The sequence below is a fragment of the Adiantum capillus-veneris genome, chromosome 22 (assembly GCF_014529385.1).
Source record: "Adiantum capillus-veneris isolate H3 chromosome 22, ASM1452938v2, whole genome shotgun sequence".
Lineage (NCBI taxonomy): Eukaryota > Viridiplantae > Streptophyta > Polypodiopsida > Polypodiales > Pteridaceae > Adiantum > Adiantum capillus-veneris.
This window is the reverse complement of record NC_140952.1, coordinates 38,744,063-38,816,151: the sequence shown is the minus strand read 5'-3', so window position 1 is coordinate 38,816,151 and position 72,089 is coordinate 38,744,063.

Below are 72,089 nucleotides of genomic sequence, written 5' to 3'. Positions count from 1 at the left end.
ATTTTTGAAGGCCCTTCATCACCATTTTCACGCCTACTCTTTTCTTCTACAATAGATTCATAATTTTGGCAGTTTGTAATGTAGGCATGCACAAACATTGAGTCCACCGGATCACTCTACCCTATTTCTAGATGTATGCAAACACGTAATTCATGTAGAATCTGTTTTCTAATCTTTCCCTTTTTAGCTAAGTTCATGAAATTTGGCCAAAGTTGACCATGATGATCACTCACCTCTTCATCACTAAGATGCTCAATTTTTACTCCATAAGTAGTTGCCTCAACTGAAGAGGTGGCATGGTTAGTTGCCATATCTTCAATTAAGGTTTACACTGGCCCCTTCCCAAAGTTAATTATCAAGGGTAGACCTGTCTCTCTTAGGTGAATTTTACCATCCTTAAAATAGACAACATCTTTTTTCAAAGCTATCACAAGCCCTTCTTTGGGTTGTTGTCTTTTCCTAAGAACTGGCCCTAATGGCTGGCCTTTTTCTTCAAGCTTTGTAAGCTTCTCATTCAATTCACACATTCCCTTCACAAACTCATGTAGCATGGACTCATCAAACCTGGGAGCTATAAAAGTAGGCTTTACCATTTTGTCAGAAGTTGAGATGGAAGGACTCCTAATGTTTACTACCATTTTGTCCCTTCTTCTTTGTTGTTTGGCAAGTAGTGAGACAACACCTTCAACTTCATTCTAGTCGGTCTTTCCCTTTTTAGCATCTTTATCTTCAAGAAGAAGCTCCAAATTTTATTCAAACTCTTTACCTATAGCTTGTAAGAAAAAATGTGACATCTTCTCTGCATCTAGTGTGGCCTTTTCTATGCTCGTGAGTTGTGAATAGCGCCGCTCAAATTCCCTAAGCAGATATCTTATTGATAGTCCTTGCTTTGACTGGACTTCTCATTCTAAGAATGTTCTTTTGGTCACTCTCTCAGAGTCATCCATGAAATATTCATCCTTTTATGCTACTTTTAGTTCTTCCCAATTTCTCCCATGTCCATCTTTAATTGCCCTAATATGTTCCCTAATTTTTGGAGCAACAACTAGCTCAAAGCTCTAAATCATCTTACCTTCTCACACATGATGGAACTCCATCTCCTTCACATACTCACATAAGGCTTGGTTACATCTTTTCCATTGAGATAATCCATTTTGTTGACGATCGCTTGTATAGATTTGGTTGCTGAAATCTCCCTTTGTTGAGTGCAATGTTGTTGTTGCATGAACGTTTCAAATGCTTGAAACATTTGCATTGTTGCTCGGTCAAACTGCATACCTTGTTGCTCCACATGATCAACCATGGTTACCCACAAACTCTTACCCTTGCAGATTTGCATCTAGCTCACCAAAAATATATCAAGAAGTTTGTATTCTTTCCAAGAACGCATTGGGCTTCTTTCTGTGAGAATCTATGAGCTAACTTCAAAACTATGTAAAGGACTTATGTCATAGATGCCATGAAGTCTAGAGTTTGGTAGGGAGTGCAATCAAAGAAGCCCCATTCTCTCTCTCTTGCACTCACACACACAAAGAAAGAAAACAAAACAGAAAATCTAAACAACATAAACATGAAAACATCAAGGCTTTGGTCATACCTTGTCATGGGTAGGATATCATAGTAAGCACTACACAATAATTGCAAAGAACAATTGATAGCTTGTTCGGTCTAGTGATTGGGGTTAATTGTGTATACAAATCATCTTGGTTAATACCAAAATAACGACACTTATATAAAAAAAGATTATAGTCTAGAAGGGGTAGTATGATGGGATCTGGTGAAAGAAGTATTTCATTGAGCCGTTTTAGGTCAGAGAGAAACACTAAACATTGTTGGCAGTGTATTTTATAGCTAATCCATACGTTAATTGTAATAGATCACACAAAGTGGAAGTGATATAGATTCACATCATGTGGATTATTCATCTGGGATAACTATAGCATGTGCAAAATGTAAATATGAGAGAAGTGAAGAAAAGAGAAATTTCAACACTTTGCTTTGGAATAGTAATTCATTACTCTTAGTGATAGTCTTAATACTCCATGCATTGTTTACACGATCTAGGGCTATGATTAGTCTTATAGTCCCTTTATCCATTTTCCATAAACATCTCATGTTGGAAGAAATAAAAATTTGCTAAAAATGAAACAATGAAGCAAAAAAATATCAAGAAAAAGTAGCAAAAATGCTACTAGACACATGAAAATGAAATTTCTATGTTATATTGTGTCTTTGTGAGGCCAAGCGCCTTATTCACACTTTGAAGGCAAGGGGAATCAACTTGGATTTCTTGGTCAGGGCCCTAAACCGATGCCCTGGGCTGATAGGGGTTAGCTAGTAGGCTAGTAGACTCTTGGAATACCTTCTTGAGGGTTCAAGGAGCCGAGAGTTGTAGCTAGACTTGCCTTGGGGTGGTTTGTGTTTTACCTTTTTCTATGAAATGACAAAAACAAACTTCCATGAGCTTCAAAAAGTTGTGACAATGTACTAATAGACTAAGAGCTTTTTATAGCCCGTAGATATGATAGACTTGGATGCTTTATTAAGATTAGTCATATAGTTTTTAGGTTAGGAGGTTTGTGAATTTGCATTAGCCTAGGGTTTCATAATTGGTTGCTTGTGTTTCATGCATAAAACAAAAATTTCAAGTGGTTTAATCTTCACGATAGTTAGGTGATTTTTTTTATTTATGCTGTTTAGCATTTTACTATGATTTACCCATCTATTAGAACCAAAAATTAAATTTTCATGATTGTGCACTCTCAGGGGGTTCACTTATGTAAACCATCTATACTACGTGCGTTCGAAGGGTATTTAAAAAACCCCTTATCTGTGAATCTTGAACTAACAAAACCCCTCTTTCTTTAAGAACTTACGGGTTTTTTTCCAAAGGGCAATAAAAAAACCCCTTATTTAAATATATTTATGTAAATTTACCCAAAAGTTTTGAATTAAAAAACCCCTCTTGTGGAACTCTTATGGTATACTTAAATACATAGAGGTGGACCCCCGAAGTGTGCACTGTACTTCATGTTTTATTTATCCTTGTTAGCCTTTTATGCTCATTACTTGTTTTATGTTATGCAGCTCATCATTTCTTCCATTGGCTTTGTTTCTACCATGTCTTCGTGCCTTTCTTCATAGGCACATGAGGACGTGCACCAAATTAGGAAGGGGAGAATGCTAGCAGCGGCTAACACATGCGACATTGATTATGCACCAAATGAGAGATTTGCTATGGATGTGCACAATATTTACTTTACATTGTATAAGCTGGTCTTGGGCTCATTGGGAGTTCCAAATTGTATATGCTAGCTAGAGGGCTCAAATTAATTACTCCCATAGTTGAAATCATTGTGATGCAAGCCTTTATAAGAAAGCCTTTATGAAAGGAGGCTTCATTCTTGAGTAGTCATTCTTGAGGATCCATTCTTGAGAGCTCTCTCTTGAGTGTTCACTTCATGGATGGCCTAACCTCGAGCTTAATGCCCATGCTTAGAAGAATAATGCTACTACATTGTAATTAGAGAAGCATTTCTTAATCTAATCTCTACTTTCTTCATTAGTCTTAATTCTTCTATATTACATTATGTCATGAAGTAGTTTCACCTTCTCAATATTCTAGATTTGAGTATGTGTGATGAATTCTTGCTTATTGACCACTCCTATCCTCAATTTTTGATATTTAACATCTCTAATTACGTTGATTAAGCTGGTTCTTAATCTTGTGATTAGTGTATGTGCCCTATTGTTTGATTATGTGTGGATGGGTTTAATGAAACTTTAGCACCATTCACCTTGTGTGTGTAGCTTTTGATGAAGTACCTTGATTGGAATGTGGTGATTGGAGAGGCCAACACCAATGCAATTAGTGTGTTCTTGTTAAGAGTGTGATTTGAGATTCTAGTCTATGGCAAGTCGGACTTTGGTGGGCTTAATGTGTGTAGTTGATGTTTAATTGATGATGTGATTAGAGTTAGTGATTCATGGCTAATCTCTATTGCATTAGAAGAGCATTCTCTTGAATCCTCTCATTTGATACATCCAATAATGCTCGTGCTTCCATGCCCTAGCCCGGTTGCCGATCCTAGGATTGATAATTTTGTTGGTCTTGGGTTGATAAGGTTATGCTAAGATTGCCCCCAATAGCATGTATCAATATGTACCTTTGATTTTCAACCTTGTTGAGGAAGATACAATACTGGAAGCATAAAAAAAACTAAATATTTTCATAGAAAAAATGTATTTGAGTTTTCTAATACTGCTTGCATTCACCTTGGAAAACCCATCGAATGTTTCATACCGACCATGAGTGGATCACGATTATGATTTACTGCATTGAGTTTGGAAAACTTGTCCATGATTCAAGCCCTAGAAAATCCAAAATACCAAATTGAAAAAAAAAGATGACTGTTGGCATATTGAATTGTAATAAATGATTGTCCCTGCCAAAAATATTCATCTTACAAGCCACAGGCCTTGCCTGTACTTGCTTTATAGTATACTTGGCATATTGAATTGTACTAAATGATTGGAAAAAAAGATGCTAGTTGGCATATTGAATTTTAACAAATGATTGGTTCTGTCAATAATCTTCATCTTAGAAGTCACAAGCCTTGCCTGTACTTCCTTTACTATAGTTGGATTTAATGATCGGCCTTACTGATTGCCTTTGCTTTACAAGTCATCAACCATGCCTGACTCACTTTTAATGCTAGACAGCTTTGCCTTGTTCAAGGTTGAGGAGATTCATAGAAACCTTTGTATGGGTCATCCTTCTTAGTGCCTTGCTCCGTAATCTAGACATAATCATCACATGCCTTGCATGTATTCAAAGCGGGCTAAATGGACATGACCAAGTTTTGAAAAGGTGAAAATTGATAGCCGTGCTATCTTCCTCAAGTTCATACAGTGTTTTGAAAATTAAACTTCAATAGAATTAATATATAAATAACCAAGAAATCCCTAACCTTGTCGTGTCTCTTTCGTTTTGAGAATGGAACCCCATGCTTTGCATGGATTCTTAGGACCGCTTTTTGATGACATGCATAGTAGAAATTTCTCTTCATGGAGGCTTGTAGACTTGCCAAAATCTTGAATTATTCTTGCAACTTACCATAACGTCTCCATCAAATAGTGCTTGCCAAAAATCTATAGAAAATCCATTAACGTTTTCGTACTCCAAGATGCACTTTTTCTCGGTTTGCGTGTTGGATTTCACTTTGTGAATCCTTTAAATTTCGAAGTCCTCTTGTAACTTTCTTGGATGCTTGCTAATTGCATGATTAGTTTTCTCAATATTCACAGAACTTTCTCGTCTTATTCACCGCCGTAAGGCCGAGTGTTTTGCCTTGAAAACTTTGTGAACTCATAGCTGGAGAAGGAAGAAGGTAGAGGAGGGATGCCTGGTTGTGGTGACCCTCACTTGTATACTTGATGTTGCAATTTTAGCCACTATGACAAGTTCCAAGTGGGAACAAAATTCCCCTGCATAGAACAAGCAATGGCGGCCAACAAGTCAAGAAGAAAAACATTTTCCTTGCTCGCTACTATAGGATGTGAGTGCAATCTCACCTTTGTCAAGTTTTTTCCATCTCAACAACACGCGTATGAAGCTCAATCCTTCGAGGTATGGTGCAAGTCATTTCAACAACATAGGGTGTGTGCAAGGAATGCTTCCCACCACCGCACATAATCAATTCGGGGAGAGAGAGAGAGAGAGAGAGAGAGAGAGAGAGAGAGAGAGAGAGAGAGAGAGAGAGAGAGAGAGAGAGAGAGAGAGAGAGAGATACCATGCTCTCACAAGATCATGCCATCCGTAAATAAAAGAATCTTTCAAGTCCTTCTTATCCATTTGCAACCCCTAGTGGCTATGATTTACTATTACAATTTACTATGATGCCATGGCTCGTTTTGAGCATGGATACTCTTGTAATTATTTTTTCTAATATTAATATCTACACTACTCACAATTGTGAGTACTGGGAAAAAAAGATGTTTTGAAAGGCTATGGAGGGTTTAAGGTCCTTGAAGAGCGATGGGATAGTATTTCTAATGTAGCGAGGCAAGGGTGAGATAGAGAATGATACAACAAAGCAATAGGTGAAGCAGAGGTGAAACTAGCTTAAGCAATTGCGAGTGGGTGCACTGGGTCGTTGTGCAGAAGCTAGGTTGAGGTGCTCAGCACAAGGGGTGGAGGGTGGTGTAGGTTGGGTGAGGGCACGAGAAATTGTGTTTTTGAGGCTAGGTCCAAGCATTGGAGATTGCAAGCTTTAGGCAAGAGAACTAAGTGCACTTACTATTTGTGAATTTGTGCTACAATGATTTCATATTAAGAGCACGTATTGATATGCTACTTACTTTACCTCAACATGCTTATTGGGGTCAATATATCGAGCGCGATAATTTTATAAAGGCTTAAAGAGTGGTCATACCACCTGGATAGCGTGCACCTTTTTGAGAATTTAAGTGGATCCTCACTCTGTGAGGTGATCCCCTTGGACAGGGGGGGGGGGGGGGGGGGGGGGGGGTTTGGGAGTCCAATGCTAGTATGGAAACTGATGGGGTGATGTAAGAAGATCAAGATGGTATTAGGAAGAGTTTGGTTGATCCCTCCATTTAAGGTCAATATTTCTTTTATCATGGTAGAGGGGAGGAAAATGGCTTTTTATATGAATGAAAATACTGCCAATCCTGCAAAGATTTTGAGGTCCTCCTTGTTTGGCACTCACACATTGTCAGGGGAAATTTTACACGGAGTGATCAAGCTTATTCATAATAAAGCTAAACATGGATACGTGATGCAAGCGTATCTAAGCCTAGAATCCATGATAGAATGTTTAGAGACACACGTTGTGATCAGTCACGAATGGTACTATATTTTATGAGCTAACATATGACTACTCAAGGCTTGTATGAGTGGGCAACAATGGAAACTACCAACAAGAATGCAATCTACGTATGTGCAAAATGTAGATATGAGAGAAGTGAATAAAAGATAAATTTCCCTCCCAAACCCTATTCTTGTCCATAGGCAATAAGGATATTGTGGGGAGAGATGTAACTATGAGAGAACAAGCTTCTAAGAGTGAGAGATATTTGTGAGAGTGTAAAGGTATGGTTACACACCTTGTCTCTTAGCACTTTCTAATGATAAAGTAAGAATATGTCACCCTTCAGATAAATAACAAGATGAGATGGAAACCTTATTAATATACTTAGATATGCATATGTTTATTATAGTAAATATATTTTTCTCCTTTAAAAGTTGCAAGATAGATCTTGTAGCATTTGTTACCACTATGTATGTGTCACAATACAACATCCACCCCCTCTTAACCTACGCATTCTCTGGTATGTGCCACATATGATTTTCTACAATTTTAATTCCCTTGTAGGTCTTCCATTGTTTCATCTTCATTGATAGCTTCTAGTTCTTTATCTTCACTTTTATCTTCACCTATGTTTTTGTCTTCCTCCTTCTCAACATCTTCTGGATCTCTCTCTCCTCTTCTCTGAAACAGTTTGATCCTTTTTCTTGCAGTGAGAATCTTTATTTTTGTACCATCTATTTCAAACAAGCTGTAAGTAGCATTTTTATGCACATGCTTTACAACATATAATCCAAACCACATTTTTGAGAAATTACACACGACTGTGTGCTGGTTATCAGGATACTATCATACACTAAAACCTAGTCACCTTTTTCAATTTTTTTGCTCATGAGCTGATGTCACTTATCAAAGTAGTCCTTGTTTTTCAACCTTGCATTTTTCAGTCGCTCTTTTGCAGCCTCAATGTCTCCAGATATTCTCTCTAATTGCTTTATACGCAATGTAAGGAGATATCCCCTGTTAAGCCCGTCTTGCCAAGATAGTACATTCCATGTGGGAATTGTATCTTCAATTGGCATCGTTGGCTTTTTACCATACATCAATTTTGCATTCATATAACCAATTATTGAGCTATGTGTTGTACGATTAGCCCATAAAGTATATGGCAACAATTTTGGCCACTCACAAACTCTCCCTTGGCAAACGTTGGTGGTCAAATCTTTGATGATAGGAGGATGCCCTCTTTTACTCTTTCCATTGCCTTCGGGCTTCTAGGTTCTAGTAAGAGAAAGCTTGATTCCCAATCTAGAAAAGAACTCCCTTTCTTTTCTGCATATCCTCTTGAATTCTTGTTTAGACCAATCATCCTATTTTGTTAGAGTACTCAAGTAGCTTGGACAATAAGAAGCCAATCACTTTCATAAATATCTTTGAATAACAATTGAAGTGGATTAGTCATGTATACATCATTACCTTTGACATGAGAGATAGAATAGAACTTTGTGCTCACATAATCTTCCTATTCAATTATCTGTGACTCATCTTCATACCTTGCCCTTGATAGGATATCTATCATTTTATGGTCTTTACCTGCCATGTGCTTAAATTTAGGATTTAAGGATTTAATGTAGGAAATCTCTAAAACCACATATGCACCAATTAGATACTCTGTTCCATTTTTCAAGGTTGTAACCATACCCCATAACTCTCTCTTTATTTGTGGATAGTTTCTTAGGTGATCACTCAATACCTTTTCTCCAAATCTCACCACATTTTTCGCGCCCTTCTTCATCATCTTACCCTATTGGCTATCCAATTCCCGTAGGACTAGTGTCAATTGTCACAATTACTCGTCTTTTAGAATCATAGTCAACCTTTCTCAAAGTTGGTGCTGATTGCAGCAACTCCTTTAGCTTTTCATGGCTTTTACATGTGCTTCTATCGATTTAAACTTTTGACTCTTTCTAAGAAATTGAAATGAGGATCAACTACATGTGCATAATGTGGAATCCAAATAACATAAACGACACATGCTCCCAAAAATATTCTAATCTCAATGATGCTAGTGTATATTTCTTTAATTCTTTGGATGGCATCTACATTTTTTGGTCAAGGTTCCTACCATATGTCCTGCACACGTGTCCCACAATGAGTACTTCATTGACACCAAACATAGACTTTTTCCCTGAGAAGTAAGATTCACTTCTTCCAACCTAGCTCTTTTTGTATTGCAATCATTTATGTGATTTTACACATCCCTTGAGATCCAAAGCTTCATCTTTATCACTTTCTTCACATTCTTTGATAGGAAAATAATCAATGAAAGGCATTGTGATTTGAGAAATATGAAGTAAGGTAAGACCTTATTCATCACATTCATCATATGTGCAACCGAGTTGGTTGATCTATGTCGTAAGGTACACATTCCTACCAAACCTAAAGGTGTCCTCATGGTTTTCAAGTATCTGCTTTCTATTTCAAGATGAAATTGACCATACCCTCAATAGAGGTCTCCCATTGAGTAGATTACCGTATTTGCAAACACCTCTGCAAACTCATCCACAATCAGACCTGTACCTACATTTTTAATTGTCACCTTGCTCATTGGTTGCATATCTTGGATGAAGCATAGAGCACCATTATTCTTTGGAACTGTGAACTACCTGTTTGAGTATGGAGCACAAGAAGGTTCAAAAATCCCCATTTTGATATTTTCATTCAATAGCTCTACTAATTTGGTAAAATGAGCCTTTGAGACCGGAATAGGCAACAGATTCCAAGCACGAGGTATTTTAGAAATTTCCATAAGAGCTACAACATAAGTATCAACACATCATAGCTCATGTGGCTCAAAAGCAAAATCCTTACCATGATTTGAAAGCATTTCTTTAAAGAACTTTGTCTCCTCCTGTGTTAGAAACTCCCCACAACCATTCTGCAACTCTTGAAAAGACTCCTTTGTGAAGGTGTGGCCAATATTTTTAGGATTCCTCAAACTTGGTTGCAAAGAAGCGTGCTCAATATTTTCCCTGTTGTTAGGTGGTAAGAGTGAAGCTAGTGGTTTCAACTTCTTTGCTACACTCTTGTATTTAGTATCAACATGGACTTTTGGGCCAACTATTTTCTTAAAACATTAGTTGTTTTAAAATGGTTCTATAACTTGATACATTTCCATAGAGCATGCTTCCACAACTTAATTTTCAAGATGAAAACTAAACTCCATTATAGAATCAAGCTCAACCATAGTATCTACAAAAGAATCTTGTTCACACAAACCCAAAACATTTTCATAGGCTCTAGAAACCCACTCTCTTCCATGGCCATTTGTACATTATGTACATATAGCCTCTCTCATCTCTTTAAATATTCTACTTTTGTAAAGCATATTGATCCCATTTCTTGTTACCAAGGAGCCCGTTGAGAAAGTTTCACTTATTTTTGGATCAGGTGAGACCCTTTTTTATTTTGTACCATTGCAATCTCGCTTTACAATGGTAGTTGTCCAGAACCCATCATTTCTATGTTGAGATGGATTGCCTACATAAAGTCCTTGAATCCAAAATTTAAGCATATTGTAGGGAAAGATAACCCAATAACGGATATGCTTTCAAGAGCAATGTATGAAAAACAAGAAGACATGGTTGTTGAGGGCGATGATGTAGTCACACAGTTCTATAGTATCTCTCATGCGAAGGGTGATCATGTTTGCCTATCAAATGCACTTGAGTCGTTTACAGAGGACCTGTTTCAAGGTGACTGGTTTCTCATTGGAGGCTGTCTGAGCACTTTGACAAGGCAAGAAGGGTGGACTGATCAAGAGTTCAAAAGAATACGTAGAAAGGCCTATGGATACTTTTTAAAAGATGGGTACTTGTGGAAGCGTCCAAAACAAAGAAATGGAATGCCAATGAGAGTCGTGAATGATAAGGACGCTCAAAATGAGCTTATGAAAAAGTTTCATGAGAGTCTTTATGCTGGACATAAAGGTGTATGGGCCACCTTTACTAAAATGAAAGAGAGGTATTGGTGGAAAGGTATGTATAAAGATGTATCTCACTTTGTGGAGTCCTGTGAATGTATTCAAATGTATGTCATCGTGATGGGTTGCACCCTACTTACCCATTGGCCATGCATTACAAGTGGGTAGTAGATCTGGTTAGGATGCCATTGGGCTTATGGAAAATGAGATACATAGTGCTTGCACGAGAAGACTTAACCAATCAAGTTGAAGGTCGTGCTCTAAGAACAAAAAGCACAGAAGGGGTATGTAAGTTCCTCTTGGATGATGTAATTAGCCGTTATGGCTGTGTTGGGAAAATAACAGCGAACAGGGGTGAGTTGGATGCTGACAAAGCAAGGGAGTTTTTCTCTAGGTTGGGCATTAAACTTGCTCTCACTACTGCATATAATCCTGAGGGAAATGGAAAATCAGAGCGTGGGAATCCTCCTATCATTAAAGCTTTAGCTAAGGCCTGCAAAGGTAAAATGGAGAGTGGCCTAGGTTGTTTCCTTATGCTTTATGGGCTGATCGTACAACTCATAGATCGATTACTAGTTATATGCCTTTTGAGTTGATGTATGGTCAGAAAACTATAATGCCAATTGAGGATGTAATTTCCACATGGAATGTATTACCTTGGGAAGATGGAATGAGTATGGAAGACCTTCTTGCTTTGCGCATACAACAGTTAGAAAGAAGGCCCCAAGATATTGAGATTGCAGTAGAACGATTAAAAGATTCAAGGTTAAAGAATAAGGACAGATTCGACAAGAGGCATAGGCTCAGAACTAAAGCTATTGAGGAAGGTGATTGGGTGTTGGTGTATGACACTAGTCTTGAAAACCAACATTCAACAATAAGAAAGATTTCAAAGAGATCGTTTGGTCCTTATGTGGTTCAGCATGTACATGGGAATGCAACTTATACCTTGCATGAATTAGATGGGACAAAAATGAAGATTCCCATTGCAGGGAAAAGAATCAAGTTATTCAAAAGAAGAGGTGATACAGATCCCTTTGATTCACAGGAAGGTCAAAATGAAGGCTCTGATGAAAATGCTATGGATGTGGATGAAGAACAAGAGGATGATGCATTAGATTTCGTTGCAAGTGATGACGAATTAATTGATATGTATGTTGACTTGAATGAAGACTGAACGTACAAAAGATATGCGTGGCACATGCCAAAGGATGTGCAGGTTTAGAGGGGGTGGATGTCGTGCAATGGCACATTCATAATGTGAAATTAAAGTACCTACTTCACTCTTAATGTTTATGATGTGTGGGACCAAATGCTACAATGAAGTCGTGCGATGGCATGTTCATAATGTGAAATTAAAGTATCTACTTCTCTCTTAATGTGTATGATGTGTGGGACCAAATGCTACAATGTACATAGTGTGGTATATGCGAAAATGAATGTCACGGTTGCAGTCGTGTACATACCTTACTCGGGGGGCGAGGCCCTACACGTGGCACCATGAAATGCTTTTTCACATAAATGTATGTTGGGGTATAGGTGTCTGTGCCTTGCCCGGCCGCCCAGAGTCTGGGCGCCCACAGACTTGTATACCTTATACATAGCATAAGTGTATAGGGGGCTGCTCACTCTTTGAGTCTCCCCACCCATATCTGCATTGTGTGTCTCCTTCTCTCTCTCTCTCACTCTCCGTCTGTGGTGTGCTCCCCGATCCCCTTCAATTGGTATCAGAGCGTAGGTGCAGAGGGAGCGCGTGTGTGCACAGTCACGACGACAGCGGAGAGCCAGTTTCATTCCCGAGATCGCGTCCACGCGCGCGCGCACTTTCAAGAGTGCAAACAGGGTTTCGACTTCGGCATCAGCAAATTCATCTTTCCGAGAGCATTTCCATCAGGCGTCTTGGCGTTTTACCCCCCTTTTGAAGCCATTCGAGCCATCAAAAACTTCATTCGAGCTACGATTGAGGAGCTGCATTTTTCAGCCCTCTTTTGGCAGTTTATGCTGCGTTTTTGGGTCGAAACGGAGGTTTTTGGCATAGCTTTCACACCCGGACTCAGATACATGTGATCTAGGAGTCTACCTTGCCAGTTTCATTCCCGAGATTGCGTCCACGTGCGCACGCACTTTCAAGAGTGCAAACAGGGTTTCGACTTTGGCATCGGCAAATTCATCTTTCCGAGAGCATTTCCATCAGGCGTCTTGGCATTTTACCCCCCTTTTGAAGCCATTCGAGCCATCAGAAACTTCATTCGAGCTACGATTGAGGAGCTGCATTTTTCAGCCCTCTTTTGGCAATTTATGCTGCGTTTTTGGGTCGAAACGGAGGTTTTTGGCATAGCTTTCACACCCGGACTCAGATACATGTGATCTAGGAGTCTACCTTGGGGTTTTGGCACGCTCTGGACGTGCTCGTCATATCAAAATTTTAAAATTCTTAACGCTGAATTTTCTGCAGCAGCAGTTGTTTATTGTGTGTCGGGGATTCCACACATGGTTTGCTCTCAGATGTGAGAGTGATATTTGCTGCAAGTTTCCTCACAGGTGGGAGGATACGATGTATGCCTTATGTGGTTTAATGCTCAGGGAGACTAATGTGATTGCATTTTGAGCTCGGCAATGTATGTCTTGAGCATGTTTTTTGGCAGTCACAAATAGAGCAGATATTTGTGTACTAGATTTGCAGGTGTTTGCAATGATGTATGCAAAGTGTGGTGATTGGTGCATGCATTTGGAGTGTGGTTTGATGTGCTTTTGTTGCTCATGGTTTTGAGCGTGCAGTCAGTTTGGTTACTGGTTTCGTGGCCATTTTACTGACGAAACTCTAGCAAAATTTTCCCAGAAGTTTTATGCGTATCATTTATGCGATCTAGGTAGAGATTACGGGCTGCACTCAACATTTGCGTGCGGTGTTCTCTGCAGGTGGGAGATTTGTGCATGTGTATGCATTGATACCGCACAGTGTGGGCTTGGTGATTAGCTCACGGGTTTGACAGATGTACAATTATCTTGGCACACTCACAGGAGTGAATGTTGTGATGTATGCTTGTGTGGCTACGAGCTAGGTAGCCGGATTCGAGCACTAATGGCTTGAGGTTTTTCAGCAGGTTTCAGCTACAGGTTTACAAGTTTACAGGCAGGTTTGAGGGCTTATTTGGGCGCTGAATTTTCAGCCATTGTTTCCTCTTTGCAGGTGTCCATGTATGGCTCTGTTGTAGGCTGATCTGGGACACATTTGTGACTTTTTTATGCAGCTGTTTAAGAGCTGTTTTGGGGCTGATTTGCAGCCATATTTTACAGCCATATTTGCAGACTTTTGTTTGATGCGATTCTAGCCAGTTTAGGGCTGATTTGGTTGACATTGCGGGAGTTCTATTTTGGAGTGTGTTTCACAGGTTTTACATTGTGTTTCTGGCCATATTTGTAGACAGTTTCCAGGTGTTGTTGGTGAGGTGGTTTTGCTATCTAGCTTGCTACTTGTGCTCATGGCAGAGACAGGTGATCGATCAGATTGTGACCTCTCACAGATGCGCGTGTTTGATGGGTCAGACTTTGCGGCATGGAGAGAGTGTATGCTTGATGCATTGACACAGCGAGGGTTGCATCGACCATTGAGTGGTGATGTAGGTAGACCTTCAAACATGTCTGACGATCAGTGGCAGGAGCTAGAGGAGATGGCACTATCTACACTCTCTTTGCACCTTGCGGAATCTATATATGCTCTTGTTATTTATGAGACTACTTCGAGAGCACTTTGGCGCAGATTACATGAAATGTATGATAGATCTGAGTCATCATGGACTCGTGTGAGACATGTACATTCACGAGCATGCCGACAGGTGACATGTTGGTATTGTGGTCATTCTGGACACGTTAGACGGCGCTGTTTTCATCGTATGCGACATCGTAGGAGACATGGAAGTCTCAGAGACGTATGTAGTGATGCCATGGACTCAGTTGCTTTGACAGTTGAGGCACATGTAGTGTCGGAGTATACTACTGACGGGGATGTCACTTTTATCTCGAGCTATGCACGAGATGCTATACATGTGGATAGTGCACTCCCTTCGCAGTGGTTGCTAGACGCAGATGCTATGTTTCATGTCACGCCGCATCGTGCATGGTTTTGTAGCTATTCTAGCGGGATGCTTGGTGGTGTACGTTTGATCGATAGATCGGTGCATGCGATAGCAGGTGCAGGAGATGTGAGGCTGTCATTACCGAGTGGTGCATCTTACTTGTTACGACATGTGCGCTATGTACCAGATTTGACAATGAGTTTGATCTCAATTGGTCAGCTTAGAGATTGTGGATGTCAGATTTCGCTACGAGAGCGAGATTTTGTGATGCATTTGGGTTCGCTAGTGATTGCGAGAGGTGCCATGAGTGGTACAGGTTACCCATTGCATGTGGATCACGTGAGAGACGGTGTTGTCTCTGTGATCATGCAACCAGGTAGAGAGCGAGAGAGCAGGCGAGGCTCTTTTGCTCATGGGTTGCAGGGTACTTTGCATGGAGTGCAGAGTAGTGAGCTCGTTGTGCACACAGTTGGGGGACGACTTGAGCAGTCACACAGAGAGGTGATAGAGTCAGACATACATGCTTTGCTAGTGACTGAGCGAAGTAGAGAGTCAGTTGTGCGAGATACTTCTATGCAAGATAGACAGGTAGAGCGGTCTTGCTCTAGTGAGTCACGACAGGAGGACGTTGTGCAAGAGTCTTTGCATACAGAGTTAGAGCATGAGAGCTCTAGTGAGTCACAGCAGATTGAGTGGTCATGTTTACAGTGGATGATTGCAGAGGAGGCTGAGATGTCAGCGATTATGCAGTCATTCCTTTCTATGCTCGACAGTGAGCATGGGGATATAGTTGTGCAGGATATGTCTTCCAACAAACACCTAGAGCAGCTGGTTTGCTCTGAGGTTGCAGGACAGGTTGATGTGTCTTTTGTGGACAGTCAGGAGATGCATGTGATTGACACGCCTTGTTAGTCAGAGATGCCTATTTCCAGGGATATATATGTTGATGCATGCTCCGTAGAGCTAGCAGGGCCCGCTAGCATTGCATCGGCATTCGATGGTCTCATGTATGAGATGTTGATCTTGAGACCAGATATCGCAACTGCAATGGGAGCATTTGTTGTTGGGGTTGTCAGTCGTTTGTTGACTGATGATGGCATAGTGCATGAGGGAGATATGCAGGTATTGCATACATACTTGCAGTACGTGTGCGGTACGTCTAGTGGTGTATGGACTTACATGGGAGCAGGACAGCTGGATGCACAGGATCACAGCCAGCCAGTGGGCATCATTGAGAGCAGTTTTCTCTCACCTTTTGTAGTCTTTAGACTAGGTTCCCTTGCTTAAAGGCATAGTCGCCTTTAAGTGGGAGGTTGTTGGGGTATAGGCGTCTGTGCCTTGCCTGGCCGCCCAGAGTCTGGGCGCCCACTGACTTGTATACCTTATACATAGCATAAGTGTATAGGGGGCTGCTCACTCTCGTTTTGCCTAGAAAGTTCAATGCGGACAATCTCGACCAAAAATAGCAGGTTTCGTACGCTGGCGTGAAAGACATGTCCAAAGTGCTTAAAGTGGGAAAATGAGATTCAACATGAAATTTGAGCCCAATGGGATTTTTCCACAATTTTAGGGATTTTTCCCAGCTCGTTTGGGCTTTTTACGGATAAAAAGTGACATTTTTGGGCTAAAAATGGTCAAAAATAGCCTAAAAATTGCTCAAAATAGCTCAAAATGCCACATCAACCATGCTGGAATTTTTTCTCAAGTTATGTGGGAATTTTTAGATCCAAGAATGAGCTCATTTGGGTACATGATCAAGGAGATACAGCCATTCCTCTACAGGGTGCTAGTGCAGTCCCGTGCTGCTTTCACTACATGGTTGAGGCTGTGAGGCTTCCAATTAGGGTTTCCCCTTCTCAAATAACTATTTGGGCTTCTCCAATAAAGTACTGAAGCTTCCATGAAATGGTCATGACGAAGAATCGAAGCGTAAATTTAGGGTTTTTAACAGGTCGAATGAGCACTGCATCTGTTCAATTAGGAGCGAGGCTACACCTAATCTTCACACACACAAGAGGTTTGAGTTAGTATTGGTTCTTTTTCAAAGTGGATCTTTCATGACTGGAGTTTTGTTCTTTTTTAGTGTGTTTTTGGCTTCAAATTGTCTACTCCTTGCTTGATTTTGCTACGAATCTTCACAGTCGGACTGCGCACTTCTTGACAACGGGCCCAATTTTATATACCTTTTTCACTTCGGACTGGAACCTTGTGAAAAAAAATAGGGTACATTTTTGGTGACAAAAGTCTTCTTGTAGACCTCTTAGCGTAGACTTTCATTTGATTCCAATGGACACCTCATGAAATATTAAAGCATGACATTGCTCCTTAACAAAGTTTTGTAAGCATTCTTGAAATAATGCATTAAAATAGGTGTATCTTTGAAAATCATGCAAGCTAGTATCCCACTAGGATTTGGTTCCTTTCTAGTAGCTATTTAAAAGAAATATAAGAAAAATATATAGAATACATATATATGTCAGAAGTTACCCTAGATATATGATCTAGCTAAGGTGTGAGATGATAATGAGATAGTAGAAAGAAAGGACCAATGTTTTTTGCCCCAAGTTAAAGAGACAGAGCTATTAATGCTTTTTCACATAGTACTTTCTAGTGATAAAGTACTAATATGTTACCCTTGAGATGAATGATATGATGAGATAAAAATATTATTACCATACTTGGATATGCATATATACATTATAAAAAATATACTTATCTATCTAGAAAATTATAAGATAGATCTTGTAGAATTTGTTCCCACTATGTACGTGTCACAACACAACAACGCGCACATGTGCTATGGGCTAGTCAAGCTTGCCAAGTGGAGAAGGAAGAGACTTTGAGACTCTACATAAGGAAGAGTTGTTGGAGGATAATATGTAGTCTTTGAGGGGGAGTAGAAAAGGTGAGTTGATGAGCGAGAGAGAGAGAGAGAGAGAGAGAGAGAGAGAGAGAGAGTAGATTTCCATCCCGGCCAACTATAGAGAGGAGGAGACTTTGTGCATGGATTTGTCGAGACAAAGTGGACAATGTAGGTTTCACATATGTAAGGTGTCTCAAGAGGGGTACAAAGGTTCTATGGTAGGGATTTCAAGAAGTCACAATTACATTCAAACCTCTCTCTCTCTCTCTCTCTCCTTGCAGCTCCAAATAAAAACCATTGAGGCATTCCAACAATTTGAAATAGAAATTGTTGAAACTCAATACAAAATGAGAAAAGTACTTTCAGCATACACAAAACTCCACTTTCTACAACAAAGCTCTCTATATCGACCTTAATTTGTACGCATCCCGTTCCTTTTTTCTCTCTCTTGAGTTGTAACTATTTGTTAATTGAGTCAACGTTACTTAATAAGATCTGCTAAAGACCGAAGATGCACGAATGCACATTGAAGATCGACATGAAGAAGCAGTAAAGATTGGAGTTACACATTTTTCACATTTTTCCAAAATGGTTATGTATTGTAAATTCCCGATTTATTTCAAGCCATTGTAATATTTTAACGTGTTATGTTCTCAATGGGACTTCCAAACTGTAAAGAATAGGCCAGTTAGTGTGCCTAGGTAATTGATTCACTAAGTAGTGGAGCCCTAAAGTCCTTGGGCGCCCGGACATATCATATTTTTACCCTAGGTATATAAAGCAATGTGTAAAAGAAATTAGGATTCTCAAGCTCATTTGTTGAGAGCACTCTTTGGTGAGAGCTCTTGAGGTGTGTGGATATGGAGTCCTTGAGCTTCTCCTTGCTCATGTGACTTGGTTAACACTAATCAATGCTTTATTCTCTTTCACTATGCTTCTCTCGTGCTTTTTATGATAATGATGCTTAGATTAGCTAGATCCTAACTAATTAGTGGTTAATCCCTCTCTAATATTGTTTGATTGCCCCCTCTTGCTTTTGTGTGCATGTAGGTTTGATTTGAGTGTGGTGCTCGATAGATCTATGTGTGTGCGTTTTGCAATCATTAGTGTGTGTGATTGGGTTGATTGGAGTTGAAGGGAAGTGGATGTGGAGATTTCCCATCATTGTGGCTTGGCTCCTCCATAGGTCGAGAATCTCACCTCGTAGAGTCACCATTCGTGTTGCCATAATTAGCTCACTAATTGTGTGAGTGTTTCCATGTTGTAGTAGCCGGGTAGCTCATCCCTCCAGATTGATAATTTTGTTGGTCATTGGAGCTATACAACGATGGGATCCCCAACATTTGGCGTAGCTACCGGGGATGATGGCCTACGCTAGTGTAATTGTGGCATAATCGAATGTGTTTCCTAATTAATGTCACCACTAATTTCACTTGTCTGTTTATGTTTTGTGGATTTTGGGTTTGTGTGCATGAAACAATGTGTTCATAATTCCCTAATTTGTCATCGTATCTTGCCAATTGTTGTTTACATACTCTAATTTCACTATTTTTTGCTAACTTACTAATTTGCTATGAAAGATTGGAGCTTTCAACTATTATCGATCTTCATTGAAAAGGTAATCAAGGTGGTATTCTCAATCTCCTTAGAATCTAAAGATGTGTAGAATTGTGTAGAGATCCCACCATGATGCAATCCAATGTTGATGCTATGTTATTGCAATCCAATGTTGATGCTATGTTTCTTTAAAAATTGTTGGATTGTTCGTTTTCATGCCATTGTAATGCCAAAAATTTAAAGTTTGGTGGCATATGAATTTGACAAGTGCAATTGTTGATTGTAGATTGCTAATTGGGTGCCTAATTGAGTTAATTGCATGCTTGGATGGTCAATTGTAAGTGTGTGTGCACTATTTTAAACATGTTTGTGCACGTAAAAATCAATGTGTGCTTCATGATTTTTCAATTGTGATGATTGATTTGTGTTGTGATCATACCCAACTAGTGATTTGTGAAATCACATTGCAATTTTGAGAAGACTAATTCTTTTCTGTGCGCACCTAAAGATTGGTAAAAGCTGCTAATTATTAGTGTTTGTGTGCTTAAAAAGTGCTTAATTTGCATGATTAATTCAATCTTTGATTGCATATTTGATGTGTGTAATGATTAATTGCTACGTTTTTGAGCTCAAAACAAGGATTTACACGCTTTAATTGAATCAAATTTTGACCTAATTTTGTCGCTAATTTTGCCGATTTAATTGCCTAGTCTTGATTTTTTAATTCAAATTATGTAGCAATTGAATTGATGTGCTTTTTGGGATTTTATTTGGCTGCACTAATTCCCTATGTGTGGAGAACATTAATAAAAGGGATTTTTTTTGAATAATTTTTGTAAACTTTTGGTAAATTTTTACTATTTTTTGCATTAATTTTTTCTTAATTCCATAAAAAATGATATGTTGCGATCTTTACGAGCTGTTTTGTGTGCGTATTTATGGCATGATTTTGAGCGCACTTGTGCCGTCTTTGGTCGAGTTTTGAACATTTTGCTATTTTCGTGGGCGAGGTTGACGAGTTTGTCGTAAATACGTTTTTGATAAAAACTGTTATTTTGGTGTGCTTTTGCGTGTCAAAAGTGTTAAACTGTGATTGTCGATGATTCTCTAAGATTTCTAGAATTTTTGGAGAATTGGCGATTTTTTGGATTTTCGGGTGATTTTTAGTATTTCGGCTAATTTTTGGACTAAATTTGGTTTTTTATGGTTCCCGAGCATGCCTTTCCACGCATGAACTCTTCATGTTGGATAGATCTTTACGGTCTTTTGGGATACTTCTCTTTGACATTAAAATACTCTTCTTCTTCTTTTCTCTTCCACTGGTCGACAAATTCTCTCTCTTTGTCTCGCTCCGCATGAACACAACCCACACACACTCCCACCCCCTCACTCTCTTTCTAGCTCCCTCTTCCTCTCTCTCGAATCATGATAATTAACCCTTCTCTCTTATCTCTCTATCTCACTCTCTCTAACCACGTGGACGCGCCATCTCTCTCTCTAACTTTCTCGCTCTCATCTCCCTCCTCTGTATGTGTGAATGCATCCCCCCTCACACAATTCATTAAACTATAAGAAGAAAAAAAAAGGGGGGGACCTCTCTTTTTATCTTGTCTTCTTTCTCTCTTTTATGAATGGGTGCTTTTTCAGCTTCTTGTCTTTTTCTTTTTTTTTTTGTCATTGACTTTTGTATTCATTTCATTTTGTTTCTTTTGAATTTCATTTCATATCAATTCAATTCAATTTCATTTTCTTTTTATTTTATTTATTTGTATATTAGTCAAAATAACAAAATAACAAAATACACAAAAGATTTAAATATCACAAAAAACAATTAAAAAATCCAAAACAAGGTTTTACAATTTACAAAAAATCAAAAAGCTCATAAAAGTTTTATTAAAAAATGAAAAGCCCTACAAAAAACAAAAAATTACACAAAAATTTTGTTAAAAAATCAGAAATTGACCAAAAAATCACAATAACTATTAAAAATTTCAAAAACTTCATAAAAAATCTAAAATTCACAAACAAATATAGAAAAATCAAAACTTTTTAACAAAAATCATAAAAATACTAAAAATTTAGAAAATTCAAAGTTTCACAAAAAATTAATAGAAATAAAAATAAATTCATTGAAAGAGCTAGAAAGACCCAAAAAAGAGAAAAAAAAGCCAGAGAATCACACCAAATAAACCGCGAAAAATCCTGAAGAGCCGCAAACTGAGAAAACTGCGCAAAAAGCGAACAAGTACAAAAAATGTAGAGCTGGGAAGTGTACTGCAAAGCGAGCAAAAATCGAGAACATTTGATGAGCAGCATAGAAGCCGAGATTCTATTGATCAGAGTAAAGCTAGATTCAGATAACTCTCAGGTGTTCACAGACTTCAGTGGAGCCATGTATTGGAAGCTCAAAGATGAAGTGCAAAGAGAAGTTCAGAAAGTCAACCCAAGTGGTCATCCAAAAATCTGCAAAAGCCAGCAAAACATAGAGTTGGTGCATATGCAATTAGAATCATTGTACATGGATTACAATAAACCATATCTCTTACTGAACCAACTCTCACACTTGTAATTTGACCATACACACTGCAATTGAACCAAGCCAACACACACATGGCCATGGAAGAATGAACTTATTATGCATATAATAATTCCAAACAAAAACTAAACATAACTTCAAAATACCATTTTGATAATTTTTAGCCATGCATAAGTGAAGTACTATGACCACACACACACACACACACACACAATAACAACCCTCTCTCTCTCTCTCTCTCTCTCTCTCTCTCTCTCTCTCTCTCTCTCTCTCTCTCTCTCTCTCTCTCTCTCTCTTTCTCTCTCTCTATCTATCTATATCTCACATACAGCTGTCTCCATCTTGCCGAAACGAAGGGTTTTGTAAATACCATCTTTAATCAAGTTTTCCCTCACATTCCAAAGGGTTTTCATCTCCTCCTTCTACGTCTCCATCTCTCCATCTGTCTCTCTCTCTCTCTCTCTCTCTCTCTCTCTCTCTCTCTCTCTCTCTCTCTCTCTCTCCCCCCACCTGCGGTGTGCTATGTTAGTGGTAATTGAATCACTGTTGTCCGCGTCCTAGCGGTTGAAAGCTAGGTGGTGTCCCCTGTTCACTCCCTTGGTGAGTTCTATGGGCACGGGCCTGGCGTAGAGGCCATTGGGTTCCATTTTGCACTTGCACTTTACATTTGGTGCCTCCACCGAGGACGGCTTCTTGGATTACTTTGGTTTGCAACACTGAAGATGATGCACATTGTCAACCATGGACGAGTGGCTACGGGAGTTCTCCAATTGGAAAATGGAGGAGGAAGAAATTGAAGAGGTGCTAATAGCCTTCATTGAAGTGTTTCTCCTGGGTTACACGTTTGTCAACATCCAGGAAGTAATTTCTCCATCTTGCAATCTCTCATTCTAACCGTGAATCAAGAGCCACCAGATGAAGGGCAGCAGACTACTCTCATTTTCATCACCCACAACACTCTATCAATGAGAGTTATCAATGGAAGTAAAGGAGAAGCAGAAATCCTCCATATTGACGTCCACAACAAAGAAATCATCTATATTAAGGAAGGAAATAGGCTAGTAAAACCTCTCTTCCCCAAGGAATCTAAAAATAAAAGTGTAGCCTCGGTTCCTAAGTGGCCAAAAGGGGTTGCTCATGCCAAGGAAAAAGGAGGGCTAGGCCAATCCTAAATCACGTGACCCCCAAGGAAGAAGTAATACCTGGCCATACGAGGGCTTTGAGTTCATCTCTAGAAAGGAGAATCATTCCTAGGATTCCAGAATGAAATTCATCCAAGGTAAAGCGGTGGAAGATCACCTATTGATTTGTGGCATGCATGTGAGTGCTGTCAGTTCACATCGACAACCCCAAAGCGGAGGTGATAAGGAGGTTCCCATGCCCTAGAGAAGAGTGCTTTGGCTACTATCATCATTCTTTTGGAAGGCGGGTAGAGGGCCTTCCTTCTCTCCCTGTACAACTCATCTCGAAGAAACTGCCTACCATGGGTGGAACCCACTAGGCCGAAAATGAGCTACAATTAAATGGTGTAAAATTTATGCAACGAGCCGATTACAGTAACTACTTGAAACTCTTGCTAGCTAAAAGGCTAGGAGTGGTCAAATACGTCGCCATCACTCCATACGTTCTGAGCAATGAAGGGAACGTGGATCCAATGAAGGGCGATGACCTCTTGTGGATGTGCCAACTTGTCTTCAACATTGGCATGGTAAGGGTATAAGTGAGTACTCTACACTCTGTGCATCATGGATAACGGACCAACCATTTATCCATTTAGATTTCTACAACACATGCATGTACATATATATGTAGATAGAAAGATCTTCTATGAGCATAAGATTGTGTTATTGTTTGGTGTTGCGACGCTAGGAGAGATTCTTAGCTCCCCAAATCCCATTATCCTCCCCATGCTGGATTATGATCACTCCTTTAACGTTTCAATTTTCATCCCGTTTTGATCTATCCACCCAACCTTGTAAGAAAGCCACTATAAGCCGCTAAGTTACTTGTGTTTAAGAAAAGAAGAAGAAGAAGAAAAAAAAAGAGTTGGAAAATCTTGGTTTTCAATGGAAAACATTTCCTTCCCAACCTTCATGGGTAAGGGGAGAAGATACCTCGGATTTCTTAGATTATCTTGAAATAGCATGTGTCATCTATGGAAGGGATGACGATGCTTTGCATCTGCATATTTTTCCACTATTAATGGAAGTGAAAGCAAGATCATGGTACAACTCCTTAGTGCAAGGCACTAAGGAGAGGTGGGACCTGCTAAGAGCAACATTTCTAAGGTGCTTTGGAGAAGGCACCACATCAAAAAAATTGTGGCAATTGCTGATGGAGTTCAAGTAAGAAAGTATGGTTGAATGTGCAACATACGAATCAAAGTTCATGGATCTATGGGGACGATGGGTTGAATCGTTGAGGGAGGTCAAAGGGGCACCGGATTTCCTAAAGAAAGACCGGTTTGTGGCTGGTTTATGGCTTAAGGGAAGGCTTATTGCTACGTATGAGGTAGCAATTGAAGCAGCCCGCCTTAAAGATAAGAAATTGCATCTACAAGCTATGACTACTAGGGAAGAGAAATCGGGAAGGGTCTGACCACACCTAGTTGCACCTGTAGCAGCAGTCTAGAGGAAGCAGCCACAAGAAATGGTTGAAGATCAACAAGACCTGCTCAACACAATGAACAAACAGTTAGAGATCTTTCAGTACATCTCGTGCAGCAAGGGCATGCACCTACCAGAAATCCACAGCAGGAAGAGGGCAGCAAAGATAGAATGAGGACTACCATGTTACAACTGTAGAGAGGACGGTCATGGCATGTACTACTTGTCAGGACAAGGGTCCTATAGGGCAAGGCCCAACTTAGGGGGTCAGGGACCTAGGCCAAGGCCTTCGACTGGACCAATGCGGACTGGGGATCCGCTTAGGGCAAGTGCTAGGAGCTAGCCTATATAAGGGGCGGTAGGGAGGAGGATCCTATGTTCAGTTACCCTAGGTCTTACATTGGTATCAGAGCTAAGGTAGAGGAAAGCTATGGAGGAGGAAGGGAGAAGGGTCGATTTGCTGTTGGCACTCTCTTTCTCTCTCTCGTTCTCAGGTCGTGGACAGGCCGACAAGGCAAAGGCATGGCCGCGTGGGAAGTACCGCTCGACAAGCAGGGAAGGAAGAGTCGATGAAAGGCCGTGGGTAAGGCCGCTTACAGTGCGGAGTGAGCAAAGCTCCATCTCCACCAAACTATCCGCAGATAGGCTTAATCGGAGCGCATGGCAGAGATGGGCATTTTTTGACACAGGCCTGAGCGCCAATTCGATGCCAAGCTCTTGTGGTGGGCGGTTTCCTCTGTTGCGCAAAGCCACCATGGGTGTTTGCAGGTTTTTGCGTTTTTTTTTTCTTCTCTCTTTTTTTTGGTGTCCATAAGCAGGCGCCCAAAATTGGGCACCTTTAACCTAAGGGCCTGACCCCACGGCAGTGACAGCTGGTAGCATGTGGAGGATTTCAAGCCATGGCCAAGACGCATGTGTGGTTTTTCCAAAATGCTTCCCTATGGAAGGCACGAAGCACAATCGGCCAAGGGCCACTTGAAGCTCAAGGCACCAAGCACAGTCAATTTGCGCTCCAATATGTCCAGCCTACGCAACAGGACGATCAAACCTAGATATTCATAGATCCCATCATGCCTCGACAAAGACGATTATGCTGATTGATTTGACGATCTTCGATGCGTTGATTGTGGTACTTGAGCATGGCTCACGATTCAGTAGTGAACATTCGTACGGATACAAAAAGCATGGCATGAATGCTCATGCAAGGCACTGGCTATGGTTGCATAACATAGTCCAAAGTCAATTTCCCAACAGGTACGCAGAGTCCCTTTCGCATTTCTATTTTTTTATTTGTGTAAATTGTCACAAGTTGCAAAAATTTCAAGCAAGAAGTTGAGAAGGAGCATCGGCGTGAGTATTTACTCATGCAAGTGCACAAAGCCGGAAAGTAATGTCGGTATAAGTTAGTAATACGGTATGCATACTTTTTTGCATTTTTTGGTAAAGTTTTTGGAACATATTGTGTCTCTATGTCATGCACCAGACGTGCGTACCCTTTTCGACGGCATAGCACAAGCACAGTGATAGCCCTTTTTCAGCTCTCCATAATTGCCATAGTAAGTTACTCTACCCTACCAAATTCACCCAAACGCTATGGCTATCCCTACCATTTCACTGTACATAGGCGTGTGTGAGTTAGGAGGCTTTTCCCATATCTTCTTAAAAACCCTCAGCTAGCTAGTCACTGGGCTAGTTGAGCCAAAAAAATAAAAAAAATAAAAAAATAAAAGTATATTATGGCCTCTTTGTGTGTAAATATTTCATTCTATATATGGCCTAAATATAGGGATTTTTTATAATTATTTTGGTATTTTATTTAAATATTCTACCTAGGTGTGTGTTTTATTAAACCTATGTACACCTTCTTTCATTCTCTTACACCATAATTATATTTTTTGCCAATATTGTACATACTCTAACCTCATATTTTTCCTTTATACAAATCACTCCCACATTTTCACCCTCACCCTCGTGAAAACAAAAAATTGATTTCTACTCATTGGTTACTTTTATTTTATTATTTACTTGCATACCTTTTCCTCTTTCACCCAAAATAATTCAAGGAGGGACCATATCATATGATTCCAATATCTTTCCATATCCATAACTCCTCCATATTTTTATTATTATTTTTACTCATTATTCTAACACCATGTGCTCATTGAGCTAAAGTCCATGAATAGTCCATACACTAGTCCCACCATGTATATATTTCTTTATTCACCAATAATCCTCCTCCATGCATGGGTCAAGGGCAACTTGGATGCTTTGTATTGTAATATGACAAAAGAGGGGCTCACTCTTGGATGCATTGTACAAATTCAACAAAGGAGGGGGCCACTAAAAGACTTTTGCAGGCATAAACAACAGGCTTTTTGGTGAGAATTTTGGCACCTATCTCCACTCCGAATTTGGAGCGGTGGTCAAAAGAGAAAATGTAGCCCACGCTCTAAATAATCACCTCAAATTTTTTCATGATTTTTGGAGCTACCAACGGTGAGCTATGATTTTTTCAGTGGACCCCAGTCTGCCCACTTTTCTCACAAGTAGCTTTTAGTCTTCTCTCACCCTTCCACACACCTACTCACTCTTACACATCCCTCCCTCTCCTTCCCTCACTCAAACCTGCAATTTCCATGGCTTCTCCCACCCTCTTCACCATTACCCTTCTCTCTCATCCCTATAGTTCTTTTATGAACCTCTACATACATACACCATCTCTATGCCTCTCTCTATTATCTCCAAAGTACAATTCCATCTTAACCCTTATATATATACATAAATTCAGCATGTGTACCATGATTAACCTCTGCAAATCAAGAGATCTCATCAACGAAATTACCATTTTCATCACGATAATCAACCTTGGCGGCGGTGGCGTAAAGAAGAGAAGACGAAGAAGAAGATCGATAGTCATTTTGAGAACTTACACAAGTAAGTCCAAAACATCTTCAAGCTTCACCATCACAAGGATTTGCTCACTTCATTCAACCATCCACCTCATTCTACCCATTGTAAATGTAACATTAACTTTCTAGTGATTACTAACCACTAACATACTAACACAAAATAGCCATTGACCTAACCATAAAAGACACCTCGCCTCAAGACATGTGTATAGTAACTCTCTCTCTCTCTCTCTCTCTCTCTCTCACTCTCTTTACTTACTTTCACCTTATCTACCATCAATAAATGCTCTCTTTTGAGCCCACACCCATGACTCAAGCAGACAAAGAAGGTCCGCAATGTTTTGATATTCAAAAAAATCATAATCCTGATTTGTTAGCTTGTAAATTAGGATTTCCAATAATCTTAATGAGGGGTCTCCAACCTATAAATAGGCCCCTTTCCTTCTTGTAAAACAATCTCCAACATCTCACATAGCACCCCAACACTCTATGCGTGAGGAGACACTTAGGTGTAGCAACCACTTGTGACCTTCACTCTTGGTGTGAGAGAAGCCTTCAAGCTACACATTGCAAGTAAGAGAGCGTGAGTTCCACAAATCTCAAAACCACTATTGTATATGCTCCTTCATCATCACTAAATTGAGGTTTGGTGCATCAAAGGCGTGATTTGACGTTCAAATCTTCGTCCTTCCATTTGTGTAATACGGTTTGGTGAATTCAAGGTGACTTGTGTATTTTGAGTTTTTATCGGTTGATCTTGATTTTAGAAAGTGTTTTAGTGTGTTTTTCATTGCCAGTTTTTTGTCCATTGTAAGAGGGTATTGTGGTGAGAGGTCTCCCACACCCTAAGAGAGTGTGTGTGTGTGTTTTGGCAATGTTTAGCAATCACTAAGCATTGAGTGAGTTTTGTACAAGTTCTACGATAGCAACATAACGAACCATCTCCATTTGCAAGTCACAAATAAGGTATTACGCAAGATCCTTTCCTCTCTCTCTTCCCCTTGCTTTAGCTCTCTCTGGTCCATTTCATGTGTGTCTTGGTGTGAGGTTGCTTGTGTGTGTTGTGTGGTGCATCTTCTTGGTTGTGCCAAAATCTCTCTTGCGTCCTAGTTCGCATACCATAACTAGGTGGTGCCCCATATCTTGTTTGGGTTTGGCTGTGGGTTTGTTGTTTTGTTGTGCTTGTGGTTGCCCCAGCCCCAATTGAGCAGCACGGGAGCCTTGAGGAGTGTTTAGAGGTCGCCTTTCTTGTTGCCCGCCCCGGACCGCCTCAATTTTGGTGCCCCCACTTCCCCAGCCCCAATTGAGCAGCACGGGAGCCTTCAGGGGTGTTTAGAGGTCGCCTTTCTTGTTGCCCACCCCGGACCGCCTCAACGGCTTGTGAAAATTACCGTAACGCCAAAAATTTGATTGGGTTAAAGATTGGAATCAAGCAAGGCTTGAGTACCAACCGCCTTGCTCCGCAGCACGGTCTCATAGTGGTTCCCTTTTGATGCAAAAGTATAGTCAATTTTCCATGTTTTGTAATCTCAAGGAGATTAGCACATTCTACTGCTTGACTTGATGCAGGAGGCCAGTTCTTCGACATGGCTGACTCCTTATCCATGTTTCTAGAAGCTGCTAGAGGATGCTAGCCCAACATTACTGTTTGATTTCAGTTGAAATTTCTCGAGAAGGCCGATTCCTTCTGTCCTTCTGTATGTCAACAATCGCCTCAGTTGGCTACCAGCAAGGCTTCAATTTATGCATCTTGCAGTGAAATTGCCCACAGTTTGGCATATGCTATGCGCATACTAACCTGGGAGGGATTTGACAATATGCTTACAAGTTATTTCAGTACGTTCCAGAGGGGTGCATAGGATATACCAAGGCGTTTGTGCTGATATGGCTATGAGTCGGTTTGGAATCCGTTTTTTCCTTCCAAATCTCGGGACCACATGTTACCGCAATGACCAGTGGTTTGACAATTTAATATGAAGCAAGGCTTCTCCCTTGTGCCAAGTTACAGCCCAATGACTTGGCATCATGGGCAGTGACACACAAGTTTGGAAAACTAGCCAAATAGGCATATCAGCTCACAGAATTCCTACCAGTGTAAAATGTGCAAGGCACTTATGGTTTTGGTTCTCACATTGAGGCCATCACTCTCGCCGAGGGCTTCAACATCTGTCTACAAGGTATGCTAACCAAGTGGCATAAAGTCCACCGCTTCAGATTACGCTGTCAGGAGTTTCTTGGAGCAAGGGATTGCGCATATGTACATACACATGCATGGTGCATCAAATAAAGAGTTGCCCATTCTCCAGAGCCAGGTGGTTACGTGGGGCCCACATGTGTACAGGTAGGACAAGGTGTACATAGTGCATCGATTTTCACTATTACTATTACCAGTGTGTTTTTTCTACAATAATGAGGAGTTGGTGGCGCGTAAAACTTCTTGAGGAAGCTATCCGGGGGCCGAAGACATGAGGTAAGCAGGTGCGTCAGATGGCATCTAGTGGCATCAGGAAGCCGAACGGGGTCAATATTTGCACGTGGATGAGGACGGACACAACGTGGGTGTTTTCTTGTGAGAGTTATGCAGAAAGGTCATCATTAGGATCACTTTTTGGGGCCACTTCACGTGGTGGCGAGATGCATTATTGGAAAAAAGTTGAGTGCCAGGTGTGCGAATGATGCAAAAAGGTGACAACTATGCACTGCGAGGTCAGTTTTTGGCATGTTCGGGGTCCGTTTGAGGTCATCTAAAAGGCCAAGGGTGCCCAAGTAATAAAGCTAAGTGTGGGAACTGAAAAAAGAGAGAGAAGACCAGAAAAAACGTGGAGAAGAGAGGAGGAACAGCCGCATGTGTGTTTTTTGGTGTTTTTGGAGCCTGTTTTGGCCGTAAACTGCTCATCCGAAGTCGGATTTGAGCACTTTGACATTGTAGACTGGGGTTTTGGGCTGTTCTGGACGCGATGGCACTGTCCATTTTGCCAAATTCCTCACTCTTTTTCTGCTGTTTTTCTGTGTAATCTTCTCCGGTGAGTGAAGCTTCTTCTCCAATTTGTGATTGTATCTGGTATCTTTTACCCATATTGTGTGAGCTGTTTGCCCCATTGGTGTTGGCCCAAGATCATTTGTATCTAAACATCAGAAGTTCTCCTCTTTTGAGCTGAGTTTTTGTGTGTGTGTGTGTGTGTGTCTGTGTGGAGTGGGCAAGTGGATAATCTCTCTCCTCTCACTCCAGAGTTGTGTTCCCTGTCTCGGCCAGGTGTGTTGTGTAAGCCGAGTGGTGCCCCATAGTGTGTGTGTGTGTGTATCTTCCCAAGAGTGTGTGTCGGGTCGTTATAGAGGCGTTGTGTCTGTTTTCATCCCACTCACATTCTTTTGGCACCCCCACTGAGGGTCTTCTTCGAGTACCTTCTGCTTTGAGGTTCAAGCTTCGAGATTCAGGATTACAAGTTGCAGGGTGCAGATTACAGGTTACAAGTTACAGGTTACAGGTTACAGGGACAGGTACAGGTACAAGTACAGGTGATTCACACAGGTACATGTAGCTGGAGTTCAGTGATACATTGGCAAGTGGGTGTCACTTGCAGTTGTTGTGGGTATGCATCATTTGGCGCCTGTTTGAGCGCATTGTCTACTCGATTGTACGTTACTTGTGGAAACTGACATTGTACGCATTTGTGGAGCCATACTTATTTGTATTTGGCAGTCCCAGCCATTTCTGAGACTTGGTCTGGAAGATAGTTATTTCTGAGACTTGACTATACGCGATTTGCATTAGCCTTTGTGTGAGGGTCGATAGCGTGAGGTTTTATTGAGCTGGGGGATTCGCAAATGTGGAGATCCTTTCGGTGATACAGGTAGCTGGAGCACCCTTTTTGTGACCTCGCCATAGGCTATGTACTAGTGAGTCCTACTTGATGCTCGGGTTCTATTGTTGACAGTTTATGCATACATAGACAGTCTATATTTTGGGTTCCTATTGCTCTACTTCTGGGGAAACTCTGTCGAAATTTTCCCAAGTTATGATGGCTGGTTTTTTGGTATTTTGAGCCATTTATGCTGTTATGTTGCTGAAATTTTGGCAAAAATCAGAGGTTGAGTCAGGTGTGCCTTCTTGGGAGCTTCATGGTTGGATGATCAAAATGGCCCTCAATTCACGCCTTTTCATTTAACTCAAAGAATCCAGATAAATGTTCATGTGTCCAGGAAGATTTTTTTCCAGCAGCACATAGTCTTTATGTTCGGGCCAAGAAGATTAAGGGAGATCTTGGAATGTCCTTTGCCTGTTGTCATTTCGATGATCAACTATGAAAACTCATTTGATGTGCATGTGTTTGTCCTTATCTAAAGCTGAGCTCCATTGAAGTTTCTGGGGATTGGGTAGTCAAAGTCTTGGGTTCTTGCACGTGTGTTCGAAGGGGTTCTCAAAGCATCGTAACTTGGGTAGCCATGGCTTTCTCTTATCCGGAATTTCATGGAAGAAGTGGTGAAGATGCGGAAGACTTTCTAGAGCAAGTCGAGGTGGCATGCATAAGCAACAAAATGTGTGATGAGGACAAGATTTTGAGGCTATTTGGATTGCTTTTGAAATATGAGGCCCGTGTTTGGTTCATGGATTTGGAAGCTCAAGAAGAAGTGGCTTCTTCTTATGGTTTGAGTCTTGACAAGTTTATAGAAGCTTTTTTAGAGCGTTTCCAAGTTTTTGAAGATGCAAATGCAGTATGGAATGAGCTCAATGCTCTTAAGCAAGGTTCTTGTCAAGGTGTTGATGCATATGTACATGGTTTTATAGATTTATGGACTCGTTGGTGTGTTGCTCTTAAGGATGAGACCCCCCCTTGTTCATTGAAGAAAAGTTTTTTTGTTGATGGTTTGTCACCTTGGTTGCGGTTCGAGGTTGAGTTGAAGAGGCCCGAGTATTTTGAAGATGCGGTATGCATTGCAAAGCACAAGGAATGGAAGTTTAAGCGTCTTGAGGAACATGGTATGAGTACAGGTATGCATGTGCAAGATGGATTTGACATGGAAGATGAAGTTAAGCCTAAGCAGGTGAAAAGTAGCCTATCCTATGATGTTTCTCGTTTCTTCCCAAGGTCTATTGTGAAGCGTAAAGAGGTCTTGCAGGTTGACAGGTTTATGGAAGAGCCTAAAGAGGTGAGTAATGCTTTGGATATAGGATTGAAAAGTCTTGAAGAGGATGCATTGGCTACTTGTGTACCTTGTGATTCTGGGTGTGAGTGTGAGGTCGAGTTTATTGATGATGAGCACCTATCTTTGGATACTAGTTCCTTGGAAATTAGGGAAGAGGGCAAGGTTGAGAGCCATTTTGTGGATTTGTTGGATGTGGAGCCTGTTTTGAAGCCATATGTTGATGGATGTGCAGTGATTGAACCGATTTGTGAGCATGATTGTGGTTTAGGGCAGGGATCTGTATTCTTGGAGACTGATGAACCCATGCTAGAAGCTATGGATAGTGGTGCTAGCCATGATTATGATGAGGATAAAGTTATGTGTGATGATGAGTATGCTTATGATGATGAGAAGGGGTTTGGCATATATGAGTCCAATCTCAGCTATGTGGATGCCTATGCTAGGGATATGTGTGCTGCGGGGATACTTTTGTGCTTTAGATACCAACAACATTACCTTCACACAATGCTTTTAGCTACTTGGGTGCATGATTTGCAGGTTGTTGCTATGGCTAGTGAAGCCAAGATGCCAGGTGATGAGTCACTTGAGTTGTCTCTATCGGTTGGGTTGAATGTGGCATGCAATATTTATACTTTTGGAACTCCAGACAAGGCGGATGTGTTAGATGGATATGCCTATGGTGCATTTTGGTTGATTGTTGACAAATGTAGGTGTGGTGTTATGATGCTTCTTGTGAATCAGGCGATATGCCTTTGGCCTTTTGATCCATGTGAAATGAGCATCTACTAGTGCTGCTGCTGCTGAGCATGAATGCTCTAGCAGGCTAGGGGGTGGGCAAATTATGTCAGGAGTTTTTTGGAGCAAGGGATTGCGCATATGTACATACACATGCATGGTGCATCAAATAAAGAGTTGCCCATTCTCCAAAGCCAGGTGGTTACGTGGGGCCCACATGTGTACAGGTAGGACAAGGTGTACATAGTGCATCGATTTTCACTATTACTATTACCAGTGTGTTTTTTCTACAATAATGAGGAGTTGGTGGCGCGTAAAACTTCTTGAGGAAGCTATCCGGGGGCCGAAGACATGAGGTAAGCAGGTGCGTCAGATGGCATCTAGTGGCATCAGGAAGCCGAACGGGGTCAATATTTGCACGTGGATGAGGACGGACACAACGTGGGTGTTTTCTTGTGAGAGTTATGCAGAAAGGTCATCATTAGGACCACTTTTTGGGGCCACTTCACGTGGTGGCAAGATGCATTATTGGAAAAAAGTTGAGTGCCAGGTGTGCGAATGATGCAAAAAGGTGACAACTATGCACTGCGAGGTCAGTTTTTGGCATGTTCGGGGTCCGTTTGAGGTCATCTAAAAGGCCAAGGGTGCCCAAGTAATAAAGCTAAGTGTGGGAACTGAAAAAAGAGAGAGAAGACCAGAAAAAACGTGGAGAAGAGAGGAGGAACAGCCGCAGGTGTGTTTTTTGGTGTTTTTGGAGCCTGTTTTGGCCGTAAACTGCTCATCCGAGGTCGGATTTGAGCACTTTGACATTGTAGACTGGGGTTTTGGGCTGTTCCGGACGCGATGGCGCGGTCCATTTTGCCAAATTCCTCACTCTTTTTCTGCTATTTTTCTGTGTAATCTTCTCCGGTGAGTGAAGCTTCTTCTCCAATTTGTGATTGTATCTGGTATCTTTTACCCATATTGTGTGAGCTGTTTGCCCCATTGGTGTTGGCCCAAGATCATTTGTATCTAAACATCAGAAGTTCTCCTCTTTTGAGCTGAGTTTTTGTGTGTGTGTGTGTCTGTGTGGAGTGGGTAAGTGGATAGTCTCTCTCCTCTCATTCCGGAGTTGTGTTCCCTGTCTCGGCCAGGTGTGTTGTGTAAGCCGAGTGGTGCCCCATAGTGTGTGTGTGTGTATCTTTCCAAGAGTGTGTGTTAGGTCGTTATAGAGGCGCTGTGTGTGTTTTCATCCCGCTCACAACGCTTCCGCTATCACACTCGCAACTCTATCCAGGACAGATTAAGGATAATTGTAGGGCTTATTTCACGGGTAATCACGACCCGTGTAAGGTAGGTGGATCGGAATGATTTTTGTGTTTTTCTGTTACCTCTCTCGATGCGAGAGTCATACCGGAAAACTGAGGAATGCTTATCGGATAAGCTGCAATTCAGGCATAAGATGTCTAAGAGCACACATTCTGGGCACACACTCTACAAATTTAAGGAAAGTTCTTCAGCCCAGCATGCTCTTCTTTTCTCTCTTTTTCTTATTTCTTTCAAGAATAACGAAACTCTTCTACGAAGCTTTTGATACATATTCTGCTTGTGAGTCAGCTTGATCCAAGGTGCTCTAACTCACAGCTAGCACGTGGCTAAGATGCTACTCAAATTAGTCTTCATCGGTTCGCCGATTGAACACTATTTTGCATACGGGCTATGAGCCAAACAGGCTAAGAGCCGATGTCAGGAGAAGGGTAAGACCCAACTATTGGCACTCTTTGGGTTATTGTTGTCAAGATATACCCAAGGAACTACACATCGACGTTAATGGACAAGCAAGAGTCTTGTCATTACGGATGTTTAGAGTGTCATTTTTGCACTATATGTTTCTAGTGCGATGCTCAAGTTGAGTTTTTGATACTCTTGCACTTACATCAGCTGATCTATACCATGGAGTCTAGAGGCAACACACAGTTGAGACACCATGGCTGTTAATATGAGCTAGACATCTGACTTATGTGGATTTCTTGCTCTCACTATAGCACTATGGCGTGTCTATGGACATAATTTTTCGGGTAAGACCCGGCGGGTGATTGTTACATCCCCCCATAGGCATTAAGGATCACAGTTTGATCTGCATTGAGGATCACAATTGATCTCTCCTAGTTATACTTTTGACGGGAGCAAAGCGAACCCCGAACCCCGACGGCCTCTAAAACACCGGGGACCGAATGGCGCGCCTCGAGCCTCTCATGGTAAAGCAAACAGGGGGCACCACCTAGCTTCAGCGGCTAGGGCACAAACAACACACCACCATAACAAAGTTTTCATCCAAGAGAGATGGATGCTTGGGAGTAATGATGAAAAGGAAGGGGAATGAGATCAAGTGAGAGAGAGAGAGAGAGAGAGAGAGAGAGAGAGAGTGAGGGAGGGGGTATAGCGGCTTAGTACTTAGGCATCACAAAAGGATGGCGAATCCGCACACCCTTCACATATACACAAGGTCACTCCAAAACACAAAACTAGGTGGCGATTCCGCACACCTCACATGGGCAAAACATTGCAAGAAAACATACTCACAAAACCTCAAGCTTTATTTAGAGAATTAGGCGATGAAATGGGGAGCATAGGGTAGGGGAATGAGAAGGGAGAGAGTGGTAGAGCACATGGCGGATAGGTGGGAGTTGATGGCGAAGACTCGCACGAGGATTATGGCCATCATCCTTCATTTAGTTGCCCTTCATCTTCCATAGCCAAGGGTGTAGAGGTCATGCTCAAGACAAGCATGGTGATTGCGGTGATGGTGATGGTGTGGGTGTGTGTGTGTGCACTAGGCACACACAGTGCATAGTGTGTTCTTTGGTGATGTTGTGTGTGTTTAGTGTGATGGTGACCCCTCTTTATATAGGGGAGGAGGGGGGAGAAATTCTAGAATTTAGAAATGAAGAAATCATTATCTACATAGGCCATGTGACTGTGGGCCCCACTTGTCTGGCTGTGTGTATATGTGCCAGAACAGCAGTCTCATGAGAGAGAGACTAAGAGAGAGAGATGGTTGATGAAAAAAAGTGAGAGGTGACATGGAGAATAAAGTAATTACAAGAGGGGAGAGAGGGGAGTGTGTTCAGAGGTGAATCTGTGTGCAGATGTGTGTGGACACAAGAAAAATCAGGTAACCACCGGGTGGGGATGGGTTTGTGGGCACTTTTTTCAGTGAAACTGAGTGTGTGTGAGTGTGGGGGAGGTTATTTAGCTACAAGACAAGAGACATGGAGCCCTTTAGAGAGATGGGGGGGTATTTGGGTCATGGGATATGATAGGAGAGAGAAAGGGGGGGGGTGGGGTATACTATTTTGGAAGATAGCATAAGTTGCATGTGAGTTAGGGTGCATTATTGGTGAGTTAGAATGCATTATTGGTGAGAGGTGGGGTAGCTTGAGGGGAGAGAGAAAGGAGAAAGGACAAGGGGAAGAGAGAGAGGGTTGAACTTTTGAGTGGAGGAGAGGAAAAGGGACACACGGTGGGGCATCAGTGAAGAAAAAGGAGGCAAGGTGGGGATGGGCTGCCCTGCAGGCATGAGGTGGCCTATTTTACCTTTCTCATATATTTACATAATCATACTTTATTTTTTTTTCTTACTTTTCCAATGCCTTCTATCACTCCCTCCCTAAGAGGAGGTTTCCATGGGGTGGGGACGAGAGAAGAGGGGTATGGGAGCTTGGCTTGTGAAAAGCCCCCATCATTAGCCCTCCCCTTTTGGCTAGAGGCATTCATGTCTCTAGCTCTATTTCTTATTCCGCTTAGCTGTAGGATCCGATATCGAGTTGCCTTCTGAACTAGCCATTCCATTTGGCTATTGGTGAGATTTCTTGGATATTCATGAATCTGTAACAGGTCCGAGTGATAACTTGTTCCTTGGAATAGTGTCAGTTGATTAAAGGGGAAGCCCATGGCTTCCAGAACTTTGTGCCAATGTCCTCCTGGATCCCAAGTGAAAAATAGGATCATTGTCTGCAGTGTCCGAACAATAAAATTTGCATGCCAAATTGGACCAAATTTGTAACCACCAGTAGCGAGAGGGGAAATGAGCATCTTGGCTCCTGCAAAGACAGAACCGAAAATTATGATTCCCAAGAGTGTACCAAGAATCCACCATATATGGCCGCCTTGTTGGTGTGGTGAGCTCAAGTTGTCTTCAGAGTCCTGCTTACTGTCATGACTAGAAAAAACTGCAAGCATATCATGGTTCTTTTGGGTGTGGTCAAACATGTCAGCTTCCTTTATTGATGCTAATAGCAAGCCACCTACCTTGCGGCTTAAATACAATTGTAATTCACTTACCTTTCTCCAAAGAGAGGATGCACTATTTGTAAAAAATTCTACCAAATTGCGAATGAGATCTTCATTCTTGCATTCTATCCGGCTTTTGTCTATCCATGGCTCCTTTGCTCTTATCTCCATGCTGATCTTCTCTCTATATGTTATAGCAGCTAGCCATAGCCATAGGTCTGATGCATCCCATGCAAACACAATGCTGTGTTGTGGAGGAGTTTGGAACATCCTTAAAAGGTTGGCAACATATTGATCATCAAACTTACTATGAACATCCTCACATAAACTGGAGGCATTACCCATCTCCAAGTTTATAACATCTTTTAATAGACTAGAGGCATTACCCATCTCCAAGCCTATAACACTACACAATAAAATCTTGCTCGGCTGCCAAGCCTCTGGAGAAATATCCAACTCCAAACCTTCAGTCATACTTACCTCTTTGTTATGGTCCTCTAGTGAAACTGCCTTGATGCAAGATTCCTTTAGCTTGCTACATTGTCCTGGGTCCATGCTGGTGCACAGGCTTCCATTTTCAAAGCCCTCCCCTTTTCTTGATATGTTCTCCATATTCTGCAAAGCCTTGCTAACATGCTGGTTTTCCTCTTCTCTTGTATCTTTCATGACCTTTGCATTCCTCTTACTCTGACGAGGCCTAATCAACACTTTACACCTTCTTACCCTTAGTGCCCAATGCTGTCGATTGATCGCTTTGGTGCCTATTTCATCCAAGGTTAAAGATGTACTCACATTTGTAACACAATTTTCTTGACTTACCTCCCCCACCTGGGTAGCATCTTTTGATTCTTTAACCTCTTGTTCCACTGCTTCAGTTCTTTGAATAGTCTTCTTACTTAATCCTTCTTCTGTTACACTCATCTTGACCTCTTCTACAAGACCAATGATACTCGGTGTGTGGGTACCAATTGGTGGTGGGCGTAGGATGATTGTAAGTGGTGATTGTGGTGGTGGTTGCATTGGTGACTGGTGTTGAATTGGTGTGGCCAACTGTGGCTGCACCGCTGGTGGTGTGATTTGAACAGGTGGGATTGGTTGCCTGAGTGGCGGTGGTCTTGCTCTTGGTGGAGAGATCTGATTCTGTCTCCCCCCTCTATTGAAATTCTTCATCCTCGGGTGTGGGCAGTAGTACATTTCATGGCCATCTTCCCCGTAGTTGTAACAGTGGTACTCTGGGTTCTGCCTTCGTTTTCCTCTTCCTTGTTCTGGGTTCCTGCCACGTGTATGCCCTTGCTGCACCAGATGCACATATAAACTCTCTAGTTGGGTGGTGATGCGACTCAGCAGGTCTTGCTCTTCTGATGCCTCCTGTGGTTGGACTCTATGATTGTCTGTTGCAGTCACTGGGGTTGGTTGGGCCGAGCTTGTTTCCTCTGACTTGTTTATTCTTGCTTGCATGCGTAGCTTCTTGTCTTTAAGGCGGGCTACTTCGACTGCCAACTCATATGTTACAGGAAACCTTCCCTTCACCTTCTCTCTAAGCGAGGACCATAGACCAGCAATGAAACGGTCCTTCTTTAGGAAATTAGGCGCTCCTTCACCTTCCTCCAGCGAGGCAACCCATCTCTCTCTCTTAGTCTCTCTCTCATCTGATTGTGTAGCTTTCTCCCTCCTAGCTCTTTTCACAGTCATGGCTTCAAGTGGTTCTAAAAAGGTTACCTTCTCCTTACCCTTGTCCCTCTCCTTTGCTCGGGGTGGATCCACTACTATGGATTTTCCTTTCTCTTCTAGCCTTATGATGTTTACAGGGCGATCAGGTGGTGGGGCTGGTGGAAGAGGTGGGATGGATGCTTGTAGTGGTGTCTGGGGTGGACGTAGAATTTGTGTTGGTGGGGGTGGTGCTCGGGGTGGGGGTGTTCTTTCTCTAGGGGGTGACAATTGGTTCCTCCTACCTCCTCTATTATAGTTTTGTCGTGGTTTGGGACAGTAGTACATACCGTGACCGTCTTCTCCGGAGTTGTAGCAATGATACTCCCTGTTTTGTCGTCGTGATCTTCCAGGGTCTTGATCTCTTTCTTGACTCCTCCCTTGCTGTATTAAGTGGACAAACAAATTCTGCAGTTGGTTAGTAATATGGGCCAACATATCTTGTTGGTCATCTCTTACCCCAAGAGCCGGTGGTGGTGGTATGGTGGTTGTCGTAGTTGCTGGTCGACACGATGTTCCTGCTTCTGTTGACTCGGTTTCTTTGGCTTTCATTCACAGCTTCTTGTCCTTAAGGCGAGCAATCTCAACGGCTAACTCGTACGTAGCCGGGAATCTACCTTTCACCTTCTCCTTGAGAAGCGGCCATAAGCCATGCGTGAACCGATCTTTTTTTAGGAAATCGGGTGCAGCTTCCCCCAATGCCAGTGACTCAACCCACCGTTCCCACAAATCCACAAATTTGGACTCATAGGTGGCATATTCTAAAAGACCCTCCTGCTTCAAGTCTCTCAACTTGTCCCACAACTTTTCTGAAGTGGTACCTCCCCCAAAACGCCTGTTAAAAGCGGTTTTTAAGGGTTCCCAGTCATCCTTGCTTACTTGTGAAAGTGCATTGTACCATGATCTAGCTTCTAGCTTCATGAGATGCTTAAAGATTCTAACCCGGGATTCATCTGTATCTTTGTTGCTCACTACACATGCTACTTCAAAGTCATCTAGGAAGTCTGTTACCAAATCCTCCCCCTTCTTTCCTTTAAATGTTGGAAATGCTGCACTTGCCATGATTACTGAGAGAGAGCTAGAAAGACACACTGCTTAACTTGCAAAAGTTTTTTTCTTCTTTACAAGGAGGTGTGTATACCCTCTTATACTAGGACATAGATTAAAACTTCAAACGGTACATTGCCTTGTACCAAAGGTAGGACAAATGGTTGATTTGATGCCAGAACCTCAAAAAATCGCTCCCCACCCAGCATGGTGTCAATGACGTGCTGGTAGTGAGCCTTCAAATCCAGTATTACCTTGATTGATCGTACACGTGTTGGTATGTGTGATCTGTGTTGAGGTAGGTTGTATTGATTCATGTGAAGCTTTGAGGTGCTTAGTCACTGTCCAAGCTTGTGGGAGAGGGTGGTGTTCTTTCCTGAAACAAACTCAGTAGATCCCTAGTTTCTCTAGTGAGAGTGTGAGCCAATGATTCCGTTATCTGTGCTGTAGCATCAGGTGCGACTTGAAAACTGACTGTGATAATTACCTCGGTGACTTGAGTTACCCGATTCTCAAAGTAAAATAGTGTTGATTCTCTATTGTGTAGAGCTCCTTCCATTTCTTTGTTGTGGGTTGGTTGTAGGTTGCGGACATGGTTTCAACCTTCTCCTTCTTCTTCTTGGCACTTGGCCTATGTATATCCACTGGGTTTGGCGTGCTGGTTGACTCTCCCACTGCAAATCGATTACCGTTACGCTTGGCACTCGATCTTCGATGGAGATGCGGAGTTCGTCTAGTTGTGCTTGGAGCTCTTCTTCTTCTGTCGTCCAATTAGCAAATTCCTTCAGCCATTCGTCCATGATTGATAGTGGGCGTCACTTTCAGCATTGTAAACTGAAGGGTCTTAGTAAGCCCTCCTCAGTGGGGGCACCAAATGAACGGGAGCAAAGAGAACCCCAAACCCCCGACGGCCTCTAAAACACCGGGGACCGAATGGCGCGTCTCGAGCTCACAAAAACTCATGGTAAAGCAAACAGGGGGCACCACCTAGCTTCAGCGGCTAGGACGCAAACAACACACCACCATAACAAATTTTTCATCCAAGAGAGATGGATGCTTGGGAGTAATGATGAAAAGGAAGGGGAATGAGATCAAGTGAGAGAGAGAGAGAGAGAGAGAGTGAGGGAGAGGGTATAGCGGCTTAGTACTTAGGCATCACAAAAGGATGGCGAATCCGCACACCCTTCACATATACACAAGCTCACTCCAAAACACAAGACTAGGTGGCAATTTCGCACACCTCACATGGCAAAACATTGCAAGAAAACATACTCACAAAACCTCAAGCTTTATTTAGAGAATTAGGCGATGAAATGGGGAGCATAGGGTAGGGGAATGAGAAGGGAGAGAGTGGTAGAGCACATGGCGGATAGGTGGGAGTTGATGGCGAAGAATCGCACGAGGATTATGGCCATCATCCTTCATTTAGTTGCCCTTCATCTTCCATAGCCAAGGGTGTAGAGGTCATGCTCAAGACAAGCATGGTGATTGCGGTGATGGTGATGGTGTGGGTGTGTGTGTGTGCACTAGGCACACACAGTGCATAGTGTGCACTGTGTGTGCCTAGTGGGTGATGATGATGGTGATGGTGTGGGTGTGGGTGTGTGTGTGTGCGCTAGGCACACACAGTGCATAGTGTGTTCTTTGGTGATGTTGTGTGTGTTTAGTGTGATGGTGACCCCTCTTTATATAGGGGAGGAGGGGGGAGAAATTCTAGAATTTAGAAATGAAGAAATCATTATCTACATAGGCCATGTGATTGTGGGCCCCACTTGTCTGGCTGTGTGTATATGTGCCAGAACAGCAGTCTCATGAGAGAGAGACTAAGAGAGAGAGATGGGTTGATGAAAAAAAGTGAGAGGTGACATGGAGAATAAAGTAATTACAAGAGAGGAGAGAGGGGAGTGTGTTCAGAGGTGAATCTGTGTGCAGATGTGTGTGGACACAAGAAAAATCAGGTAACCACCGGGTGGGGATGGGTCTGTGGGCACTTTTTCAGTGAAATTGAGTGTGTGTGAGTGTGGGGGAGGTTATTTAGCTACAAGACAAGAGACATGGAGCCCTTTAGAGAGAGAGGGGGGTATTTGGGTCATGGGATATGATAGGAGAGAGAAAGGGGGGGTGGGGTATACTATTTTGGAAGATAGCATAAGTTGCATGTGAGTTAGGGTGCATTATTGGTGAGTTAGAATGCATTATTGGTGAGAGGTGGGGTAGCTTGAGGGGAGAGAGAAAGGAGAAAGGACAAGGGGAAGAGAGAGAGGGTTGAGCTTTTGAGTGGAGGAGAGGAAAAGGGACACACAGTGGGGCATCAGTGAAGAAAAAGGAGGCAAGGTGGGGATGGGCTGCCCCGCAGGCATGAGGTGGCCTATTTTACCTTTCTCATATATTTACATATTCATACTTTTTTTTTTTCTTACTTTTCCAATGCCTTTTATCACTCCCTCCCTAAGAGGAGGTTTCCATGGGGTGGGGACGAGAGAAGAGGGGTATGGGAGCTTGGCTTGTGAAAATCCCCCATCACTTTCAAGGAAAGAAGTCTACAATCTACCAAACGCGGTAGCAGACTGACACACTTTCCAAGTTGATTCCAATCATTCTATACATGGTTGCCTATGTTGGTTACCATTACCTGCTAGTTGCACAGTTCTACAAAGGATCTTACCAGGGCGGTTGACTATGTAGCTTCTACCCAACGGGTTTGGATTGCGAAGGCAACACCTAGGGTTTCTAGTGCAATGTTGCTTGTTTTTTCACATGTGGATGACGTGTTTCTCTCCTATGTTGGTTACCGGTACTTGCTAGTTGCACACTTCTACAAAGGATCTTACCAAGGCGGTTGAATACGTAGCTTCTACCCAACGGGTTTGGATTGCGAAGGCAACACCTAGGGTTTCTAGTGCAATGTTGCTTGTTTTTCCACATGTGGACGACGTGTTCCTCTCCATTTGAATACCGGTAAGTGTACATTACGTTCAAATCTCCAGGTATGCATCTATTGATTTGGTGTTATTCCATTTTTAGTATGCTTTGCTTGTTTTTTCAAGACGTCTAAGTACGCTTGAATGTTATAGAGCCATGCCAAGGGCATGTCGGCACAAAGTATTTTGGGTCAAGTGTCCAATCTATCTTTCTTCCTTATGCTGTTATGAACTTACTTGTAGGGTTCAATTTGGCACATGTTGTCACATGGGATACAACATGGTCTAGGAACTCAAGGAGTTTGGTTTAGCCAGTGTGGAGAAAACTAATGAGGATCCCTCTCACTCTTGTCGCGGAGTGCTTTGCACTATCTTCACACACAAGTACATCTTGTACTTGAAGGATGTTCTTTTTTACACATCCTTACATGAGACGTATTCCACATGTGGAGAGTATGAGTCTTTGGACTCACACTGACGCCATTATTTCAATTATGTGTCACGACAAAGTCCCTAGGTGCTGGTCACATCTGTTTTCTGGACCATTTTTAGCACGACGTATCAGGAGCAATTTCGTGGCCAGAAATTATCAGATACTTAGAATGACTTGTTAAGGTACAAGTACTGCTAAACAACATTACAGATGTTTGTTTATACATATAGCAAGGCTATAAGTTGTTAATGAAAAAGTTTCATTGTCTGTACCTAGAAGTGATCAATGTTTTCCCTTCTATTGCCATTCAGACGTTTCAGCAAGGTTTTCAAGAGATTGCGACTGAAAATATTTAGTTTCTTTTCAGAACTATTTACATTCTTTTTTAATGTGTGCTACGTGCATCACATTTTGCCATAAGTATTGGCAAGGCTCACCGTGAATATACAAGTTCAGATCTGTTTCTTGCTAAATGCATGCACACTAGGTGTTATGGGCCCTAGTGTTTAGAAAAGGCTGATTTGGAACGGCATGCATATTCCTCAGGTTGTTGCTTATGAAGCATTTTGCACTCTATGTGCACTATCTCTTTGAGATTACTTTTGGGTCTACTAATCACCAACAAAGGTCATGGATCGGTTTGGGTGTTTGTGGATTTTTCAAGTTAACCACGACGGTTATTTCGGACATTGTTGATTCCTCAACAATGTTATACACTAATGTGATTCCCCATTTACGAGTCGTCTGGGACGACTGTCTGTAAACTGTGAGGAAAACACACCTCAGCATTGTCAGTTATCCAAGGGGATAGGCAGATTACAAAGAGCAATCTTGTGCTAATGGATCTGCTAAGAACATACGTTAGCACAATGCATTTCTGAATAGATGATTTTCTCCCTATTCTAGAATTTGCTTAAGTACGATTTTTGACTTTGAACACCTCTTATGGTGGGGTTGGAGATTGTGTCAATACTTTCATACTTCAAGGACTTACCAGGTGTGCTGACAAAGTATGTTGGTAAGTAACCTTCATTAGGGATGAGCATGTAGTTCTTTGTGTTCCAAACTATTCAAAAATCTAGCACGAGGAAATTCCCTATCTACGGAATTTTCAAGATACTCAGGCGAGTAGGAAATCTGGCTCACAGCTGCATGGAAAGTTACGCCAAGGTTTCCTTGCATTATTCCAGTACCTTCAGAAGATCTGAAAAATGGTTATGCCTTTCGAAAACTCTTAGTTGTGGTTACTGCTTTTACAGTACTCAAGTGAGTTATAAATGGAGTTACCATTTAGACCCAAGTGACTCTTACTTGTGGCTACTCCTTTACAGCACTCAAGTGAGTCATAAATGGAGTTACCATTTAGAACCAAGTGGTTGCAAACGGACAACAATGTTGCTCTTGGTTTCATTGAACCTCCTCACTGCACCAATTATCGGTCATACAGACAACTGGCTCACTTATGGGACGTCAGTAAAGAAAACATCAGTATTCTTAAGAATATATTACTACTTGTGTTTTTGAGGACGAAAACTCTTCCTTAAAGGGGGAGTAATGTCAGGAGAAGGGTCCTACAGAGCAAGGCCCAACGGTCAACCTAGGGGGTCAGGGACCTAGGCCAAGGGCCTTGACTGGACCAGTGCGGACTGGGGATCCGCTTAGGGCAAGTGCTAGGAGCTAGCCTATATAAGGGGTGGTAGGGAGGAGTATCCTATGTTCAGTTACCCTAGGTCTTGCACTACTATCCTCATCCAGGAAGGAAGAACTTTAATAGAGGAGTAAGGCATTATCAGATTTCTTGACCAAGGGCGAGGCCATCACCGCCCAGGCAACTAGAGTAGTTGCAAGGAACCCAATTTTTTCCTGCTCACACAAAGCACATTGAGGTGCCTTACCATTATGTCAGGGAGAGGCTCTCAGTAGGAGAGATCAGCTTGGATTTTGTGGCAACACGGGACAACCTTGCAGATCTTTTGACAAAGCCATTGTCTTGTGAGAAGTTTGAGGCTTTCCGCAAAGCTTTGGGCTTACTCCCCTTTGTGGACTGATCATGTCCTTCGAGCATGGCACTCCCCTTCACTCATGTGCTATCTCTCATTCACGGCATCACTCCAGGGGGGGATTTGTTACCATATACATGTGGTAGTGATGTGTGTGAGCACACTAGGACCGCCGGGGCATTTTTTCCCTCTTTAGGAGGTTTTCTCCCCCGTGCCTTGTATATACGCCCATCACTATAGGTCTATCTATATTTTTCATTATACACTAAGTAATGCAGTCTCTATTGTGTGCCTTGAGCTTCCTTCATCTTCTCTAAGATGTGGGTGTTTTCCTGCAACCCTAATTCCAACAGAGATTGACATTGTGGATTTTTGCTGGGTGAGTATGCTAAAGCATATGACCTACTTCAAATGTTTTGATGCAAGGTCCAAAAATAACCTGCCCCAATTCTCCATCTTGCACCAAGGATGAGGAGACAATGGTGGAAGATGGTAAGTACTAGAAAGTCAAGACCAAGGATAGCTGGGGCTATCTCTGGGAGGAATCTAAACGACATCCTACCTATCATGGATGTCCACATCAAGGGCCAACATACCTCAAACATCTACATAGATGGTGGCACACAAATATGTGTCATCAGTGAGAAATGATGCACCATCTAGGCCTAAAGGTAAGGAGGCCGGCACCTCTGCTGAGTTAAAATGGCAAATAACATCAAAGTGAAGTGCGTAGGCATTGTGAATGCAGTCAAGGTGAAGGCATTCAACACAAAAGTGGAGGTAGAATTTTTTTGTCATGCCACATGGGTGCCACACAAAGGGGAGTTCTACCTTTTCATTCTCGGAAGACCATAGCTTATGGCTATGGAGGCTAAGCAAGACTAGAGCACCGGAATGATCCAGATAAAGGATGCTAAAGAAAAGCCCATATTCTACGACATGAATAGTGGTAAACAACACAACGTGATCTTGGAGGCATCAGAAGATGAATCCACAAGTGACTCTTTGACCACCTTGGGAGAACAGACGATAAGTGAGGAGAGCGACAGTAGCATCAAAGTGATGGGTGTCATCCTCAGAGATCCAAAGAGATTGACACACTCTGAAGCACCACCAAATAACCAAGAGGGAGCATCAAGTACGCAACCTTTGGTGGATACATGTAAGCTCCATTGGATGCTCTCCAATGAGTTATCTAGTGAAGAGAGAGAAGATTACATCTCTTTGATGGGTAACTTCACCACTTTTCATTGATGTTTATGACAAGATCACATGCATCACAGTGGTGTAGCACCGCATAAGACTCAAGGAAGGAAGTAAGCCTGTAGTGCAAAGGCTCAGAAGGCTTAGGGTAATTCAGCAAAAGGTATCAGATGCAGTTCCTTAATTATGATCAATTTTGGGATCATATTTCTGCAAGAAGTAAAGCTAAGGGAAATACAGCTTTGGAAGAAGTAGATTCAACTTCAAAGGACCATATTTTGAGCAAGCTAACAAAGGTACATAATGAAATTAATGTTGAAACACAAATACATTATTTTTTTCAAAGATTACTCGCATGGAAGATACCTTGGATAATGGTTCTAGTGAAGAGCTAGACTATACAACAAAAATTTTACAAGCTACTAACCTTGGCATGGGATGCTCTCAAAAAGTCTATCAAGAAGATGAACCACTTCAGGCTTCTAATGGATCTATCGGTACTATAGCTAAGCAAGGCAGCACATTTACTACAGATGATTGCATAAATAAAGCTATTATATACACAATAGGCTGATGAAGTGGCCAAGATTGTGGACCTAACATAGGATGAGCCTGAAGATGCCAATGAACCTATGGTTTCTCCTAGCAATATGCTTGTTGATTCTATTATCACAGAAGAAGATTCCATAATTGATGTTTTTTTGGCCCGATCTAAAGGAGAAGGTTATAACAATAAAGGAGATCTTTGTGATGCATGCACCCCTTCAGAGAGGGTGCCTGATGAACCTTTTCAAAGTTATAATGGCTTGCTAAGTAGCATGGATGCAGATGAGGAAGCAGAGGACGATATTGAAGATTGCCTAGATCATGTTGATTGTGAACAAGATATTGACATGGATTTTCTATCTATGCTTATACACGGGCTATAGGAGGAGCCAAATCCTATAGCTTTGATGAATGTTGAGACTTCCAAGGGTGATTTTCCCAAGGATTCTATGGATGAAGATCTACAGGATAAAGCTACTGTACATTATCAAACTCAAAAACCAGGTAAAAATCTTTTTGATGATACAGGTGTAGGAAGTCCTAAGGTTTTTCGTAATGGCTATGAAGCTAGAGGGGGTGATGATGCTAAATCATCCTTGATACTGCAGAAAGTGCACAGGGTATTTTATTTCTTTGGACAATCTGCCAAATGTGACTGCAGATCTATCGGGAAGAAGGTTTAAACCTTGCCGATAGATCTGCAGTATCAAGGAACATTGGGTCTATGATTTAAACCTTCTTTTGTTTTACATGTCTTTACCAACTAGGTGAGCTTGATGACAAGTAACTTAAGGTATTTATAGAAGATGTAGCTTGAAGACTAATTGGCATAGACCGGAGGCTGTGCAAGTTCAAAGGGGGTGGATATCGTGTCGCTCCGCTTCCATGATACGAAAATGAGCTAAGGAATGCCAATCAGGTTTATTTGAATCTTATAGGATTATTGAATAGGAATAAGGTCTTGCTAACAAGCCAACTTTAAGATAAAAGTATGCCAGGTGCGGATCTAAGGACCAAAAGATATCTTGGTAATGCTAATCAGTGAGTAAGATTGAAGTAGACATAGCTGGGATTTTATTGATAAAAGTTGAAGTACTTGAAGGGCTCTACAGGCTTGCCTTTACAGCTTGGAATTGGAGCTACAGATAAGAAGTTATGGCAGCTTGAAGTTTGAATTGATTGGGCAACTACAGCTGAGGGGACAAAAATGAAATGAATGAGTCGGGCTAAAGTGCTCACTTTGTGGAGCGTGTCGATCTTTTCAAATCATTGCTGGATTTATGGTTTCCAAGTTATTGACCGTTAAAGATTTACCAGGGGCCGGTTCCTCACCAATCCAGTCCACTTGGTTGGAGTGCCATCTCAGAGTTTTTGGCTCTCAACTAGATCTTGGAATGCAATGATCGCAGGATATACCCAACAAGATAGGACCACGAAGCTGGCTATTTGGAGCAGATGCAAAGAGAGGAAAACTCTCCGGATGCAATCAATTATACTTGCATATTGAAGGCATATGGCACTGTCAAAAAAGTAATGCAGGCATCGAACTTCATAAAGATATTGTTAGACAAGGACTACTGGTGAAATATGTTTTGCTTCGTGATGCTACGGCCGATCTGTATACTAAAAGTGGTGCCCAACTTAAGCATTCCATGGCCGGCATGTATGCCCAATTTGTGAAGCCATTAAAAGGCCGCCCAAAACTCACCCTAAGGATGCCCATTCAATAAAAATAAAGGCTTTTGTGTGTGAAAAAAAGGGAAGGAAAGGAAAGGCATGTCGGGCAGAACGCAGGCTGCGTGGAGAGGAAGATGGACTCGTGCTGGGCTCTACAGTGCTTAGACGATCCCGACCAAGAAACAAGATCTTCTTATCTTGCTGGCACGCAGAGTTTCGGCACAAGCGGGCTCGGGTTTTCTGCTAGTCGTCGGGGTTGACTACCATGTCATAGAGTCCGGTCCCGTGCCACCTCAGCTAGGGGCTATCCATTAGAGACATCGCTAATGGGTTGGCCATATTTGGTAAGGAAAGCCAATACAACCACTGGGAGCTATTATAAACGAGCCGCTCTTGTTGTTCTTTTTCTTCTTCTTTATTGGGCATTCCTTAGCAGGAGAAGCCAAGATGTCCTAGGGAATCTTAAGCTCTAAGATAAGCTTTCATAAGATCCTTAAGCCAAGCCGCTCGACACTCATTAGCATGGATGCTCATAAGCTCTCTAAGCCATAATCTCGGCTCTCATAATCCATCTTACTCTTAAGCTCTCCAAGCCAACTTTGCTCTTGATCTCATTGAGCAATCTAATCATAAGCTCTAAGCCAAGCCTTTCAAACTCATTAGCCATTAGAATCCTGACCTTGAATCTCAAGCCATCATAATCCTAATCTCCAATCTCATTAGCCTTGATTATTATCATAAGCTCTCTAAAGCAAGCCAGCTTAAACCCAAGCTTTCATAGTTGGTTCCAGTCATGTATAATCCTAATCTAAGCCGCGTAAGCCAAATAAAATCCGGAATTAAGCCATAAATCCTAAGCCGATAACCTCAAGCTAAATCAGGCCTCCTAAGGCCATACTAAGCTCCCATAGCCATAGCGGGAAGAAATTCGACTCTCTCTCAACCTCAAAGGAGAAGAAGGAAAACGAAGCAGATCAAGGTATTTTTTGGCAGACCAATTAAGGCGAAAGGATCATATTTGGTACTGTTATCATCAGATGAGACTTTATCATCATTACTGAAGCTTGATTTTCTTAATTAGCACTTGGATTAAGGTAGGTTAAACCTTGTAAGGAGCATAAACTTCTCGATTAACATTTGATTAAGCAGGGATAGTGTTGGTTATTTGTTTTGAGTTATCAAGCTTCGGAATATGGATCAAGCTGTCTGTTTTAATCTCTAAATCCATTAATTGTGTCTGCTACAACTCTCTTCCTCGTACCTCTCACAGCCAGAGGCCCCGTGCCTTCACGGCTCACCTTTCGAATACAAATCTCCCCGACAACAGTCTTTTCAATGGACTACCATCGAGGTGTAGATAGCCAGCTCGAGTCATGGCTAGCCAATTACAGCGCCCAATTGTCAATATCCACAACCACATCCTAGATCTAGAAAGGAAGATGCAATCAATCACTATGCAGCGCAAGCAGAGCGACGTGAACTCACCTTCAATCAAGGGCTTAAGGAAAAGGGCCTGTAAAAAGGCATGTTAGTATTGAGATACAACAACATATTTGACACAAGGAAGGAGAAGAAATTTCAACCCACATGGGAAGGGCCATTCTTTGTCAAAAGGAGCTACACCAATGATAATTACAAATTGATGGAAGCAGATGGTAGAACTCACAAGGACAGAGTCAATGGATGGAGGCTCAAAAGGTACTTCCTAAGGTTTGTCCCATAGTTCAGGCTAGATATTCCAGAGGAGGGATATTCCAGAGGAGGGATATTCCAGAGTAGGGCTAGAAGCATGAATGCCTCTAGCTAGGAGGGAGGGATAATGACGACCTCTTTTTGAAACCGTGGCCACAAGAACCAACCCCAATCACAAAGGATCACAATACGAGAAAAACAAAAAAATATATATATTTTTACATTCACAACCACCCCTTCTATGCTTGCGCATAGCGGACCGCCACCAGTTTGGCCACACCCCCCCTCCATTATCACCAGAGGATGATTCCTCTCTCTCCTGCTCGGCTCTGACAACATCGTCTCTCTCTTTCTCTCTCTCTCTCTCTCTCTCTCTCTCTCTCTCTCTCTCTCTCTCTCTCTCTCTCTCTCTCTCTCTCTCTCTCTCTCTCTCTCTCTCTCTCTCTCTGCTCCGATGTCATCAAACCCATGAGGGCGCATAAAATAATCCTTTCCTCTCCCCACCAAGGGTGGGCTGTCATGCTTGAGACAAGAAAACTCTCTCTCTCTCTCTCTCTCTCTCTCTCTCTCTCTTATAATATTCACACCCTCTCTCCCCTCTCGTCCACACTCTCTCAACCTCACCATCCCCCCTCTCCTCCCCTCTTGTTTGTCAAACAGGGCAAGCCGCCATGCCACCCTCTCACTCTCTCTCATTCCTCACCCACTCACCCTATCCCTCATTCCTCTCCCCCTCATCCCTTCCCTCAGCCCCTCACTCTCCCCATCTCTCTCTCTCTCTCTCCCTCCATGTTTCTAACTCTCTTGTTCTCACCATCTCATTCAGCCTGCAGGCAGCAGGGCGCACAACTCTCTCTCTCTCTCTCTCTCTCTCTCTCTCTCTCTCTCTCTCTCTCTCTCTCTCTCTCTCTCTCTCTCTCTCTCTCTCTCTCTCTCTCTCCGGTTATCTACACACGGCCTACACACACACTACCCCCTCAGCCTCACCTCCACCCCCCTAGCTCGCTACCTCTCTCCCTTACCCTCGACGTTGACTATCTCCCCTTGTTTTCGTATTGGGACAGCCACGAGGGCGCATGCCTGAGAAAATTATACACTCTCTCTCTCTCATAACACACACCCAACACACACACATACCCACTTCACCCACCCCATTAGTCACTCACGCCCCCCCCCCCCCCCCCCCCCCCCCCCCCCTCCCGCCATCACCAAGCTCCTCTCTCTCTCTCTCTCTCTCTCTCTATTGTAACACACACACAAACACACCCTTTCCGTAACATACACACACACACATACACACACACCATCTCACCCTCACTCACACACCCTCAATCACGCCATCTCTGTAGCAGGCAGGACATAAAAAAACATAAAACATGTATAATAAATATATATATATTTCCCTTGAAACCCCCTGCCCGGGAGATTCACCATGATAAACTTACCGCACCACGTAAGTGCAGGGGAGGGGTTTTTTTTTACAAGTTACATAAGCGTATAAGTTAGGGGCGGGCCCCCAATAATTTATCTCTCAAGCTTAAAATAAGGGAGGGGGGTATCATATTTGGGGGGGGGGACTCACTCGGGTTGATTACTTGTAACAACTTGTCAGCGATGTGCACTAGAACTCGGATGAGTTTAGGGGAATTTTTTTATCAGGTCACATATAAAATTTTGCATCAAGCCAGTCATAGATAAGGGCTGATTTGGAGCAGGTCAATGGTTGATTTACACCAACTTTGGATGGGTCAAAATTGGTCGAGTAGCTAGAGTGCAGCCTGATTGGGTACATAGTTTGAAAGTCAAACTAAGACACATTGAGGGCATATCATTAGAAGTGGTTCCTTAGTACGTTATTGGTCACTATGCTACACACTCTTTGACTAGTTTTACTGAATTAGATTATGTGAGACCTAAACTTTATATGTAAGATAGGGGTATGATAGTTTTCTTCATTGACTATTGTATAAGCGTAGAAAGGGGGGTCATATTCTCTAATATGAGTCGTATATAGGAGTTTCATCAAAGTTGTCCGCTTGCAAGTGGCATCCCGTTGTGTATATAGAGTGAATCCCCTGGGACCCCCTGTTCCCATGCACAACTCTTATTGTACACACTTATACACACACTTATGCACACACACACCCCTATAAACACATACACATATAGCCACAAGCACGCCTATGCACACACATAGATTCAAACGCATATGCATACACACATATAAACACACAACACACGCATTCCATACGCACACATAATAAATTTATAGAAAAACAAAGGAATCAACATCGATGCCCAAAGAAAAGACGGTCAAGTCGCACGACGAAAACAACAAAACAAGAAAAGACTCCGAAGGCATGCCCCGACCGCCCGCAAAAATGACAAACACGCTACACTAACACACCAGCAAGGCCTTCCGCTTGCCGGCATCTCGTCCACGATACATCTTTACAGTAATATCTGTAGGTTTTCATTAATTTTCTAGTTTTAAGCCAAATCTTGTAAAAAAACCCCAATTGTAAATTATCACCTCTCTCTAGGTGATGGCCACAAAGGCCCACCTAGGAGTTTCCATTTTTAAATCCTGCTAAGACAAAGCAAGGGTCAACCATCTGGGACCCACCACCTTTCTTTTTCTCCCCTGATTAGGGACCTAACCTAATCAGATTACCCTAAACTAATGAACCATGCACCTATAAAAAGGGAGTGAGAGGTCACTATTGGGGGCTCAACACTTGGTAGCATTTTGGTGGGAGGGATTGGCAACACTTGTACCAAGAGAGAGGTGATTTAGTGTAGCATTTTGGAAATGAGCACTATGTGAAGAAGCCATGTCTACACCTTGACTCCAATGCTCGCCACACACACTCACGCTAGAATAAATCTCTGTGCCCATGAGTCACCTCTAGAGAAACACTATTAGGCTCACTATCTCTCTCTATCTCTCTATCACCATGGTTGTTACCACGCCGAAAATAAGATTGCTGTAAGTATTGCATGAAAATAGTTTTCCCTCACACCCCGAGGGCTTTTCATCACATGCGTCACTCTCTCTTTATCTCACTCTCTCTCTCTCTCTCTCTCTCTCTCTCTCTCTCTCTCTCTCTCAGTGTGCAAAGTTTTGTATTACTTCGATTCCCCATTTTATGCGTACTAGCTGCTCAAAGCTAGGTGGTGTCGCGTGTTCATTTCATTGTGGCCAGCTCGGTGTGGATCGGCTCCTGGCGTTTGAGGCCGTCGGGGTCTGTGCCCCACTTTACACTCGTCACTTGATTTTGCACTGGACTACTAGCCAACCGATCCACTTCTTCATTTTGTTCTCTTCTAACATGTTTAATTTGTACTTATTCAAAGAACTCCAATGGCTTCATTATGGAAAAAAACTAATTATTGAGAGAATCTCTCCTTACCTTTCACTGACCCAAAAGCTACTTTATGACTAGGAGAGCATCACCCTTAACCACCAACCTAGAAATGTTGAACTCAACACATTTCATTAGCCCCAAGTGAAGTGTCAAGTATTTTTCTTTATTATTTGTATGAACACCGTCCAAATCATAGGCCTTGGAGAAAATTACCGTACCTTGGGGATCCTGAATGATCACACCGCCTCCTGCCTTCTGCACAACTCTTCTATAAGCACCATCAAACCACATGGTGAAAGCTCCCTTCAAGTTTGGATCTTTTACAACAGCCTCCCTCACCACTCTTGGATAGAAGGGAGGATACTTCTTTGTTGATCAAAATAGCTGCGAAACAAGGCCTACTCATGATGAGTTTGAATTCAAACTCCTGCAACTCAAGTAACCATTTTCTTATCCTTCTCCCTGGCTGAAGATGAAGCACCACTTCAGGCAACAAATTGTTAGAGGTGAGCACCAAAAAAATTAAAACAATCAAATGAACTTTGAGCTTGTGGCAAGCAAAAACCTGTGCCATCACCCACTGCTCAGACTCCGTATATGATCTCTCCCTTGGGTTAATCACTGTGCTATCAAAATAGATTGTCTTGTAGAGCTTACCCACTTTTTGAATCAACGCTGCACCTATGGAAATTGTATCCACCATCATGGCCCCAAAAAAACATCCTCATTGCTAGGAGGACACACCGTAGGCAACTGACACAATATCTCCTTCACCCTGTCAAAGGCTACCTATGCATCTCTTGTCTATCAAAAACCGTGAGAACTTGTTGGATCAATTTTTGAAGGGTGTACACATATTGGGAAAGCATCCAAAAGAACTTGGCCAAATACTTGAGTTTGTGCACAAAAGAAGCCAAACCTTTTGCATTGGTAGGGGGTTACATCAAAACAAAATCCTTCACCTTTTTTCGATCCGCTTCAATGCCATTTTAGGATACCACATGGACCAAAATATGAGCTCACAAATGAGGCAAATTTCACTTCTTTGGGTTCAATTTTCCTTCTTTCTCATCTAGTCTTTGAAAACAAAGCTTCAATTTGGACAAGTGCTCCGCTCTAGAACTATAACAACCAATAGCATCCATAGAAATTTTGATAAAACTACCCAAGTATGGCCCAAACACCTTGTTCATCCAACCATGAAATGTAGCATACGCATTCTCCAATCCAAAAGGAATCCAACAGTAAGAAAAACATCCCCATGGTGAGATGAAAGTAGTCTTTAGTTGATCCTCCAAAGCTATGCCAATCTGAATGTAACCCAAAAAGACGTCCATAATAGAATACCTCTCATGACCTGCAACCTGGTTCAAAATTTCATCCTGAAATGGCAAAGGGTAGTGGTTCCACTTGGTAGCAGCAGTTAACGGCTTATAGTCTACACAAACCCTCCACTTCCCATTCTTCTTCGGTGTGATAACAACAACAGAGGCCCACTCATCTTCTTTCATGAGATAGATAACACCTGACTCCAATGTCTTGTTGATCTCTTGCCACAAAGCTACCTTCTGAATATCTCCCAACCATCTCATTTTTTGTGCCTTCGTCTTACTTCCAGGCGTGAGTAGAATTTGATGTTACACCCTTTTGCTCCCTACAAATCCTTATACTCCATGGAAAATAAATTTAGATATACGCACATAGCTCCACATAGATTTCCTTTTATCTCTTGGTTAGACCCTCTCCCAACATATCCTCTATTTATTTAGCCTCTAGACCACAGATTGAAGTTTTTATACCTTCAATGGGCTTGGTAGAATCCACCGTGACTCCAAAAATATTCGTTTCCAGCTTTAGTAGGTCTTCATCACTTTCCTCTTCTTCCCCATTGCTTGAACTTAATCATATTAAGTTGACCCCATCTCATACTCATAGCTGGTACTGGATCCTTCTCTTTATTTTTCATCCCCTAGGTGAAAGTGGCTCTCCCTGGTTTTCAAGTCAAGTACAACTTGCCCACCATTCTCCCAATCGGCAAGGTGAAAACCCTGGTTTCTCACTCCTATTTGATCCCAATTGCTAACAACCACAAACTTCCCAAGATGATTGGATAAGCATTTTCACCTGCTTCCATAACAAAGAAGTCAATTAGGCACTCAGTACCCATAACTTTTACCTTCACATCCTAGGCCACTCATGGCCATCGTGGTTTGGCATGGTTGGCCATCCTCATCCAAACATTAGACTTGACCATAGACGTAATGCCAATATCTTTCATAACAAATTTTGTTATCACATAGAACTGAGCACCATCATCAATATAGGATTGCACCTACTTCTTTATTTTTACGAGAATCACATCCGTGGGACTCCCACCCTAAAGGCTAGATTCTGCATAGCATGTGCATTACCTCTTGCACAGGGTAGCCTTGTACTAATACTGGTTGACCATTGCCTCCTCAATCTGGGGCTCAATGCAAGAAACTGTCCAAATGTGATATTAGCTTTTTGGTTTTAAGCATCACTCACCATATCATATTTGGGATGACCTCTCCCTAGTTGTGCTTGATCTTCCATTGTGGTCTCCTTTTTCTTGACTCTGATTGCTCTTTCTTCTCATCCACTTTCTCTTTGCCTTTCCTAGCTCTGGTTTCCTACTCCATCTTGGTCTCCCTTTCATATTTTTCTCTCTTGTTGGCCATAATATCAACCTCCTTCCAATCAAGCCCAATAACGTTAACTCTTCTCACTTCATCATTACCTAGTGGGCTAGTGGTTCCTGGTTCTCAACTACTTGTTGCTCCCTTTGACCATTGAATTGTGCTTGCTCTGACCTCCACCAAATAGAGGATTCATGCCACCTCCCTCCCTTGCTGGATGAGGGAAATATGGAGCATAATGGCCCTCCTCTCTATATTTATAAAACCTACCAGGAAACTACCTAGCCTTGTCTGTTCCTGCCCTGGGCTGCCCTCTGTCCATTACACTCAAGTGCAGATCTTGCATTTTCTCACTTAAATGTTGAATAGTATGTAGCCACTGCTGAGGGATTGCAACCACTCCTTGGTTTGCTTGATTGTTCACTTGAACTTCCTCCCTTGGACTTGGAGCAGGGTTAGGGGCCATCAACTAGTATCCCAATGTGCCTTGCTCAATCTTCTTCTTGATTTTCTTGCTTTTGGCCCATGCAATAGTAACTACCCCGTTGTAGTTTTTTGGGCTTTCAATATCCACCTTTTTTTGAACCTTGGGGTGCAAACATGCCATGAAGTTTCCAGCTTAAAGTACTCACCGCCATTTTCCAACTACATGGAAATTGCAAAATTCCTCCAATATTCTTCAAAGCGGACGAGAAAAGCTCCATATTACCTATTCACATCCTGCTTCAAATTCTTCAATCTTCCATCTAAATCAACAAGAAATACCTCTTTCCAAAATTCCTCCAAAAATCAAGTCCGCAAAGCCGGCCACATGAACCTCCATTCACCTTCCAAAGCATAAAAACATGTCTTTGCCCTTTCTTGCATCAACAGTGGAATCGTTTGCATCTTCTTATCCTTGATAGGTATATGCAGGGACATCATATATAGTTTGAAGTTGATCTCATCAACTCTTTAGGATCTTCTTCTCCCGTAAAAACTGAATCATATCTTCTTGCTGCCACCACTTCTTTGATCAAATCCAAAGAGCAATCATATGATCCTCCATGGGGACACCCGAAGATAGATGGGGAGAAATGGTAACACACTCGGCACACAAACATTAGCCCTCACTATAGCCTAGGATACTACTCACTGCACCCCAATCCACTAGATTTCACCTTCAAAACTCACAAAAATCTCTCGATCGAAAATGGACCACACCTTGCAAACATGCACCAACACAGCTTGGATAACTCAAAATCACACCAACATGGCTCTTGTTTCAATGACGCCCAGCACATCGAGACACCTTCATTATCTCTTTCCCTCTTTGCACCACAATGCACACTGTCCTTGCCACCACAACACCAACATTGGCAAACACATATGCACACTTGGATAGAGAGACACGAAAGAAAAAGGGGATGGGGTGTCTACAATTCTTGAAAAGATTTGGGTTTGATAATTTCAATCTCAATTATAGTGCTCTCCCTTCGTCTTCATTACTTGAGGCAACCAAGCTCTCTTCTGCCCGCTACTTCACCATCGAGGATTGCACTTGAGTTTCCTTTCCTTGGCCAAAAACTCCTGTTGAGCCTCTTCTTCCAAAACCAAAAAATAAAATCTCTCCCCAAACAGCAAAACAACCCCCTCTATAGGGCGAGTGTCCCTCTTTTTTTCCTATTTTTGGCTTCTCTTTGCATGGGACCATCCTTTCTCTTTCTACTTTCGCATGGCTTGTCTTAGATTCCAAGCTATGCAGGAAGGACCCCCTCCCTGGTAGCCACGACGATGTGAGAAGGGTGGGAGACCCCCCTGTTGTACTTCAAGTCATTAGACACTCACAATGAAATTGCAGGTTGTAATAAATCGTCGGTTGGCCAATGCCGCCCCCCTCATCAAAAGCGCAACCATCTACCCCATGAGCGTCACCACTAGGGGCAACACCATGGACATGCTTCCACAAGCACACTCCCTGCTTCAGTGAGGTGATGCCCTCAAGGTCATAAAGCCCATGTCCAAGCTTGATCATGGTGAATGTGGGGTTTCTTACAGCCACCTGGCCTCTCCATCTTGAGTGGGCCTCAAAACTCTCCAAAAAATCCACCCAAACATTCATAAAATTTCTCTTTTTTCTCACGACTTCCCATGCTTGCCCTTTGGTGCTCAAAAATCTAGTATCCCAGCCCTCAAAGCCTAGTGAGAACTGAAATTTGTGGCTATTATCCGCTCAAAACATGATGCACTTGAAACTTCTCAAGCCCTCTAACCGAGCTGATCAAAATGTGGAGGAAAACACTTGGTACAATCCCACCGACAAATGCCGCCATTTTTAAAATCCAGAATTATGTAGACCTGATGCCTGACTGATGAGCGGTAAACTCCCATGGCTTTCACTCTCCCCATAGAATGAATATAGATACTAGAAAGCTTGGAAAATCATGAGATGGCGCACTATTCGAGGAGACCAATATGGCTTGGAACTTGCCCCAGTGACACTTAAATTGGCAATAACTTGGCATTTGATACTCCAAATGATGATTTGAAAAGACCGACACACTTCACATGAAAATCTCTACACATCCATATGCTGAAACTGGCTCTGACCACCTGTCATAACTTGGCCCATCCGTCTCAGATCTACAATGCACCTCACCTTTGAAGTGCCATATCTTTGACCATGTAGCTTCGTTTGATGAGATGTCTGAACCAGCTTGTAAAGAATAGTAAGGGCCAGCTATAGAGCTCCCAATTTTCAACTTTCAACACTTTGACTAGGCACCTTGACATGCACCATAACAGATGATTTTGGCCCTGAAAACCACATCAAGCATACATAACCGCTCCTCCTAGCCTACTCTTGACCTTTACAACAGCCCCATCACTTCGGCATGCCCTTGAGAGTTGGTACACTCTTTCTATGCACTCTTTGTAGAACCAAATAACATTGGGTGTACCATCATGCTTCTATTTCTAGCATTGGTGCTTGTACGTAGAAGTAATGTTTATTGATGCTTTTGCATCCTGTAGGTACTTGTGAGAGAGAGAAAAATGTCAGATTTGATAACTCAACTCTGAGGCATGATGCTCAATGTAGGGAATGAACACACACGAGAGAGAGAGAGAGAGAGAGAGAGAGAGAGAGAGAGAGAGAGAGAGAGAGAGAGAGAGAGAGAGAGAGAGAGAGAGAGTGGGAGAGAGAGAGAGGGAGAGAGAGAGAGAGTCCAATACCCCAAGTTGTCTTCAAGAAATGAAAACAAAGCCACACCCCAAATGAAAGGGATTGAATAATATATTTAATGGAAATTTTAGATTGAAATTGCACTTGCTCTTTGGTTTTCAACATATGCAAACAAGAACAAGTGATATGATTACATGCTTATTCCCAACTTCAAGGTGTTAGAGTGCCAAATTTAGGGTTTTGGGGGAAGAAATACCATAAAGTAAATTTGGATATGTTTTTATGCTCTTGAGAAGTTGAAGTGCAACCAAAAAAGTCTAGAAAAATTGCAAACATTAACAACAAGGCTAGGAAGGTCATTCAAAGTCAAATGACATTGAAATTTGAAGGACATGTGAAAGTAAATGTTCTAATTAGCATCAAATGAATAAGAACCAAAACATACTCACCATAGGAGTACATCAAAGTGGAATCCAAAAAACACATATGCAAAGTTGGGAAAACATGGCCATAAACTAGGAAATTGGGTAGACTTGGTGAAATTAGATATGAATTTGAAAATATTCCACTAATATGCTAGGATAGGCTATAGGAACATGCCCACAAAGTCTTAGCCCAAACTACAACCCAACATGGATTGCAATCCATGTACCTTTTCTAGATTTTAGGACCAAGACCATTCCATCATGTCCCACATGCTATCTAAAGCGTATCCCAAATTTTCAAGCCATTTGGAAACCAAAAACATGTGAGAATACGAAAAGTCTCTAAGTATCTAGAAAGCTTACAAAATTTGGCTTAGAATCCCAATGAGTGATCCAAATCACAAAAGTTTCCACCCACCATCCATCCATCATGCTCAATAATATGGTACAAAGATTACTCCAAAATGTGCTCCAACATGGATCATAATCCACGTACCTCTGGCCCTAAATTGGTTCAAAACAATTTTCCCTATTGCCTATAGATGTCCTAGATACATCGGTGAAAGTTTGGTAGAAATGAAACTATTTTGCTTAATTTATGCTGGTTCTTCAACTTCTAGTCAAGTTTGCATTAAAACAAGCAACAAGTTTAACCACCAAACCGGACAATGATGCATACACACAAATCATTTGCAATAAGCTAATTTTAAGGGTTTACAATCCAAACTAATCCAATCCAAATTCATCCAGATAAATCTCCCTCTTTTGAGCCTCACATGCACACACATATACAAGCACAACCCTAGATCCACATCATTGCACACACACTCTTTTCAAACATTGTGATCTCTATCGAGCAACAACTTTAATTACCAACCACACAATGATACATACACACAATGCATTATTAGCAAGCCAATTTGAAGTGCTTACAATCCAAAAAAAAATCCGATCAACTTTGCCCTAGTAAATCAATGGATGAACAACATTGAAAGACTACTGAAACAAACTCATATAAAGTATTGTTGAAAGCTATTAGCAGCAAGATAACACGGATACCACTGAGGCGGTTTGGGGTGGGCAACAAGAGAAGTGACCTCTAAACACCCGTCAAGGCTATTAGAAAATATGACGTACCTAAATAGATATTTGAGTAGATTACTTAATGAAGAGAGATAGATTTCACACATAAGAGATCATAGAGTAGAGAGAGAGAGAGAGAGTACACACGATATACGTGGTTCACCCAATGTGGGCTATGTCCACGGAAAAGCAGCCACTCAATGGATTTAGTACTTCAAAAGAAGTAGTGTACAAAGGGATTATACCCTTAATAGATCTCCCGCCTTGCTTCACTCTCACCACCTCACACTCACCTTGTTGCATCAAATTTACACACTATGAAATGTTTGTAGAAATGGCCTCCTTTTATAGGCCAAAAGGCCTACCCTCTCTCATGAGAGGTAGTCATGTGTAGCCGGTTAGGACATAAGACGTAGCTAAATAGATATTTGAGTAGATTACTTTATGGAGAGAGATAGATTTCACACACAAGAGATTATAGAGTAGAGAGAGAGAGAGAGAGTACACACGATATACGTGGTTCACCCAATGTGGGCTACATCCACGGGAAGGCAGCCACTCAATGGCTTTAGTACTTCAAAACAAGAAGTCGTTTACAAAGGGAGTATACCCTTAATGGAGCTCCCGCCTTGCTTCACTCTCACCACCTCACACTCACCTTGTTGCATCAACTTCACACTATGAAATGTGTGTAGAAATGGCCTCCTTTTATAGGCCAAAAGGGCTGCCCTCTCTTATGAGAGGCAGCCATGTGTAGCCACCCTTGTGCGAATAAGTCCAAATCCGACCCTCCAATCTGCCCATGTGTGGCCCGCCCTTGAGAAGACAAGTCCGCTTTTGAATTTGGCCATGGGCCACCAGCCATTGACTTCCGACCACCGGCCACGGGCCATTGGCTACCAGCCACCGACCAACCGACGGTTGTTTTCCGACCACTTTTCGGCCGCCGACCGGCCATAATATTCCGGCATAAGAGAATATTCCGACGAGGAAAAAAAAAAGTCTCGGGGGCTACCGCCCCCGAGGCCCCTAAAGTTGCCCCTGGTTTTTGACTGTGAAAATTTTGGTTTCCAGTGAGTGATTTACCTTCACGCATGATGGCTTCTCCTCATAATGGGGGCCTTACAAATGTGCGCTTTAACCACATAAAACTACAAGGGTAAATCAGGCTCCATACTTAGAAATCTCCCACTTGGAGACTGATCTCCAAACCAAACCTGTGACTGCTTTCCATTCTGGCTTCTTATTCTTGAATGCCAATTGAAGATGAGGAAAAGCTCAACTTCTCCTTGCTGACCACCTTTGTAAACATGTCTGCAAGATTTTCACTTGTATGCACCTTTCCTAGCTTTAGCTGTCCCTCTTCCAAAAGAGTGCGTACGAAGTGATATCTCACCTCAATGTGCTTTGTCCTTGAATGAAAGGCTGAGTTCTTTGCAAGATGCATAGCGCTTTGGATATCACCACTATACAAGACACAATTGTCTTGTCTGAATCCAAGCTCTTCTATGAATCTATGAAGACACATAATTTCTTTGCTTGCCTCCATCATTGCTACTTACTCTGTTTCCGTGGTAGAAAGTGAAACCACTTTCTGCAGCTTTGGAGCCCAGCTTAGTGGTGTGCCTCCAACCATGAACACATAGCCAGTAGTGCTCCTTCGAGTATCTTTGTCACCTGCCATATCTGCATTAGCATACCCTTCTAGAAAAATATCAGTTACTCCAAAACACAAAGCATTTGTTGTTGTCCCTTTTAGATACCTAAGTATCCACTTCACAGCTTGCCAATGCTCTTTACCTGGGTTGTCCATGAACCTACTCACAACTCCCACTTGTTAACCCTCGTGGCTCACGGACACCCTATCGCCTACGACGGACACCGTAACCGTATTATTTATTTAAGTAGAGTCAGGCATCGGGCTTGTCGGTCCAATTGGGAAAGGTAGAGTGCTCGCCGATGAGAGGCGCACTCTAACACAAACATGCTAGGGTTAGTTGGCTAAGCATGGGCAGCCAAGTGCAAATGGGGTGAGCTCACATAAAAGCCAATTAAACCTAAAATTGATTCATTCTCTCATTGTGCAATAGAAGCTGCTCTTGCTCCATCTCCACCTTCTCCTTCACCATCTCCTTGTGTGTGTGCGTGTGAGAGAGAGAGAGAGAGAGAGAGAGTGTGAGAGTGTGTGTGCGATCAAGCGTTGCGGCGGCGCGACGGCGCCGAGGCGGTTGAGCGTGGCGTAGCGGCGTCTCCCTCTTCTTCGCGGCGCGGGAATCCTTCATTCGCAACTACGCAGGAAGGTGAGTGACACACCGTTCTTCCTTGTGAGCCTGTCTGTTGTATGACTGTGTGCTAGGAGCCTTTGTGGCTCGCACACGGCGCGTAGCAAGTCCCTAGCCTTGACATTTTTGGCGCCGCTGCCGGGGAGCTGCTGCGCGTGAAGCTCCAATGGCAACCTGTAAATTGTATTGAAGTTATTTTTTATGCAGGAAAGGCTCGGCTTAAGTTTGATTATTGTTGTCTGCATTCAAGTTTTCTGTGTTCTGTTAAGGTCTGTTTTGCTAGTTCTATTAAGTTCAGATTTCAGCTTACACAGTTAGCATTTCTTGCGTTTTTGCATTTTCTGCATTTTCTGTGTTTTCACTACAGAGTTCTGTCAAGTTTCAATTTCTGCATTTTTTGTGTTTTCTGGTTTGTGCACAGTTAGGCGCACAGTTAGTTAATTAAGCAGGTTAGTAATTAGGTGAACCATTGATTAGCAGGTCAATAGGTAGGTGGGACAGTAAAAAGTTAGGTGAGGGTTTTCGAAAAAAAAATGTTTTCAAAAAAAAAAAATCAAAAAATAAAAACGTGAGCGAGGGGGAGGTTAGATTTTCAAAAATAAAAAACGTGAGTTATAAAAACGGACGGGTTGGTTTGTATAAAAGTTAGATCGGAATCGGGATCATTTCCCCAAGCCCAAGCCCAAGCCCAAGCCCAGGCCTAGGCCCAGGCCTCAGTCCTATGATATATACTAGACTCACTCTTATATATATACCCTACCTCCTCAAGAGGGAATGAGAGCATGTGGGACAAGTCCTCCACTCTCCTCCCTTCTCTTCCCACTTGCACCCTTAGACTTGCTATTTGGAGCCTAGTTCCCCAGCTAGGAAAAGACTGTTTCGGGCTTTTCTGGAGCAAAATAGAACCAAACGGTGGGCTGTAAATCACAGCGCGTCCCTCCTAGCGATACGTTCGTTTCGAGCTATCACACGGCCCATTCCACGACACGCTCTAAAAAATCTAGCAAAAAAACAAACAAAAAACACGCTAAAAACTAGTCACAAGGCCTCCTAGAGCAGCTTTTTGACACCTTAGGGTATCAAAAGCACATGCACTTACGCTCTGGGCGGGTGCTAGAACACGAGCATATTGAGGGTGCCTCTGCTCATACGGACACCCATTACCCATCCACGATAGGATCTAGACCCTCAGCGGGGACACAAGGTAGCACCACCCAAGACCCTAAAATAGCCGCTAGTGATTCCTCCTCCGACTCATAAATCATGGAAGCATACCCTACCCAAAACACTGAGAGAGAAGGCCATGCACCTCCCGAAGCTCCACAGCCTAGTACTAGTATGTTTAGCCGTTTCATGGAAACATTAGGTAGAGCTACTCGCTCGAAACCTGATGCAAATGAAGCACACGAAGGGGGTGGGGAAGTGGACTCTCCTTTCACATTGCACGTGGACCCCACACCCCCAAAGAGTGTCCATGTGGATATCCTGCCAACTTCTTACCAAGAAGGCCCTATTGAGCTGCCTCCTTCAGAAGTTCCCTCTAGAGTACCGTTGGTGACAAGTAAAACCACGGGGGCAACATTGCTTCTACCTCACAAGAAACTGTTAACACGTCGACTCTAGAAGGATTGTTCATTAATGATCATTGGACATACGACCTCCACACTGAGGTGTTGACGGATCTACACTCTGGCCACGCCTACCATCTGGATGGATAGAGATTGTAGAATCCACCTCTAGTGCCATGAGCATCGAAGATCAACAGAAAATGATCTGTAATGTTATCCATGGCATTATTCAATCAGAAAGGCAAAACCGAGGGGTAAATATACTCTCAAATGGCCCCATGATATTTCTGGATACGAGCAAGGCTCAACAGCCTACTCTATCACAAATGGAGACTCCTCTAATGAGCCCCATGGACCCATCTTACGTCATTTCACCGGCGTCTCCCTCCTCTTCGCGGCGCGGGAATCCTTCATTCGCAACTACGCAGGAAGGTGAGTGACACACCATTCTTCCTTGTGAGCTTGTCTGTTGTATGACTGTGTGCTAGGAGCCTTTGTGGCTCGCACACGGCGCGCAGCAAGTCCCTAGCCTTGACACCACTGCATGTGCAATGTCTGGCCTTGTCCAGACCATAGCATACATTAGAGAACCTACCACTGCAGCATATGGAACTTTAGACATATAGGCTATCTCCTCTTGTGTCTTTGGACACATATCCTTCGTTAGTTTAAAATGACGAGCCAAAGGTGTAGAAACTGGTTTTTCATTTTGCATTGCAAACCTTTCTAGTACCTTCTTGATGTAATCTTCTTGAGATAGCTTTATTGTCTTCTTCGTCCTATCCCTTGATATTTTCAAACCAAGTATCCTCTTTGCAGCACCTAAATCTTTCATTGAAAAAGATTTAGAGAGATCCTCTTTTAGGTCTTTGATGTCCTGCATGTTAGCACTTGCAATCAACATGTCATCAACATATAACATTAGGATGATGAATTTCCCATCTCCCAAATTCTTCGTGTAGAAGCAGTGATCCGAGTTGCATCTTGTGAATCCATAATCCAACATCCATCGATCAAACTTCAAGTACTATTGTCTTGATGCTTGCTTTAAACCATACAAGCTCTTCTTTAATCTGCAAACCATTTTCTTCTTACCCTTTACTTCATACCCCTTTGGTTGAAGCATGTAGATTTCCTCCTCTAAGTCACCATGAGGGAATGACGTATTTACATCCATTTGCTCGAGATTTAGATCATGACCAGCCAAAAGGCTTAAGACAAGCCTAATCGAGTTCATTTTCACAACAGGAGAAAATATTTCATTGAAGTCAATACCTTTCTTTTGAGAAAAACCTTTTACCACAAGCCTAGACTTGTACCTTTTCTTCCCACCTTCTTCTTCCTTCAGCTTGTACACCCATTTGTTTTGAAGTGCCCGCTTACCTTTAGGCAACTCAACCAACTCCCATATTTGGTTGCAATGTAGTAAGCCCATCTCCACTTGCATGCTCTTTGTCCATTCTTCTTTGGATTCCTGTTGCATAGCTTCTTCGTATGATTCCGGCTCTCCAGAATCTGAGATCAAGAGATGGTTGAAGGATGGAACAAACCTTTCTGGAGGTCTACTTGCTCTTGTGGATCTTCGGGGAATAGATTGAGGCTCCTCATTTGGTTGACGTTGTTGCACATTGTCACCGTTTGCAGTCCTTGAGTCTTCACCGTCCTCAAGCTCCATGTACTCATCACCTATTTCTTTTGTTTGTTTTCTTTCCAAGTAATCTTTGTACATATTTTGCTCGTTAAAAATTACATCCGTACCCCTTAAGATTTTACCATCTTCAGGATTCCATAGGCGATACCCAAAGTCACCTTCTCTATAGCCAATGAAGAAACACTTTTTGGACTTTGCATCTAGCTTTGATCTTAGGCTTCTATCTATGTGCATGAAAGACTCACACCCAAACACTTTGATAAATGCATAATTCACCGGTTTACCTGTCCATGCCTCTTCTGGAACTCCCCCATCCAATGCCGTTGAGGGTGACCGGTTGATTAAGTACACAGACGTACTTACAGCTTCCGCCCAAAGCTCAAGCGGTAGGCCTGCATGTAGCCGCATGCTTCTTGCTCGCTCCATGATTGTCTTGTTCATCCTTTCCGAAATACCATTTTGCTGAGGTGTCCTTGGGGTTGTCCTTTGCCTCCGAATGCCATTGCTAACACAAAAGCTTTCAAAAGCTTGGCTGCAATATTCACCTCCATTGTCGGATCTAAGGCATTTAACCTTGGTACACGTTTCATTCTCCACAAAGGCTTTCCACCTTTGAAATGTGGAAAATAAATTGTATTTATTCTTCACGACATAAACCCTTGTTTTTCTAGTCGCATCGTCTATGAATGTTACATAGTACAATGAGCCACCAAGTGATGGTGAACTTGCAGGACCCCAAACATCAGAATGAACCAACTCAAGTTTTTTATTTTTTCTTTCATTTCTTGATTTTTGAAATTTTACCCTCCTTTGTTTATCATAAACACAATCTTCACAGACCTCTAAGTCCACTTCTTTCAAACCTGGTAGAAGCTTCTTTATTTGAAGGATTTGCATTCCTTTGGCACTCATATGCCCAAGTCCATAGTGCCACACTACACTGTCCACTTCTGTTGTTGTTGCACAAGCTGAAGGTTGCATGGTAAGAGTACATAAGTAAAGTGTAATGACCTTTTCTCCCTTGGCAACCACCAAAGATCCCTTTGAGATCTTCCACCGTTTGTTTCCGAATGCAATGTTGTAACCTCATCGTCCAATTGTCCTGAAGAGATCAAATTTTTGCGAAGAGAAGGAACATGCCTAACATCTTTAAGCTTCCATTCATTTCCGTTAGCAGTTTTGACAGAAACTATACCTTTGCCGACAATCTCACAAGCTTCATCATCTCCCAAGCATACATACCCAAAATTACCTTTGGTGTAATCTTGGAAATGTTGCTTGTGTGGTGTCGCATGGAATGAAGCCCCGTAATCTACTATCCACGAATTAGACACATTCTCTAATGAGAGAATTAGAGCATCTTGCTCTACTTTACCTACCACATTGGCCTCCGATGTTGGATTGTTGTCTTGAGACTCAGTCTAAGTGCGTGACTTGCTCCGCCTTGAGCGATCACGACCCTTTTGGTTTTTGAACCTCTCCTTAAGCCTTCCTCTTGTTTCCACTGACAATGCAGCACTTGATGATTCTCCTGTGCTTCTCCTTCGTATTTCCTCGCTTAGGAGAACACCCACAACATCATCAAACTTAAGAGTATTCGTACCAGAGATAGAATTACGTACAGCCATCACAAGGCTGTCCCAACTATCCGGTAGAGATGATAGTATAAGGAGAGCACGCACTTTGTCATCGAAATTGATTTTCACCGATCGAAGTTGACTAATGTTTGTGTTAAATTCATTTAGGTGTTCTGCAACTGAACCATTCTCTGCCATCTTTAGATTGAACAAGCACTTCATAAGAAATACCTTATTGGATGCTGATGGTTTCTCATAGAAGTCGTCAAGTGACTTCATCAAGTTCTCCGTGGTCTTCATCTCCAAAACATTGAAGGCCACCATTGACGCCAAGCTTAACCGGATTGTTCCCAGTGCCTTTCGATCAAGGACAATCCATGCTTTATCTGCCATTGTTGTGGGCTTCTTCGCAAGACCGCCTAGTGGAAAATAGAGGTCCTTCTGGTAGAGATAGTCTTCAATCTGCATCTTCCAATGTTGGTAGTTTTTGCCGTTGAACTTCTCAATCTTGAGCTTCCCTTCCTCCGCCAATACTCCCACTCAATTCAAGGAATCCTTTCCTTGAGATAATTCAGCTACGAGCAAACCTTGCTCTGATACTAGTTGTTAGGAAATAAGACGTAGCTAAATAGATATTTGAGTAGATTACTTAATGGAGACAGATAGATTTCACACACAAGAGATTATAGAGTAGAGAGAGAGAGAGAGAGAGAGAGAGTACACACGATATACGTAGTTCACCCAATGTGGGCTACGTCCACGGGAAAGCAGCCACTCAATGGCTTTAGTACTCCTGCCTTGCCTCACTCTCACCACCTCACACTCACCTTGTTGCATTAACTTCACACTATGAAATGTGTGTAGAAATGGCCTCCTTTTATAGGCCAAAAGGGCTTCCCTCTCTTATGAGAGGCAGCCATGTGTAGCCGCCCTTGTGCGAATAAGTCCAAATCGGACCCTCCAATCCGCCCATGTGTGGCCGCCCTTGAGAAGACAAGTCCGCTTTTGAATCCAGCCACCGGCCAACCGACGGTTGTTTTCCGACCACTTTCTGGCCGCCGGCGGGCCATAATATTCCGGCAAAAAGGAATATTCCGGCGAGGGAAAAAAAAGTCTCGGGGGCGGCCGCCCCCGAGGCCCCTAAGGTTGCCCATGGTTTTTGACTGTGAAAATTTTGGTTTCCGGTTAGTGATTTACCTTTACGCACGATGGCTTCTCCTCATAATGGGGGCCTTACAAATGTGCGCTTTAACCACAGAAAATTACAAGGGTAAATTAGGCTCCATACTTAACATAGCCGCCCTTGTGTAGATAAGTCCAAATCGGACCCTCCAATCCGCCCATGTGTGGCCGCCCTTGAGAAGACAAGTCCACTTTTGAATTCGGCCACCGACCACCAGCTATTGACTTCCGACCACCGGCCACTAACCATTGACTACCGGCCATCGGCCAACGAACGATCATTCTCCGACCACTTTCCGGCCATCGGCCAACCGACCGATCGTTCTTCGACCACTTTTCGACCGCCGTCCGGCCATAATATTCCGACAAAAATGAATATTTTGGCGAAAGAAAAAAAAAGTCTCAGGGGCGTCCCTAAAGTTGCCCCTGATTTTTGGTCGTGAAATTTTGGTTTCCGACGAGTGATTTTCCTTCAAGCACGATGGCTTCTCCTCATAATGGGGGTCTTACAAATGTGCGCTTTTACCAGAGAAAATTACAAGGGGTAAATCAGGCTCCATACTTAACAATCTCCCACTTGGAGATTGATCTCCAAACCAAACTTGTGACTGCTTTCATCCTGGCTTCTTATCCTTTAATGCCGATTGAAGATGAACAAAAGCTCAAATTCTCCTTGTTGACCACCTTTGTAAACATGTCTGCAGGATTTTCACTTGTATGCACCTTTCCTAGCTTTAGTTGTCCCTCTTCCACAAGAGTGCGTATGAAGTGATATCTCACCTCAATGTGCTTTGTCCTTGAATGAAAGGTTTAGTTCTTCGCAAGATGGATAGCGCTTTCGCTACCACTGTAGAAGACACAATTCTTGTTTGAATCCAAGCTCTTCTAAGAATTTGTGAAGCCATAGAATTTCTTTGCTTGCCTCCATCATTGCTACATACTCTGCTTCCGTGGTAGAAAGTGAGACCACTTTCTGCAGCTTTGAAGCCCAGCTTATTGTTGTGTCTCCAATCGTAAAGACATAGCCACGAGTGCTTCTTTGAGTATCTTTGTCACCTGCCATATCTGCATCAGCATACCCTTCTAGAAAAATATCAGTTCCTCCAAAATACAAAGCATTTGTTGTTGTCCCTTTTAAATACCTAAGTATCCACTTCACATCTTGCCAGTGCTCTTTACCTCGGTTGTCCATGAACCTGCTCACAACTCCCACTGCATGTGCTGGCCTTGTCCAGACCATAGTATATAGTAGAGAACCTACCGCTACAGCATATGGAACTTAAGACATATAGGCTATCTCCTCTTGTGTCTTTGGACACATATCCTTCGTTAATTTAAAGTGACCAGTCAAAGGTGTAGAAACTGGTTTTTCATTTTTCATTGAAAACCTTTCTAGTACCTTCTTGATGTCATCCTCTTGAGATAGCTTTATTGTCTTCTTCGTCCTGTCCCTTGATATTTTCATACCAAGTATCCTCTTTGCAGCACCTAAATATTTCATTGAAAAAGATTTAGACAGCTCCTCTTTTAGTTCTTTGATGTCCTACATGTTAGCACTTGCAATCAACATGTCATCAACATAAAACATTAGGATGATGAATTTCCCATCCCCCAAATCAACATGTCATCTTGTGATTCCATGATCCAACATCCATCGATCAAACTTCAAGTACCATTGTCTTGATGATTGCTTTAAATCATACAAGCTCTTCTTTAATCTGCAAACCATTTTCTCCTTACCTTTTACTTCATACCCCTTTGGTTGAAGCATGTAGATTTCCTCCTCTAAGTCACCGTGAGGGAATGCCGTATTTACATCCATTTGCTCGAGATTTAGATCATGAGCAGCCACAAGACTTCAGACAAGCATAATTGATTTCATTTTTACAATAGGAGAAAATATTTCATTGAAGTCAATACCTTTCTTTTGAGAAAAGACTTTTACCACAAGCCTAGACTTTTACCTTTTCTTTCAACCATCTTCTTCCTTCAGCTTGTACACCCATTTGTTTTGAAGTACTCGTTCGTCCTTTAGGCAACTCAAACAACTCCCATGTTTGCTTGTGATGTAGTGAGTCCATCTCCACTTGCATGCTTTTCATCCATTCTTCTTTGGATTTGTGTTGCATAGCTTCTTCATATGATTCCAGCTCTCCAGAATTTGAGATCAAGATATGGTTGAATGAAGGAACAAGCCTTTCTGGAGGTCTACTTGCTCTTGTGGATCTTCGGGAAATAGGTTGAGGCTCCTCATTTGGTTGACGTTGTTGCACATTATCACCATTTGCAGTCCTTGAGTCTTCACCGTCCTCAAGCTCCATGTACTCGTCACCTGTTTCTTTTGTTTGTTTTCTTTCCAAAAAATCTTTGTACATATTTTGTTTGTTAAAAGT